Source organism: Muscardinus avellanarius (genome assembly GCF_963383645.1).
Source record: "Muscardinus avellanarius genome assembly, chromosome: 3".
NCBI lineage: Eukaryota > Metazoa > Chordata > Mammalia > Rodentia > Gliridae > Muscardinus > Muscardinus avellanarius.
Genome location: NC_137788.1, coordinates 18,400,206 through 18,461,153, shown reverse-complemented (window position 1 = coordinate 18,461,153; position 60,948 = coordinate 18,400,206). Strand labels below are relative to the sequence as shown.

The window sequence follows — 60,948 nt, the reverse complement described above, 5'->3', positions numbered from 1 at the left end:
GGGCTGGGAGTGTAGCTCAGAGGTAGAATGTCCTTGGGTTCCATCCCTAGTATTTTTTTTTTTTTTTTTTTTTTGCGGGTCTGGGGATGGAACCCAGGGGCATTTGACCTCCAAGCTACACCCCCTACCCTAGTTTTTATTCTTTATTTTGAAACTGGGTCTCACTGAGTTGCAGAGGGCCTCACTGAGTAGCTGAGGCTGTCCGCGAACCGCGATCCTCCAGTTCTCAGCCTCCTGAATGCTGGGATTACAAGCGTGCGCCACCACGCCCGGCTCATCCCTAGTATTAAAAAAAAAAAAAAAAAAATCATGTCCCTGTCTGTGGATGGCTTCCCTGGCCCTGCTGGGACGGGGTCTGGCTTTCTCACTCTTGGTTGCGCAATACATGTTTGTTGAATGAATGAAAAATCTACCCTGTCCTGCCTGACCACAGCACAAGAAGCAGTTGGAAGACGGGAGTCCTCGCCAGGCTGTCCCAGTGACCCTGACGAGGAAGGGATTCTCTAGGACTCTCTGCAGCTCTGGAGAGTTCCCTGGACTCCCCAGCCACAGTTCAACTGGCACAGGCCACACCGCTTCTCCTGCCACCCCTCCTGGTCCTTGAGCTCCCTCCCAGGAAGGTCATTTTCTGTTGATTAAACTTGTTTGGAAAGGGAGCCAGGTCTGCAGGGAGCCCATGTGTGAGCAGCCGGGGAAGTGGGCACTGCTGTTCCCAAGTCCCTGGGCCCCAAACTGCCCTCCCCAACGCCACCGCTGAGGAGGCGCCGCCTGATCCTGCGTGAACGCGGGGCACCCTGCACCTGAAGGGTGTTTCTCGGCTGGGTGCCTTTAAGAACTCCCCAGGCCCTCTCCTCGAGGAATACAGCCCCGGGACCAGAGGCCCAGCACCTGGGAGCTCGTGAGGAAGGCAAAACCCCACTGTATCAAACCAAGTAGACAGCGAGCAAACTGTAGGCTCTGGGGCGTGCAGACCCAAACAGCTGGCTGCGAGCGCTTGCACACTCCGTGTGCACTCCCTGAGCGTGAGTTAGGGCAGAGCTGGACTTAGGGATTTGCACCGAGATGCGGTGTGTCAAGCCGCCTGCACTGGGGCACAGACGCGGAGCCAGGCGCTCCCGCTTTGAGCTGCAAATGTGCACGCTCAAAACTCTCCCGCAGCACTTTAGGGCCGCCTCCAGCGTCCCGGGACCCGCGCCCCCGCGCCCTCCTCCCCAGATCTCCCTTCAGCCCGCGCCCCTCCTGGGGGCCGGAGGCCGGGGGCTCCCCTCGCAGCCTCCTGGCTCCGCAGAGGCCGGACGGGCCGGCGCGGGCAATCTGGGCTGGGGCGAGCCCTTGAAGTCTAAATTTAGCGCACGCCACCCCTCCCCCGACCGTCGGAGCGGGCGGGGGGGGAGGGGAGCCCCGCCCCCGCCCGGCTTGTGTCCCGAGCGTTCGGGGCCCGCGCGGCTTGCGCGCCCTCCGCCTGGCGCCCCTCGCCCCTCGCCCCTCGCCCCTCCGGCGTCGCCAGCCAGCATGGGCCAGGAAGAGGAGCTGCTGAGGATCGCCAAAAAGCTGGAGAAGATGGTGGCCAGGAAGAACACGGTGGGGCTGCGGAGTTGGGGCCCGGGAGTGCGCGGGCGCGGACCCCGGGGCGGGCGGGGCAGCCGGGCAGCTCGCTGGGCGCGTCGGGGTGGGCTGAGGCCCCGCGGCGGCCGCGCACCTTGTGCACGTCTAGAGGGGCGCGTGGGGTCCGCACCCGGCAGCCCTGCGGGCGGGGGCTGCAGCCTGGGACCGGACTTCAGGGGTCCCGGGGTGAGCAAAGCCCGGGGTCGGCCAGGGGAGGCCCGAGGAGGGGCCGAGAGGGCTGCGGCGCCCAGCGGCCCCGGCCCGGAGCGGGTCCACGGCGCAGCCGGTGCCAGCGCGGTCGGCTGCGCAACTTTCCCCCGGGCCGGGCGGGCGGGGCGGGGCGGCGCGGGCGAGCAGGTGCGGGCGGGCGGGGCGGGGTGGGAGCCGAGCCTCTGGGCCCGCAGCCCAGCCGAGGGTCGCGGGGCTCGCAGCCCCAACAGCCAGAGCGCAGGCCCCGGGAAAGTTAATGTTTGATCCTCTGGTGATCTTTGCCTCGGCCCGGGAGCCGTGGGGTTGACTGGCCGGAGCGAACTTGGCCATAGGCCCTCCCGGCTGCGGTGGGCTCCCGCTGAAAGGACAGAGAAGAGGACGGGTGGACATGCCTCTCTACCCGGCCCGCCCCGGGGTCTCTTCCTCCTCCTCTTCGTAGCCCTGAACTGCGCTGCATTCCCAGGACATTCTGTGACCTTAGATTGGGGAAAGGAGGGACCTGGCGAGAGTGACCAAGGCCAACGGGAAGGGCCACTAGAACCATGGAGTGTCAGGGGGCCCTAGAGTGGGCATAGGGCAGTCATGAGATGGCCAACAAGGGCCAGAGCCTCCGTTTCTCGGGGAAGTAAGACTCCCTGCCTGCAGGAAGGGTGAGGGTTGGGATGAGGCCCCTGGGTAAAGCCCTCTGCGGGGCTCAGGAGGCTGCAGCCTGGAAGAGGCTGGAGAAGGGACCCTCCTTCTCTACAGCCAGGTAAAACACGAAGGCTGCCATGTACCCGCGAGCACTGGGAGCCTCTCCTTACACTGGGGCCTCCATCTGAGCTTCAAATCATGGGGGGGCACCTTCCCCCATGGGGAAAGCTGGGGCTGCAGAACCCAGCCAGGTATACTGAGTGGATTCCATTTCAGGTAGACATGTTATCCTAGTCCAGCCCCTGCTGACCCCAACTTGGATTAGAAAAGAAATTCGGGGGTGGGGGGGTAAGAGAGCCAGGAAAAGAGAGCGAGTTGGGGTAGAGCTCTGGCTGAAGCGGAAGGGACCTGCCTAGGCCCCTCGTGTTCATGCCCCGTGCCTCCTGCGGCCCTGGGCACACCAGTCTACCCCCTCTACTTCCCTTCTTTGGACCTCTGTTTCCTCTTCTGTGGAATGGGAAGAGGAAGTGGTGTCTCTTGGGGATGGTTCCCGTGAAAGTGCCCAAGCCATCTCCAGGAAAACTGCGGATCTGGCAGCAGGGTCCCTGCAGCGCAGAGCTAGTCCACAGCCACGTCTGCGCCCTGGATCTTGGCAGCATCTGGGTGGGCACAGAGCTCTGGGCATCTGGCCGAGAAAGGTGGGGCCTGCTCCGGGAATGAAAGTGGGTCCGCCCAGTGTGGTTAGACAGAGCAGGACACACTTCCTGTAATAAGACGATCCTCCACGTTGCAGCTCAGGCCGAGTTTGCTACCAGTCCTGAAGTCTCGGTGACTGAGGGCTTTCTCAGATGCCATGAGCGTGCGCCTACAGAAACAGCTCCCGATAGACAACCAATACCAGCAGCTCCGCGTACCCTGAATGGCCCATCAGTAGACACGGTAGACACAGCCGCACACAGCAACAGCTAAGTGGACAACGAGGAGCCTAACTGCATATGAAACACAGCTGCCAAAACGACACTGACAAGACACAGGCTGACCATGAACACAGACACAGAGATGGCCGCACACCTGCACACACAACACAGGCCCAGCCACAGACTTAGCAAACAGCCACGTTTGCATATTCAAACATTAGAATTCTGGCCTCATCTCATAAAGACAAATAGACACAGTTGGGCCTCAGACTGCATATTCACAGCTCCACACCTGAAACAGTTGTTGCTAGAAACACACCTGAGACACACCCAGTAACCTTTGCACATGGTTTTATGAACCCAGCTCTACCCTAGGCTCCTAGCAGGCCATTCTTTTACAATACAACCCAGTTTTGCAAAGACATGCACTCGTGGTGAGCAAGAGCCGGCTTAGCACGGACTGAATTTTATAGATTTTTTTTTTTTTTTTTTTTTTTTTTTTTTGCGGTTCTGGGGATGGAACCCAGGGACATTCAATCTCCGAGCTACACCCCTGCCCTATTGTGTGTGTGTGTGTGTGTGTGTGTGTGTGTGTGTGTGTGTGTGTGTGTGGTACTGGGGTTCCTGGAAGCCCTTCTACCTCCGGGCTACACTCCCAGACCTATTTTATACTTTTTATTTGGAAACAGGTCTCTTAAGCCAGCGCGGCTGGCTTCGAACCTACGCGATCCTCCTGTCTCCGCCTCCCAAGGGCGGGGATTACAAGTGTGCGCCACCATGCCTGGTCCCTGCCTTATTTTTTATTCTTTATTTTGAAACAGGGTCTCACTGAGTTGCAAAGGGCCTCACTAAGTAGCTGAGGCTGTCTGCGAATCGAGATCCTCTGGTCTCAGCCTCCTGAATGCTGGAATTAAAAGTGTGCGCCACCACGCCCAGCTAGCACTGATTGAATTTTTAGGGACTTTGCAAGCTAGTGGGTAAACATAAGTTTGTGTGTGTGTGTGTGTGTGTGTGTGTGTGTGTGTGTGTGTGTGTGTTACTGGAGATTGAACCCAGAGGCATTCTACCTCCAGGCGACAACCCTCAGCCCTATTTTGTTTTTATTTTGAAATAAGGTCTCACTAAGTTGATGAGAGTCTCACTACTTGCTGAAGCTGCCCTTGACCCTGCGATCCTCCTGTCTCAGCCTCCCAAGCACTGAGATTAAAAGTGTGCACCACCACTCCTGGCTTAAGCTCATTTTTTTTTTTTTTTTTTTTTTTTTTGCTACTGAGGATGAAACCGAGGGGCATTCTACCTCCAAGCTACACCCCCAGCCTTATTTTTTTTTTCTTTATTTTGAAACAGGGTCTCACTGAATTGCAAAGGGCCTCACTAATCAGCTGAGGCTGTCTGCAAACCATGATCCTCCTGTCTCAGCCTCCTGAATGCTGGGATTACAACCATGGGCCACCACGCCCGGCTAGCACAGCTATTATAAAAATAAATAATATTCCTGGGTGTGGTGCCTCATGCCTAGAATCTCAGTATTTGGGAGCCTCAGAGAGGAGGGTCACAGGTTCGACACAAGCCTCAGCAAGCTTGCAAGACCCTGTTTCAAACTAAACAACTAAATGGGGCTGGGGCTCTAGCTAAGAGATAGAACGACCCTGGGTTTAATCCTCAGTACCAAAAAATAAAAAAGTTAAAAAATTTTAAAAATAAAGATTGTGGAAGCTTCTCTTCCTACTACTTAGCTCAGTGGCGGCATGTTGGGAGCTTGAACTTGGCCCTGGGAGCAGTATTTACACCACGGAAATTGGCAGACGCTAAAATTCAGGGTTTTATTTATTTTTTCCCCTTGAGAACTGACCACCAAGTGCTGACCAACACGTGAGTACACTTATCCCTGTTCCAGGCCATCTTCATGCAGTCCCAGACACATCTGTGTCCTTACCAGTGCAGTTTGTTGAGTGGCTCAAGTTTGAAATCCAGTCCAGTTTATTACAACATCAGCAAATTATGTAACCTTTCTGTTCTTGGATTCTACTTCTGTGGAAGCAGAATAGTAATTCTGTAAAAATGGGGATAGTAGAGCCAGGCTTTGTGGCACGCGCTGTAATTCTAGTACTTTTAAAGCTGAGATAGAAGAATCACAGGTTGAAGGCCAGCCCCAGCAATATAGTGAGGCTTTCCGCAACTTAGACCTTGTTTCAAAATAGGGAGTTGGCCAGACGTGGTGGCGCACGCTTGTAATCCCCACGCTTGGGAGGTGGAGACAGGAGGATCGCACAGGTTCGAAGCCAGCCGCGCGCACTGGCTTAGGAGACCCTGTTTCCAAATAAAAATATAAAAATAGGTCTGGGAGTGTAGCCCGGAGGTTGAAGGGCTTCCAGGAACCCCAGTACCACCAAAAAAAAAAAAAAAAAAAAAAAAAAAAAAAAAAAAGGGAGCTGGGTGTGGTGGTGCACGCTTGTAATCCCAGTACTTGGGAGGCTGAGACAGGAGAATTGCAGGTTTGCAGCCAGCCTCAGCTACTACTCAGTGAGGCCTTCTGCAACTTAATGAGACCCTGTTTCAAAATAAAGAATAAAAATAGGGCTGGGGGTGTAGCTTGGAGGTAGAATGCCCCTGGGTTCAATCTTCATTACTGCAAAATAATAATAATAATAATAATAATAATAATAATAATAATAATAATAATAATAATACTGAGGGTATGGCTAAGAGTTAGAAAGCCCTTGGGTTCAATACCTAGTACCACAAAATGGGAATTGTAAATAGGACGTGCTTCTGAGGGTCACCGTGAGAGTTCAACACAGGTAAAGCCGTTCGAAGAGCACCTGGCACTAAGTCACACGTGGAGCCATATACCTGCAAGTTCTTGGGCACACATATCTGCAGGGCACACCTCTGAAAACACACTGAACCCACACTGTGAGGGAGGCCGAGCACTGACAGAGGGCAGCCCTCGGGATGTGGTCCAGAGTCTGCCAGGCAGAGTTGGCAGTGGAGCCGCGTGAGGGACGTTCAGGGCACGTCAGCTGTGCCCGGGGAACGGAGCTCAGGTCGGAAGGCCAGAGTGGCTTCAACACACTATATCGCTCTCAGACAAAAAGCCAAGAAGTGGTAGGACTGGCTTCGAGGAGGGCCTGCAGTGCCGAGGATGAGCTCCAGCCAGTTGAGGGGTTCACACCACTTAGAAGGTGGGCCAGAGCCCGGCGTGGCGGCGCACGCTTGTAATCCCAGCATTCGGGAGGCTGAGACTGGAGGATCGCGGTTTGTGGACAGTCTCAGCTACGTAGTGAAGCTCTCCGCACCTTAGACCCTATTTCAAAATAAAGAACAAGCCAGGTGTGGCGGCGCACGCTTGTAATGCCCGTGCTCGGGAGGCAGAGACAGGAGGATCGCAGAGGTTTGAAGCCAGCCGCGCTGGTTTAAGAGACCCTGTTTCCAAGTAAAAAAGTATAAAATAGGTCTGGGAGTGTAGCCCGGAGGTAGAAGGGTTTCCAGGAACCCCAGTACCACAAAAAAAAAAAAAAGAAAAGAAAAGAGAGAGACCCTGTTTCCAAATTTAAACTATATATATATATATATATATATATATATATATATATATATATGTATATATATATATATATATATATATATATGTATATATATATATATATCTGGGAGTCTAGCCTGGAGGTAGAGGGTTTCCAGGAACCCCAGTACCACCAAAAAGAAATAAATAAAGAAAGAATAAAAATGGGGTGGTGAGTGTCTCTCAGAGGTAGACTGCCCCTGGGATCCACCCGTACCTTAAAAAAAAAAAAAAGTGGGCAGAGGCCTGACTCATCAATGCTTTATTTTTATATGCTTTTACATGGAAGTATTTGGCATTAACAAATTTTGGCAAAACATATTTTCAGTACACCTGGGTACAAACAACTTTTGGCAAAAAGTATATTTACCCAAATTTCTCAGCACACACCTGCCCCGATGAGTTCATATCCCAATACCGTGGTTGGAAAAACACCCCAAATTATACAAATTAATGTCGTACAATTCATTCTGGTTACCTAGCCACAAAAATCAACTCTAAATATTAACCTAACTAACAATGGAGCTCTGCAAAGCACATTCAAACCTAAGGCTAAACTAAAAGTAGAAAAAAATACAAGGCGCTTTTCCATTAGAAAGGACACAAAGATTATAAAAAAAATCTTTAAAGGGCACAAAGCATTTTACTTTTATATTTCATATTTCAAGATGCAGTGTATATATTTTATTTTCTCCTAAAACCTGTTTAATTATCTCCTCAATGAGTTTTGTTTTGTTTTGTTTTTTTGTAGGCCTGGGGATGGAACCTAGGGGCATTCAACCTTCAAGCTACACCCCCTGCCCTATTTTTTATTCTTTATTCTAAAACCGGGTCTCACTGATTTGCAGAGGGCCTCATTAAGTAGCTGAGGCTGTCTGAAAACCGCGATCCTCTGGTCTCAGCCTCCCAAATGCTGGGATTACAAGCGTGCGCCACCGACAAGCGTGCGCCACCACGCCCGGCTCAATGAGTTCTTTTGATCCTTGGTCAGAAAACACCAAAGCGGGGGAGGGGGGGGCCTGCCTGGCCACTCTCCATCACACATAATAAACTTATCCTATCCTCTAACTTAACTACTAAATGTTAAACTATCTCTACTTATAAAATTAACTGCCAATATTATCTGCTATTTTAACCACTAAGTATTTTATTAACTTATTTTAACCTAACCACCAAATCCACACTAATTCTATTTTTCTTTTTTATTCTTTATTTTGAAACCGGTCTCACTGGGTTGCCGAGGGCCTCACTAAGTAGCTGAGGCTGTCCACAAACCGCGATCCTCCGGTCTCAGCCTCCCGAATGCTGGGATTACAAGCGTGCGCCACCACGCCCGGCTCCTAATTCTATTTTTCTAACATACAATGTCTATACCTATTTTTCTATGATACTTATTAAATTATTAACTAAGAAAATTCTTTTGAGCCTTGGTGAGCAGGCACCAAGGAGGTCCCTGCCGACCCAACCTCTCCATAAGTCTATTTTTGTGGCCAAACCCATTTTTCCTAAACCTTTTCTATCCATGCTCCATCCTGTATCATTCTTATACAGGGTGGAGGGGGCTACGTATTGATTAGCTCTGGCCCCGATCCAGTTTTGAAGGCATCACGTCAGGCTTTTCCTCGAAACACTCAGCATCTATCAACAACTGTAATTGTTTCAATCTCAACTAGTCAGATTCTTACTATTTTCTCTTTTTTTTTTTTTTTTTTTTTTTGGTGGTACTGGTGGTGGAACCCAGAGGCTTTCTACCTCCGGGCTATACTCCCAGACCTATTTTATATTTTATCTGGAAACAGGGTCTCACTAAGTTGCTGAGAGCCTCACTAAGTAGCTGAGGCTGGCTTCAAACCTGCGCGATCCTCCTGTCTCAGCCCCCCAAGTGCGGGGATTACAAGGAGCGCCAACACGCCCGGCAAGATTCTTACTATTTTTGATTTTATTAATCTCTGAGTAATTCCCAGGTTTCTTAATACCCTTTTTCCTGTAACATACTCATATGCAAAGAACAGCATGTCTCATTTAGACCACCCAGATGGTTTGGCTTGATTAATAATCCAATTAGAACGCAAAAACAGGGTCAGTGTGAGCCGTGTCCTCCTGACTTGCCGAGCCCTCCTCTCGCTGGGACCTTGTCAGACAGCTCGAGGGCCCCCGCTCCACTGTGAGAATGGGCCGGGGTGTGTTCCAGGCCTGGCGGCCAGGTTTCCAACCCTTAATCTTCTTCCTGTCCCCCTGCAACTCCTGCTTCCTGCTGTATTCATTCACACATTCATTCACTTACAGAGCACTACCGGGTTCCGTTCATATCCCTAAGACTCAGGGATTGAAACAGTTCTCTTTTCCTCCAAAAGGGATGAAAGTATTTGTCCACGAAAGATTTGAACATGAGTGTTCCTGGAAACTTTATTTGCAGGTACCCCAAGCTGGAAACTACCCAAAGTCTCGTCCACATGTGGACAAATCAGCAAATTGTGACATATACCTATGATGGGAAAATACTCAACAATAAAAAAAGAGCTGTTGGCCTCTGAGGCAGTATGGATGAACCGCAGATCAATTAAACTAGCGCAAGAAGAAAAAATACTCATACTGCCGTTTTCGCATGAAAACACAAGATCACCAGCTGAGCGCGGTTGTACAACCCTGTAATCCCAGTACTCGGAGGCTGAGACTGGAGGATCACAGTTTTGAGGCCAGCTGCAACTTTAGACTCTTTCAAAAAAGAAAAAGGTTTAGGGGTGCACCTTGGAGGTAGAATGCCCCTGGGTTCAATCTCCAGTACCAAAAAATAAAAATGGAGGGCCTGAGGAAATGTCTAGGGGTGAAGACTGTATTCTCAATTATGATGATGGTTTCGTGGGTTTATAGTATGTTAGAATTCACCAAATTGAGCTGGGCCTGGTGGCCGATGCCTGTTATCCTAGTACTTAGGAGGCTAATACAGGAGGAACACAGGCTCAAGGCCAGCCTTGGCAACTTGGTGAGGTCCCCAGCAACAACTCAATGAATCCCAATTCAAAAGGTAGACTAGAATAGGGCTCGGGGTGTAGCTCAGAGGTAGAATGCCCTTGGCTTCTATCCCCAGTATCAAAAAAACCCCACCAAATTGTATACTATGATATGTGTGGTTTATGGTCAGTTACGCCTCAATAAAGCTGGGTTTTTTCTTTATTTTTTTATTGGTACACTCTAGATTCACAATAAAGCTGTTTTAAAAGCCTACAAGAAGCCGGGCGTGGTGGCGCATGCTTGTAATCCCAGCACTTGGGAGGCTGAGACGGAGGATCACACAGGTTCAAAGCCAGCCTCAGCTACTTAGGCTCCCAGCAACTTAGACCCTGTTTCCAAAAAAAGTATAAAATAGGTCTGAGAGTATAGCCCAGAGGTAGAAAAGCCCCTGCGTTCCACCCCCAGTACCACACACACACAAAAAAAAAGCCTATAAGAGCCAGGTGTGGTGATGCATGCCAGTTAATATCAGTGTTTGGGAGGCTGAGGCTGGAGAATTAGAGGTTCAAGGACAGCCTCAGCAATTTGTGAGGTCCTTTACAATTTAGACCCTGTTTCAAAATAAAAAAAATAGGGCTGAGACAAGAGGATCACAGGTTCAGTAATAGCCTCAGCAACTCAATGAGGTCCCCAGCGAGACCGTTTCAAAATGTAAAACAGAATAGGGCTGGGAATGTAGCTCAGAAGTAGACTTCCCCTAGGTTTGATCCCAGTACTCCAGTACAAAAAATAAATAAATAAACAAGAGGCAGGCACAGGGGGACATGCCTATAATCCCAGTACTTGGGAGGCTGAGACAGGAGGATTACAGATTCCAGCCCAGCCTCAGCCATTTAACAAGGCATGAGACCCTGTTTCTTGTGTGTGTGTTATGGGGGGTAGAACCCAGGGGCTTTTTCTACCCCCAGACCTATTTCATACTTTATTTGGAAACAGGGTCTCACTAAGTTGCTGAGAGCCTCCTAAGTAGCTGAGGCTGGCTTTGAACCTGTGCGATCCTCTTGTCTCAGCCTCCCAAGCGCTGGGATTACAAGTGTGTGCCATGGCGCCCAGCTTGAGACCCTGTTTCAAAATAAAAAAGTAAATAAAATTAGGCTGGGGGTATAGCTCAGAGGTAGAACACACCTGGGTTCAATTCCCAGTATCACAAACATTAAAAAAAAAAAAAAAAAAAGCCCACAAGAGTTTGGTACTGTAAGTGTGTAAGTGTGCATCTGTGGTTCCAGCTGCAAGGGAGGCTGAGGCAGGAGGATCACTTGAGCCCACAAGTTCAAGGTAAGCCTGGCAACATAGGAGACCTTGAATCTTTACACACACATACACACACGCACACACGCACACACACCCCTCACTCTGCAAAACTGGCAGCTGAGAAGGGAGGGAGGGTATAAACATACAACTACAGTTGTCAGGGAGAAGGGCCGATTCCTCAGCTCAAGACCTGCGGAGTCCTTGGATTACAAGACAGAAAAGAATTTCAGCACATGCCAGTCAAGAGACAGAGGTTTATTTAGGAAAGTAAGAAATACATGTTCAGGGAAGATGGCAGGCATCTCTAGAGGGAGAGAGATGCTGCTTTGGGGGTGCAGGGCTCTCCTTTTAAAGGAAGCTTTGGAAGCAGAAGGCTTGAGAGGAGGGTGGGGATCTCGGCCTTATGATTTTGTTTCTCTGGTCATGGAGCACAGAGCAGGTTGGGAGGGTCTGGTTTTTGGAGTCTTCAGACTGACACTCTCTGGTTGACGGAGAGTACTCAGACTGTACCCACATCATCATGCCTTGAACAATGTCTTTCTCTCGACTTCTTTGATCAGTCTAAAAATAGAGTATGTAGGCACGATTCGCTGGACCCGTCGTATTTTAAGGTCTGTTTGATAGGCCTGTAGGTAAAGCACCAGCACGGAGTTTTTAGATTTAAAGACCCTCACTCCCTTTCCTTCCGTCGCCTCCTTCCCACCTGTCACTTTATTTCTCCTATCTGCCGCCTGGCAAGCCGGGAAGTAACTCAGTTGGGAGGCAGAGTGGGTGCCCGAGCACATGCTGGGAGAAGCCTCCAGAGACGCCAAGGTCAGGGCGACAGTCAGGGCGACCCTGGCTCAGTGGGGCAGGTGAGGGCAGAGTCGGGCTGGGGTAGGACCTTTTCCTTCTCTCTCCTTCCTTCCGCCCCACGTCTGGCATTCGACCAGGTGTCCGCATCCTCAGCCCTCCCCCGCCAAGCCTGGGCAGAGCAGGCGCCTCAGTCCTCCCCTGTGTCCTCCCACAGGAAGGGGCCCTGGACCTCCTAAAGAAGCTCAACAGCTGCCAGATGTCCATCCAGCTGCTACAGGTGTGTGAAGAGCCCTGGAGAAGGGCCTCGGGGCTGCACAGGTGGGGCTGGGAGGGATTTCTGAGAGGTGCCTTGGGGAGGAGGGTTCAAGAGAGAGACAGGCATGTTGCAGGGCAGGACACTGCCCAGGCCAGGGAGCCCCAAGGCCTGGGAAAGGCTGCTTTGCTGTCCTTGAATACCCCACCAGATCCCAAGGCCCCGGGCCTGTGGGATCCAAGAGGCCAGTGATCCAGGGAGAGAAAACGCCCCCCGTCTTTTTCTTTTTCTTTTTCTTTTTTGGTACTGGGGGTTGAATCCAGAGACATTCTACCTCTGAGCTACGCACGCAGCCCTTTTTATTTTTTGTTTTTGAAACGGTCTCACTAAGTTGCTGAGAGCCTTACAACTTGCTGAGGCTGTTTATGAACCTGTGACCCTCCTGTCTTTACCTCCCAAGGACTGGGATTACAGGTGTGCACTACCATGCTGAGCCCCCTCCTTTAAGTCCTCCCCGGAGGGCCCCATTCCCTATTCTCCAAACTTTACAGAAACTCCTGCTTCTGAAAGAACACAGACCCAAGGTGTAAGAGCCGGGGTTGTGTCTAAACTGTCACTTCTCTCTTGGAACTGAGGATTGAACCAGGGACATCACACCTCTGAGCTTTACCTCTCCTCCCATTCTATTAGATTTTGAGACAGTCTCACTAATAGGCTGAGGGTCTTGCTAAATTGCTGAGGCTGGCCTTGAATCTGGGATCTTCCTATCTCAGGCTCCCAAGTACTGCAATTACAGGTGTGTGCCACCACACCTGGCTTAAGTTGGAACTTGAACTCAAAGATACCAGGAGGCTGGGAATAGAGAGGGGTCCTTTGGTAGCCAATGCCCTCCCCCAGATTCTCACCAAAGCTAAAGTTACCTATGGGGTTAGGGTTAAGAATTGGGTGCTGGACCTAATGCAGAGCAGCAGGTCAGTCATGAGCGCACACTTTAATCTCAACACTTGGGAGGCTGAGACAGGAGGATGGCAGGTTAGAGGACAGCCTCAGCAATTTATCGAGACCCTCTATAACTTAGCAAGATTAGGTTTCAGAATAAAAAAGGTGGGGGGGTATAACTCAAAAGCCGGGTGTGGGATCCTGTAATTCCAGTACTTGGGAGGTTGAGACAGAAGGGTCACAAGTTCAAAACCAGCCCCAGCAACTTAGTGTGGTTCTCAGCAACCTAGCAAGACTGTTAAAAAAAAAAAAAAAAAAAGGCAGGGTGTGGGGGAGCCAAGCGTGGTGGTGCACGCTTGTAATCCCAGTACTTGTGAGGATGAGACAGGAGGATCACAGATTCAAAGCCAGGCTCAGCAGTTTAGGGAGGCTCTCAGCAACTTAGTGAGACTCTTTCCAAATAGAAAATAGGTCTGAAGGTGTAGCTCAGAGAAAGAAGACCCCTGGGTTCCATTCCCAGTCCCAAAAGAGGAGGAGGAGGATGACGAGGATGACGACATACACAGTGGCTGTAGGCTCAGTGGTTACCTCAGCCGGGGGCCAGGGCCAGGGCTTCGCGGGGTCTGGGTTGGAGGAGAGGCAGGGGTCGGGCTACGGCAGGTCCTGCCAGTTAGGGCGGCCATTCCTGCGTGTCCATCCTGCACCAGCCCTAACCCGCTCGCCCTGCAGACCACCAGGATTGGAGTGGCCGTGAACGGGGTTCGCAAGCACTGCTCAGACCAGGAGGTGGTGTCCTTGGCCAAAGTCCTCATCAAGGCCTGGAAGCGGCTGCTGGGTGAGGGGCAAGGCCGGCGAGAACCTGGTTTTCTCCCAGCTCGGAGGGGGGAGGCCAGAGCCTGGCTCTCGGGGCGCTCAGGTGTGTCTGTGGAGTGACTTAATGAGCGGCAGAGGCCTCTGGACTAGAGGAGCTAGCTGGCGAGGCGCGTGCAAGGTTTGCAGACGTGAGCTTTTTTGTACATGTGCCCATGCATGTGGTTCTATGTGTGTGTTCATGGGTTTACATGTGCAGTACGTGTCTGTATGTATACACCTGCATGGCTGTGTGCATAGGTGCGTGTGCCAGTCCAGTTTACGTGCCCATCTGTGTGTGTGTGTGTTTACACACAGGTGCACATGTTAAATGCGTGTGCGTGCGTGCGTGCGTGTGATGGCGTCCGCGCCTGCCCAGTCCCCGCCCTTCGGTCCTTCCTCCCCAGTCACAAGCGGTTCTGCTGAGGAGGAGCCGAGTCGAGGCACCTTGCCACCCTTTTGTTTTAGACTCCCCGGGACCCCCCAAAGGAGAAAAAGGAGAGGAAAGAGAAAAAGCAAAGAAGAAGGAAAAAGGGCTGGACTGTTCAGAGTGGAAGCCAGAATCAGGCCTTTCTCCACCGAGAAAGAAACGAGAGGAAGAGACCAAGAGCAGGTATTTTTTTTTTTTTCTGGGATGAAGAGAGGCGACGTGTGCCGCCCCTTCCGCCAGCAGCCCTGTCCGCTGTGTTCCACAGCCCCGGGAGGCGGCCGGCACCGTCTCCCGCAGGGCCTGTTGCCCCTCCAGGGTCCTGCACTCGAGCTGAGACATCCCAGTAAACCCTGGGTGGCTCTGGCTTCACCTAGGAAGATGCAGTGGGGCCGTCTCAGCTCCTCCTGGAGGGGTCTCACGGGATGGTGCAGACGTCCGGAGCCGTCCTCAGGCCCGCCCAGGTGCCAGCCCAGGGCAGGGAAGCCAGGCCACAGAGCAAGGGACCCCTGGCTTAGATGCTCCAGTTCCCAAATATGTCAACAGTTCTGTACACAAAGCCTGTGGGACCCAACAAGAACAAGGGCAGAGCTAGCACGCACTCGCTCTCTCTCTCTCTCTCTCCTCTCTCGCAGTACTGGGGATGGAACCCAGGGGCATTGTACCCCTTAACTACATCCCTAGCCCTATTTGGTTTTTTTAGTCTTTTTTATTCTTGAAACAGGGTCTCACTGAGTTAAGTTGCAAAGGGCCTCACTAAGTAGCTGAGGCTGTCTGCAAACCTCAATTCTCCCATCTCAGCCTCCCAAATGCTGGGAGTGCCACCACGCCCGGCCCTTTTTTCTTTCTTTCTTCCTTTCTTTCTTCCTTCCTTTCTTTCTTTCTTTCTTTCTTTCTTTCTTTCTTTCTTTCTTTTTTTTTAACCTAGGGTCTCACTAAATTGCTGAGTACCTCACTAAATAGCTGAGGCTGGCCTTGAACCTGCGATCCTCCTGTCTCAGCTTCCCAAGTACTGGGATTACAAGCATGGAAGGGCGTAGCTCTCTGATGGGAGCCACCACCTGACAGGCGTGGTGGCGCACATTTGTAATCCCAGCGCTTGGGAGGCTGAGACAGGAGGATCGCGCAGGTTCGAAGCCAGCCTCAGCTACTTAGTGAGGCTCTCAGCAACTTAGTGAGACCCTGTTTCCAAATAAAATAATAAAATGTGGTTGGGTCTATAGCCGGGAGGTAGAAAGCCTTTGGGTTTCACCCCCCAGTACCACACACACACAAAAAGAGCCACCACCCTCAGGACAGCCTGAGAGCTGTGGCTTTCCACCAGTGGTCTGTAATTCATTCATGGCCGTTTCTGTCTAGACAGGCCATTTGCAGCAGAAGCCCCATCGCCGGGAACCCTGCCCACACGCCACCTCTGCCAGGGTCGCAAGGGCAGTAGGGCTCAGAACTTACTTTCCACTGAGAAAGAGAAGTATTTGGTTAAGTTTACTCGGCATTCCCGTTTAGCCAGGAGGTTGAAGGTCAGGGGAGCAGAGATTTCCCCAAGATCACACGGCTTTTACATGACAGGGTGGCCGGGCGTGGTGGCGCACGCTTGTCATCCCAGCATTCGGGAGGCCGAGACAGGAGGATGGCGGTTCGCAGCCAGCCTCAGCTACTTAGTGAGGCCCTCTGCAACTCAGTGAGACCTTGTTTCAAAATAAAGAATAAAAAAATAGGATTGGGGATGTAGCTCAGAGGTAGAATGCCCCTGGGTTCCATCCCCAGCACCACTCCAAAAAAATGTTTGAGGCCAGCCTAGACAATGCAGTGAGACCTGCAAAAAAAAAAAAAAAGTTTAAAAGAAGTAAGACCTTCCTACTTGCTATGTGACCAGAGAATCACTAAACTTCTTGGGGGGTTTATAGTTATTCATTTAGTAGATAAGGGGAAAGTACTAGATAATTCCTAACTAAAGCCATATACTACGTAGGATATTTGAACATTTTTCAGTGTACATACTTTTTTGTTAACCATTTTATTTTTTTTTTATTAATTTCTTTGTAGGTCTGAGGATGAAACCCATGGGCATTCAACCCCTGAGCTACACCCACTGCCTTATTTTTTATTCCTTATTTTGAAACCGGGTCTCACTGAGTTGCAGAGGGCCTCACTAAGTAGCTGAGGCTGTCCTCGAACCGCGATCCTCCGGTCTCAGCCTCTCGAATGCTGGGATTACAACCGTGGGCCTCCACGCCTGGCTTAACCATTTTATTTTGAAATAGTGTCTGTTGCTAAGTTGCTGAAAGTCTTACAAAATTGCTGAGGCTGGCTTTGAACCTCCGATCCTCCTGTCTCAGCCTACCAAGAACTAGGATTACAGATGTGCACGGCTATATCTGGTTTCAATATACATACCGTGTGTGTGTGTGTGTGTTGCAGGGGATTGAACCCAGGGGCATTCTACCTCTGATCTACATCCCTAGCCCTATTTTATTTTTATTTTGAAACAGGGTCTCGCTAAATTGATATGAGCTTCACTAAGTTGTCGAGGCTGGCTTTGAATCCGGAATCCTCTTGTCTCAGCCTCCCGAGCACCGGGATTACAGGTGTGCTCCACTACACCTGGCTTGTGCATACTTTTTGACCCAGTGCATCCACTGAGGAATTCATTTTAGGAAATTAGTCAAACTGGGCGCGGTGGGAGATAAACCTCGACCAGCCCTTTCCCATTTGGGCTATGAAAGAAATAGCTGTGGGAGGAGGATGGTATATCCTGCCCTACGCGGGAGATTCTCACACTCCAGCTGTGTTTCTGCCCTGTCCTCTGGCTTCACATTCGCAGGTGATGTGTCTGTGAACTCAACCACATGCAGATCAGGAATATTCAGGAAACTGGGCATGGTGTGCACACCTGTAACCCCAGGACTTGGAAGACTCAGACAGGAAGATTGCAGGCCTCGGCAGGTAATTCAGCTCTCAGCAAGCTAGTAAGACCCTGTTTCAAAATAAAAATTTTAAAAATAGAGCCGAGGTATAGCTCAGAAATAGAATGCCCCTAGATTCAATCCCCAGTACCACGAAAAAAAAAAAAAGGAAATATTTAGGAAAAAATTGTCTATATGTAGGCAATATATGTCTCTATTGTCATATATCATATGTCTATATGAGACATGTACAGACGTTATTCTTGCCGTTATTTTATAAGTAATACAGTACAACAACTATTTACATAGCTTTTACAGTATGTTAAGTGTTATATGTAATTAAGAGATGACTTAAAGTGTACAAGAGTGTGTGTGTAGGCATTTTATTTTATTTTATTTGTTTTATTTGTTTTTTTTTGTTGTTGTTGTTTTTTGTTTGTTTTTTTGGTGGTACTGGGGGTGGAACCCAGAGGCTCTCTACCTCTGGGCTATACTCCCAGACCCATTTTCTATTGTATTTGGAAACAGGGTCTCACTAAGTTGCTGAAAGCCTCACTAAGTAGCTGAGGCTGGCTTTGAACCTGTGCGATCCTCCTGTCTCAGCCTCCCAAGCGCGGGGATTACAAGCGTGCGCCACCACGCCCGGCAGTGTGTAGGCATTTTATGTAAAGGACTTAAACAGCCATGGATTTTGGTATCCCTGTTGTTTCCTGGAATAATTCCCCATGGATACTGGCGAATGATTACATTTATTAAAGTTATTTACTATTTATTTATTTATTTTTATGGTGCTAGGGGGTTGAACCCACAGGCATTCTAACACTAAGCTACACCCCCAGCCCAAACAGGACCTCAGTGAGTTGATGAGGCTGATTTTTGAACCTGCAATCCTCCTGTCTCAGCCTGTCAAGTACTGGGATTCCGGGCATACACCACCACGTCCAGCCAGTACTGTAAGCTATTCAATGTTCCTTTTCTTTTTTTTCTTTTTTCTCTTTCTCTCTCTCTCTCTCTCTCTCTCTCTCTCTCTCTCTCTCTCTCTCTCTCTTTCTTTTTTTTTGGTGGTACTGGGGTTCCTGGAAGCCCTTCTACCTCTGGGCTACACTCCCAGACCTATTTTATTTTTGGAAACAGGGTCTCTTACGCCAGCGCGGCTGGCTTCGAACCTGCGCGATCCTCCTGTCTCCGCCTCCCAAGCGCAGGGATTACAAGCGTGCGCCACCACGCCCGGCCAATGTTCCTTTTGTTTAATTTTGCTGCCTTTTGCCGCCATCCCACCTGGAAGACCCTACTTGGCACTGGACTTTTCATATGGGTGTGTTTTGTCTTCCCAAAGGAGTTAGGAGGGTGGCTGGCAGGAATGCCTGACCGTCCCCACGGTGCCTGGCACAGAGTGAACATCGCCTGAGGCTTGCCAGGCATCGCCAGTATTCCGGGTGGGACCGGTGTGGGGCTGCTGGGGACCTCCTGCTAGCCGTGTACTGTGGTCAGGCCACCAGCGACCTATTTGGTTCTGAGCATCATGGCAAACGGGGGACCAGAATGGAGAGGGGTCTTGTGAGATGAAGTTGAAAGATAAAAGGTTGAACTATTAGCAGAGAAGAGACTCTCAGCAACCTAGTGGGACCTTGTTTCAAAAAAAAAAAAAAGGAGCCGGGCGCGGTGGCGCACGCGTGTCATCCCCGCATTCAGAAGGTTGAGACAGGAGGATCGCGGTTTGCGCACAGCCTCAGCTACTTAGTGAGGCCCTTTGCAAGTCAGTGAGACCCTGTTTCAAAATAAAGAATAAAAAATAGGGCTGGGGGTGTAGCTCCAAGGTAGAATGCCCCTGAGTTCCAGCCCAAGTACTGTAAAAAAATAAAAAAATAAAAAGCGCTGGGCATGTGGCTCAGAGGTAGAATGCCCCTGGGTTAAATCACCAGCACCATTGATTGATTGATTGATTGATTGATTGATACTGAGAATCGAACCCAGGGACATTTTACTTCTGAGTTATACCCCCAGCCTTGTATTATTTTTTATTTTGAGACAAGGTCTTACTAAATAACTGAGGCTGGCCATGAACCTGAGGTCCTCCTGTCAAAATGCTGAGATTACAACTGTGTACCACCAGCATCCATCTAAAAAAGAAAAGCAATGCAGCGGATCAGAAAGCAGCGGGTCCCTGGAGCTTCACCCTTGCCTCCACCTATCCAGCCCCAAGGGACACTAGGGAGGGAGCCTCACCTCACAGAGGGACTCCCGGGGCCAGGTGTGGGAGGGACGCGCGTGCGAGGCTGCACCCCATCACACATGGATACTGACGAATGATTATTCCACTTGTTCAAGCTGGGTGAAGGTCTGGAACAGGCCTGGTCTGCAGGAGAAGTAGGGCTGGCCCCGGGCTGCCTCATCCTGCCCCCTGGAGGAAGAGGCGGCCCTGGAAGCCCCTGAGAGACACTGCCCGATCTGAGAGACAGGGCCATCTGGACAAGCTAGACCCCAGGTGTCCGGATGACGGTGTACTGAGGGCTTCCTGTGCCTGGAGACGTCTACTGTCTCCTTCCCAGGCAGACCCAAGACATAGGTCTCTACCCCTTCTCCTGCTTAGCAGGTAAGGGAACTGATGTTCCGAAATGACCTGCCTGGGGACAGAACTCAGGTGGTTGCCTCTTTTTATAGACTTATGAATGTTATATGTGTTCGTGTGCATGTGGGAAAATGTCCTGGAAGAGAGATATCAAGCTGGGCGTTGGTGGTGCAAGCCTGTAATCTCAGTACTTGGGAGGCTGAGACGGGAGGATCTCAGGTTCAAGGCCAGCCTCAGCAACATAGCAAGACTCAGCAACCTAGTGAGACCCTGTTTCAAAACACAATATAAAAAGGGCTGGGGGTGTAGCTCAGAGGTAGAATGTCTCTGGGTTCAATCCCCAGTACTCGTCCCCCCAAAAAAGAAAAGTTAAAAAAAGACATCAAACTTAATGCAGGGCCCCGGATGTAGCTCACCCTGGCAAGGCCCTGGCTTTCATCCCCAGCCCCTCAAAAGTAAACCAAGAAACTTAATAGCTGCTACCTGTGGGAGGTTTCTTTTTCCTCCCTCATAGTTTTTCCCCTTCTGCACGGCTTGATCTCGCAGCAGTCAGCAGAGGGTGTTTGGAGAGCACCCGCTCGGTGCGGGCTCTGTGCAGCGTGCCATGATGAGTCTGGGGACATGGTGGCTCGGGCTCCCTGAAGCAGCCCCCGCCACAGGGATTCGGGTGCTCAGGGTTTGCTCAGGAAGGGCAGCTAGAGGAGAGCGGAGTGTGACCACGGGCAGGGAGGCGGCAGAGTGCCAGCACCCAGCACTTGCCGCCGTGCCCAGTGGGACTGAAATCCCCTGGGATCCCTGGATGGCGGGGTGCTCACATCCAGTCGTCCCCTTGGGGGCCAAGAAGCCATGGTGTTTATCTCCGGTCCCCTGAGTCTGGTTGAAGTTGCTCCTGGGCTCCGTGCCCCCCGCCTGGCTGGTCCAGAGAAGGCGGCAGGCTGAGACCCAGGGAGGCAGAAGGGAGAGCGAGTGCCCGCAGATCAACGGGCTCTGCATAGTGTCCACCACGGTGACTGAAACCCGCCAACTCTGATCTTGTGAAATTTTCCCAAAGGGCAGTTAATAAATACAAGAAGACAGGTGTGACAGTGCATACCTATAGTCCCAGGCATTGGGAGGTTGAGATACAAGGATCACATGTTTAAGGCCAGCCTCAGCAATTTAGCAGGACCCTCAGCGACTTAGAGAAAAGAAAAAAAAAATTTTTTTTTTTTTTTAGTACTAGGGCTGGAACCCAGAAGCATTCTACTTCCGAGCTACAGTCCCAGCCCTAATTTTTAGTCTTTATTTTAAAACAAGGTCTCCCCGAGTTGCAAAGGGCCTCACTAAGTAGCTGGCTGTGAACCTAAATCCTCTGTCTCAGTCTCCTAAATGCTGGGATTACAAGCATGTGCCACCATACCCAGCTAAGAGAAGAAAATATTTGAAAATAAAAAATAAAAAAAGGGTTAGGAATGTAGCTTGGAGTTAGAACACCTTTGGGTTCAATCCCAGTGCCAGGAATTAATTAATTAATTAATTAATATAAGTTATATCCAAGCATTCCCAGTTACTTGAGAAACAGGCAGGAGGATCTCAAGATCACGGCTAGCCTCAGCCATTTAGTGAGACCCTGTCTCAAAATACAAAAGAAAAACAAATGGGGATGTATCTCACTGACAGAGCAGCCCTGGGATCTATCCTTAGTACCACAAAAATGAAATAAAATCATATGGTAGCCGGACGTGGTGGCGCACGCTTGTAATCCCCGCGCTGGGAGGCTGAGACAGGAGGATCGCACAGGTTCGAAGCCACCCTCAGCTACTTAGTTAGGCTCTCAGCAACTTATACCCTGTTTCCAAATAAAACATAAAATAGTTCTGGGAGTTTAACCCAGAGGTAGAAGGCCCCTGGGTTCCATCCCCCGTACCACCAAAAAAATAAAATAAATAAATAAAATAAAATTACATGGTATGTTAGAAGATGATACATGTTATGAAATAAAAAAGAAAAATTGGGTAAATGATATAAAAGTAGAATTGCAGTTTACAAACATTAATTTTATATTTACTTATATTTTTTGCAGTACTAGAGATGGAACCCAGGGGCATTCTACCTCCGAGCTACATCCCCAGCCCTATTTTTTATTCTTTATTTTGAAACAGGGTCTCACTAAGTTGTGGAGGGCCGCACTAGGTAGCTGAGACTGTCCGTGAACGCCTCCCAAGTACTGAGATTACAAGTGTGCTCCATCATGCCCGGCTCAAACAGTTTTATAAAAACCAATAAAAAGGAGTAATGGTATTAGATGTCATAAAAAGAATGTAGCTAAAAGCATTTTAAAAATGAAAAGAAAAATTTTTTTTCACGCCTAATCTCACACCCCTGACGTAACAGTTTTTATGGCATTTGGCTAATTTTTTTTCATAGTATTTTTTGTTTATTTACCAGAGGAACTATTCTTTATAGCACATATTCGTGTTTCATAGTTCAGGAACACAAGTCAGTGACAACTTCTATGAAGTCCAATCCAAGGAAATTCTTTATATTCCAACATCACTTTGCACTCTGAAAGATACCAGCCTTCTTCATCTCCTCAAAATCGTTCATGGAATCACAATTTCTGTAGAAATCTGCATATGCCTTCTTTCTGGGTTCAGCCACACCAAACTTATAGAGAGTTGCAACCCCCAGAGTCTCTCCCCCGATGAGTGCTCCCCCGATATGAATCCGCAGACGCCTGGCCAAAAGACCCCGCCTCTGGGGTTTTGCCAAAGCACCGGGAGCCATGGTAGTTATTGCTTTCTGCACAGCGTCCTTCCAGGCTCTCGTTTGGCTAATTTGTCTTTGTCTTTTTCCCTGCTGGGCACTGGTTTTCTTACATGGCTTCAGGCATGGGGCACACCTCATTCTATCCCCTGCTGGCCACCTGCCTCTGCGGGCCACTTTATCTCCCAAACCTGCCTGCCTTTCCCTGCTCCTGCTAAAGTGCCCTGCAGGGGTGACTGAGCCCTGCCCCTCAGTGTCTCTGGCTCCAGATGAGCACAGCAGTCCTGGGAAGCCATTTCTATGGGCTCAGATGACCAAGGCCTGCCTGGCAGCAAGGAGAGGGGCCTGGGAGAACTAGTTAGAGACAACGCACAGTCGCTGACCCAACGTGTGGAGGGGATCTGCGATGTGGCTTCCCTCCCTGGGGTTGCTTCTAGGGCCAGGTCGACCCTCCTGCTCCCCGGCTGCTGGGGTCATTTGACTCCCTCCTGTCCCCCTCCCCCCAGCAGGCATCACTCTAAGATGCTTTCTCCAGCCTCTCTCGGGAATCAGTACTGGTGCTGGCCTACTAGAGGGCCTCATCTTCCATTTCCCCTTTTTTCAGGAGAGACTCTGCCGACTCCAGGTCTTCCGCCACCTCCTCTCCGAAAAGGCCGTCGATGGAAAGGTAAGGGCAGCCACTGGCTTCTCCACGGCAGGGTCCCATGGGGCAGGTGTCCCTCTGTGCTTAGGGGAGGAAGCCAGAGACAGGGCCAAGGAGGGGGCCCCCGTGCGTTGCGTTGCCCCCAGGTTCTAAGAGCTGCAGCGTGGCTTCTCCACTGGGGCAGCTGAACTACTGCGGTTGTTCCATCTCTGTCTGGGAAACAATATTGTGGTACTAGGGGAAGTATTTGGATTATAGGTGTTCATCACCATGTCCAGCTGTGTGGGGACTTCTGTTTCTTTTGTTCTTTTTTTTTTTTTTTTTTTTGGTGGTACCAAAGATGGAACCCAGCGGCATCCTACCTCTGAGCTATACCCCCAGCCCTATTTTTTAGTCTTTATTTGGAAACGGGGTCTCACTGAGTTGCAAAGGGCCTCACTAAGTAGCTGAGGCTGTACTTGAACTGTGATCCTCCAGTTTCCGCCTCCCAAATGCTGGGATTACAAGCGTGTGCCATCATACCTGCCTGTTCAAGATAGGAATATTAAAATGTTGCTTAGGCTGGTTTTGAACTCATGGGTTCAAGTTAGTACTCCTACCTCAACCTCCTGAGTAGCTGGGATTACAGGCATGGAATACTACACCAAGCCTGGACCTTTACTTTTTCATTTTAAAACAGGGCCTTGCGCCGGGCATGGTGGCGCATGCTTGTAACCCCCTGCACTTGGGAGGCAGAGACAGGAGGATCGCACGGGTTCGAAGCCAGCCTCAGCTACTTAGTGAGGTTCTCAGGAACTTAGTGAGACCCTGTTTCCAAATAAAATATAAAAAAGGTCTGGGAGTATAGCCCGGAGGTAGAAAGCCTCTGGGTTCCACCCCAGTATCACCAAATAAAAACAACAACAACAAGCCGGGCGTGGTGGCGCACGCTTGTAATCCCCGCGCTTGGGAGGCAGAAACAGGAGGATCGCGCAGGTTCGAAGCTAGCCCCGTGCGCTGGCTTAGGAGACCCTGTTTCCAAATAAAAATGTAAAAATAGGTCTGGGAGTGTAGCCCGGAGGTAGAAGGGCTTCCAGGAACCCCAGTACCACCAAAAAAAAAAAAAAAAAAACAACAGCAAAAAAAAAAAAAACAGCGCCTTGCTAAGTTTTTGAGTGTCTCACCAAATTGCTGAGGCTGGCCTTGAACCTGTCTCTAATCCTCCTGTTTCAGCTTCCCAGGGACTGGAATTAGTTGGACTCCCCAGTGACTTGGCAGTGCAGTGATTGAAATTTCCTGTAGGTGGCGCATGGGAGCAACAAGCCAGGCTTCCAGGTGCCTCTGCCAAGACCTGGGGGAGGATTTTGTCAGGCCTGGTGCTGGCGATGGCACTGGGAGAAGCAGAAAGAAGCTTTTGATCAGTTCAGCTCCCTCCTGACAATGCCCATTCTGCAATTTGGCGCAATTCCAAGTCGTGTGTACCGAAAGCAAAATAAGTGAGGCTGGCTGAAATGCCACCAGCCAGCCAGCCCCTAGCCAAGCCGGGGGAGCAGGGCTGGAGCGCCCCGCCAGGGTGCGGAGGGGTGCTCCACACAGCTCTCCTTGCTCTGCTGGAGGAAGAGCTGGATGACGGCGAGGCAGGACAATCACAAGTCCCAGGACAGCCTCAGCAGCAGAGCGAGGCTTTCAGCAACCTCGTGAGACTGTTTCTAAAAATAAATAAATAATGAATGAATGAATGGGGATGTAGCTGAGGAGTAGAATGCTCCCGGGTTCAACCCCCAGTACGGATAGATAGATAGATAGATAGATAGATAGATAGATAGATAACTCTGGAGAACTCTTAGAGACACAGTAAGATGTGTTGAAAAGAATCAGGGAGGCAGAAGACCTAATCCGTGGTCTGACTCTGCCGTTTAGTGGTTGGATAGATGGCCTTGGACGAGTCAGTCCAGCTCTCTGAGTCTCAGCCTACATATCTGCATCTGTAAAATGGGAATAATTATAACCCCCAAGGTCAAATGAGGAAACAAAAGGCCTTGTACTTCTGCCTCTGAGCTACACCCCCCTCCCCCGTTTTTTTATTTATTTAGGTACTGAGGACTGAAATGGGGATTAAGTGCTAGGCTGTCTCTGAACTACACCCCCAAACTTCTCCCTTTTTGTGTGGTACTGGGGATTGAACCGAAGGGCATTTTAATTAGCTATACATACATATATATATATATATATATATATATATATATATATACACATACACACACACACATACACATACACACACACATATACCCCTATTTTATGATTTTACTTTGAAACAGGGTCTCACTAAGTTTCTGAGAGCCTCACTAAGTAGCTGAGGCTGGCCATGAACCTGCGATCCACCTGTTTCAGCCTCCCAAGTACTGGAATTACAGGCATGCACCATCACTCCCAGGTCCTTTTTTTTATTTTTTTATTTTGCTTTTTTTATTTTTTGTGGGTCTGGGGATGGAACCCAGAGACATTTGACCTCTGAGCTACACCCCCTGCCCAATTTTTTATCCTTTATTTTGAAACAGGGTCTCACTGAGTTGCGGAGAGCCTCACCAAGTAGCTGAGGCTGTCCGCGAACCGCAGTCCTCAGGTCTCAGCCTCTCAAATGCTGGGATTACAAGTGTGTGCCACCACGCCCGGATTTTTTTGTTTGTTTGTTTTTAATTTTTTTTTTTTTTTTTTTTTTTTTTTGGTGGTACTGGGGTTCCTGGAAGCCCTTCTACCTCCGGGCTACACTCCCAGACCTATTTTTACATTTTCATTTTGGAAACAGGGTCTCCTAAGCCAGCGCGCGTGGCTGGCTTTGAACCTGCGCGATCCTCCTGTCTCTGCCTCCCAAGCGCGGGGATTACAAGCGTGCGCCACCACGCCCGGCCTTTAATTTATTTTGAAACAGAGTCTTGCTAAATCGCTGGGGCTGGTCTTAAACTTCCTGTTTCATCCTCCCAAGTACTGAGATTACAGCCATGTACCTCCAGGCCCAGCTCTCTTAGGTTCTTCGATAATTTCAACAGCCCAATAAGATGGGTGATACTGATATTTCCATTTTGTGTGTGAGAAACTGAGACACAGCTGGGCGTGGTGGTGCACGCCTGTCATCCCAGTACTTGGGAGGCTGAGACAGGAGGATCCAAGGTCTGAGGGCAGCCTTGACAACTTAGGGAGGCCCTCAGCAACTTAGGCAGACTCTAAATAAATAAGAGCTAGGCGTGTGACTCAGATGTAGAATGTTCCTGGGTTCAATCTCCAGTATCAAAAACAAACAAACAAATAAACAAAGAGCCCTGAGACACTTAGAGGTTAAAGGACTTACCCGTAGTTACATAGCTACAAAGTGGGTGTACCAGGTTGAGCTCAGGATTTGGCTCTGTACTCTTAAGTTCTTAATAATAATAATATCCCCTCACTGTAGGTATTCTAAAACTGACCGTTGGTATTATTGTTTGCTTTGCGGTACAGGGGATGGAACCCAGGGGCAGTCTACCTCTGAGCTACACCCCCAGCCCTATTTTATTTTTATTTGGAAACAGGATCTCACTAGATTTCTGGGAGTCTCACTACTTGCTGAGGCTGTCCTTGAACCTGTGATTGTCCTGTCTCAGCCTCCCAAGTACTGGGATCACAGGCCTGAGCCACCACGCCCGGCTCTGTTGCTCATTCTTATGCCTCGCCGCCCCCCCTTCAAAGCCCCATTCTCCTGGCTCCCCTTCTGGTGAGCCCTAGGCGCTGAGGATGTGCGCTGAGGCCACATCTCCTTCCGCGAAGCCGCGTCCCAGTTGCAGGAGACGAGGGGCCACTCCCTCTCTTAGGCCTGGGAAAATCTTCCATTCACCTGCCAAGAGGACCTGCTTCCCCCACCCTCAACTCCCTCTCTTAGGCCTGGGAAAAGCTTCCATTCACCTGCCAAGAGGACCTGCTTCCCCCACCCTCAACTCAGCTCCATCCAATCCCCAGGATGTGTCTTCCATCCTTTATGGTCAATTCATCCTGTATCCATTCATTAGTTCAATCATTCACACCTGCCCAGAGCAGTCACAGGTACTGGAAGAGAGAGGCGAGGAGCTTCCCACTCTCCTGGAGACAGACGATGTTTATCAACACATAAACGGGCTAATTATAGTCCTGGAGGAGTGCCCTAGAGGAAAGCGGGTCAGGGACAGTCGGCCTGGACCGAGGTGATCTGGGAAGGCCTCCCTGAGCATGTGACACGCGTGAGCTGAGACCTGACCGGCAGGAAGCCCCACTCAGAGGGGCGAGACCAGCCAGGCGAGCAGCAGCCACGGGTGTGTTTAAGGAGTGAAAAAGCAGTGCTGTGGGGCCTCAGTGAGCCATGCGGAGTGAGGTGGGAGGCTAGATCAGAAGGGGGACAGGGCTGGGCCTGGTGGTGCACCCTGTAATCCCAGTACTCGGAAGGCTGAGACAGGAGGATCACAGGTTCAAGGCCAGCCGCAGCAACTTAGCAAGACCCTTAGCAACCTAGTGAGACCCTGTTTCAAAACAAAACAAAAAAAGTTTTAAAAGGCTGGATGTAGCTCAGAGGTATAACACCCCTGGATTCAATCCTTAGTACTACAGAAAAAAAAAAAAGAAAAAATAAAAGAACAGGATGTGGAGGAGCTGGGCCAGGGTGAAGAGCTGACCCAGTGCAGAAAATAGAGTCCTTTAGAAGCTCAGACTAGCTCCTCGGTCTTGAAAGGCAGGTAAGTTGTAAGGGGGACCCAAGGACCAGGGGAACCAGCTTTGGGGTGCTGTGGCTATGCAGGTGAAAGCCCGGCGGCACAGCAGGGATCACGGTGGGGCCAGGGGGAGCCACATGTCACAGGCGGCGCCCCGTTTGTTAGTTTCCAAACCTCCACAGTCCCTCCCTGGGACATTCAGCTGGAGCTCAGCTTCCTCCTCCTTCTGCCCTGCTCCAAGCCACCTGCCCTTGGGCAGAGTGGGTAGAAGCAGGGATTAAGTTAATCCAGAGTGGCAAGCTTCAACTGCACTAAAACGAATCAATAGAAGTGAGGGGATCCATTTAGCCAAAACCTCTAGAAATTGAAAATGTAAAACATAGCTGGGTGTGGTGGTAGTCCCAGTACTTTGGAGGCTGAGACAGGAGGATCACAGGTTTAAGACTAACTTTAGCAACTGAAGGAGACCCTGTTTCATTCTTTATTTTGAAACCGGGTCTCACTGAGTTGCCGAGGGCCTCACTAAGTAGCTGAGGCTGTCCACGAACAGTGATCCTCTAGGTCTCAGCCTCCCAAATGCTGGGATTACAAGCGTGCACCACCACGCCCGGCTAAGAGACCCTGTTTCAAAGTGGAAAAAAGGGGGGGGGGGTTGGGGATGTAGCTTGGAGGTAGAACGCCTCTGGGTTCAATCCCCAGTATCTCAAAAAGAGAGAAGAAAATGTAAATCCCACAAGAGCACAGCCTGCGCGCCCTGCCTCGCTCACGTGGCAAAATGGAGCCACTGTGAGGACCAGCAGCTCTCCAAAGGACGCGCAGGTCTCAGCGGCCCAGGGGTGCACGTGGTGACGGGATCCAAAGCCGGCCAGAGAGCAAAAGTTGGGGACCAGAGGCCACTGGGCAGGTCCGCACTGGAGTGCTCGCAGGATGTTGGGTGGATTCTCTTATCCCAGGGTGGGTGGTGTGTGTGTTTGTGTGTTACTGGGGATTGAATCCGGGGTGCTCTACCACTGAGCTACCCCAACCCCTTTTTATTTTTTATTTTGAGACCGGACCTTGCTAAATTGCCCAGGTGTGCACCATTGCCCCCGGTCATAACCCTAGGCTTTTTGTTTGTTCTTGTGGTTCTGGAGATTGAACCCAGGGGCAGTCTACCTCCAAGCTAAACCCCAATTCTTTTTTCTTTTGTTTTGAAGCATGGTCTTATTAGATTGCTAAGAGTCTTGCTACATTGCTGAGGCTGGCCTTGAACCGGGATCCTCCTGTCTCAGCCTCCCAAAGAACTGGGATTACAAGTGTGTGCCACCGTGCCTAGCTTTAACTGCAGGGTTTTTTTGGGTTTATATTTATTTACTTATTTATTTCTGTATTTATTTATTTATTTGTGGTACTGGGGATGGAACTCAGGGGCATTCTACCTCTGGGCTATCCCCCCAGCCCTATTTTTTTATTCTTTATTTTGAAACAGGGTCTCACTGAGTTGCAGAGGGCCTCACTAAGTAGCTGAGGCTATCCGTGAACCAGGATCCTCCTGTTTCAGCCTACGAAATGCTGGGAATACAAGCATGCGCCACCACGCCTGGTTTAACTGCAGGTTTTTAATACAGAGACGCCCCAGCTACTCAGTCAGCCTCACATCCAGACACAGCTTCTTGGGCCTGAAGACTTTTGCAGAACCCAGCATACTCTTCCATTGGCTGGAAGTGCAGGTGTGCTGCAGCTACAGCGCCAGGCCTCCGGGTTGCTGGGTACGGCTGCCCAGACCGGTCACTACAACTCCAGAGAGCATGAACAGCGCCCTCTGGAGTTAGGAATCCAGCAGCGGCGTGTTGAGCCCTTCCACAAGGATTCAGAGTGTTAAAAGTGAAATGGAGAAGGGGACCCTAATTTCTTAGAAGAGTCAGCCCAGGGCACACCTGTAATCCCAACAGTGTGGGAGGCTGAGGCCAGAGATTATGAAGATTTATGTTTTGTTTTGTTTTTGTGGTACTGTATGGGATAGAACCCAGGGGCATTCTACTTCTGAGCTACAACCCCAGCCCCTTTTTTTTCTTTTTTAAATTTTGAAACAGGGTCTCACTAAGTTGCAGAGGGCCTCTCAAAGTTGCTGAGGCGGACTGCAAACCAGAAAGTCTCCTGTCTCAGCCTCCTAAGTACTGGGATTACAGGTGTGTGCCACCATGTCTGGCTGAATTGTGAGTTTGAGACCGCCTGGGCTATATAGCAAGACCTTGTTTTAAAAAAAAAAAGAAGGAGGAGAAAGAGGAGGAGGAGGAGGAGGAGGAGGAGGAGGAGGAGGAGGAGGAGGAGAAGAAGAAGAAGAAGAAGAAGAAGAAGAAGAAGAAGAAGAAGAAGAAGAAGCAGCAGCAGCAGCAGCAGCAGCAGCAGCAGCAGCAGCTGGGCATTGGTGGCGCACGCTTGTAATCCCAGCACTTGGGAGGCTGAGACAGGAGGATCACACAGGTTCGAAGCCAGCCTCAGCTACTTAGGCTCTCAGCAATTAGTGAGACCCTGTTTCCAAACAAAGTATAAAATAGGTCTGAGAGTATAGCCTGGAGGTAGAAAGCCCCTGGGTTCCACCCCCAGTACCACCAAAAAAAAAAAAAAAAGATAAAGAAGCCAGCATGGGGTCACCGATGAGTCATTTTATATTTTTTTTCCTGAGTGGGAGGATGAGAGTTGGCGGCAGATCTTGGTGAGTTACTGAAAGAGAAGACTGGAGGAGAGGCTGGATGGGGAGAGGCTCCTGACAGCCTGGCTCCTTCCCCAGGAGTGCAGAGACAGCCGCTGAGAGGAGAGGAAGGGCGTCACCGGCATGGACCAGCAAGTCCTTGGGCCCCTCTCACGTCCCCAAGGCTCCGTTCCCTCCTCTGTAAAGTGGGGCCGGTAGTTTGTAAATAACTTCCAAGGTTGCCCTGTGGAAATCAATAGAAACACAGGGTAAAGGGTGGCTTTTGTTATCACCGCCCTTACGGGGCTCCGTTCCCTCCTCTGTAAAGTGGGGCCGGTAGTTTGTAAATAACTTCCAAGGTTGCCCTGTGGAAATCAATAGAAACACAGGGTAAAGGGTGGCTTTTGTTATCACCGCCCTTACAACCCCGCGTGGACACTCCCCAGCTCCCTCTCCTCCACAAGCTCCTCGCCCTCCAGTGCGGCAGCCAGCGAGCTGAGCCCAGGCCACCGCCCTGCGCCAGGGACTTTCTGGCCCCTGCTCTCAGCGGCCACCCTCCTGTCCCTCGTGGGGAGGCTGTGGGATTGAGTGAGCCGATGCTGGTAAAGCGCCTGCAGGCTCCCGGCACCTGTTAGAAGCAGCCCGCTTTCCGGGTGGGAGGCAGGCACTGCTCCAGACTGCGGCTCCTGGAGGGAGGAGTTGTGCTGCATGGCCGCCTTCCTGTGCTCTGAGCACAGAGCCTGAAGGATGCTTAATACATTTACTGAATGAGTGAAGAAATGAATGGGTTATGTACTTACGAGAGCTTGTGGGAAGCTAGCCCAGTGCGTCACTGACTCTAGCCTAAGCATTGGTGCTGTTACATGTTCCTTCACTAATAGAGTATGGATATGCCAGGCACAGTGGCATGTCCTGTAACGCCAGCTACTTGGGAGGCTGAGACAAGAGGATTGCAGAGGCCAGCCTCAACAATTTAGCAAGATCCTGTCTCAAAACAAATAATAAAAAGGTCTAAGTATCAGTGTGTAGTTCAATAGTAGAGTACCCCTGGGTTCAACCCCCAAATAATTTTTTTTGCAGTACTGGGGATTGAACCCAGGGGCATTCCAGCTCTGAACTCCACCCCAACCCTATATTTTATTTTATTTATTTTATTTTTTATTTTTTTGTAGTACTGGTGATGGATACCAGGGGCATTCTACCTCCGAGTTACACCCCTAGCTCTATTTTTTATTTTTTATTTTGAAACAGGGTGTCACTGAATTGCAAAGGGCCTCAGTAAATAGCTGAGGATGGCTGCGAACCATGATCTGCCGTGCCTCTGCCTCCCAAATGCTGGGATGACAAGGGTGCGACACCACACCCAGCCTTTATTGTTTATTTTTATTTTGTCAAAATTTTTTTTGCGGGTACTGGGGATGGAACCCAGGGACATTGTACCTCTGAGCTACACCCCCAGCCATATTTTTTAGTCTTTTTTGTTTTTTTTGAAAGAGGGTCTCAGTTGCGAAGTGCCTCGCTAAGTAGCTGAGCTGTCGGCAAACCAAGATCTTCCGGTCTCTGCCTACCGAATGCTGTGAGCCCGGAGGACTAGGCTCTAGGCCGTCCACTCTGTTTCAAACTAGGCTTGGTGGTAAAGGGGGACTGCTTGAACAGGGCATGGTGGCGCATACCTGTAATCCTAGAACTTGAGAGACTGAGACAGGAGAATCTCAGGTTCGAGGCCAGCCTCTGCAATTTAGCCAGACCCTCCCAACTTAGCAAGACCCTGTCTCTAATAAAAATATAACAAAGGCAGGCGTGGTGGCTCACACTTGTAATCCCAGCATTTGGGAGGCTGAGACTGGAGAATCGTGGTTCACTGACAGCCTCAGCTACTTAGTGAGGCCCTCCACAACTTAGTGAGACCCTGTCTCAAAGAATAAAATATAGGGCAGGGGGTATAGCTCAGAGATCGAATGCACCTGGGTTCCATTCTCAGACCCACAAAATAAAAATAATAAAAATAATAATAAAAATAAAACAGCGCTGGAGGTGTAGCTGGGGTCAGAATGCCCCTGGGTTCAATCCCCAGTACCATACACTCACAAAAATGTCTTACTGGTTTTCACCCTCAGATCAAATAGCAGCAAATCAAAAGCAGAGACCCCCAAAACTCCCAGCAGCCCCTCCACGCCCACATTCGCCCCATCCGCCTGCCTCCTGGCCCCCTGCTATCTCACAGGGGACTCTGTCCGGGACAAGTGTGTGGAGATGCTGTCTGCAGCCCTAAAAGCGGAAGGTGAGAGGGGCTGGGCCGGGGAGAGGAGAGAAGGGGGCTCCCTGTGCCCTCTGTGAGTGTTTTATGTCCCCGGCAGAAGCAGGTGTGACCGTCCAGGTCGGGTCTGGCTGATGTCTGTGCCTCTCGATGTCTTTTAGATGATTACAAGGACTATGGAATCAACTGTGACAAGATGGCATCCGAGATTGAAGATCATATCCTTGAGCCGCGCGGGGCTGTGCGGGTGCTTGGACTCTGGGCAGTCCTGCTCTGCCCCGAGACCGGGCTGGGGTCAGCTGAGACTTGTGGTTATGTGTCCTCCCTGCCAACCCCTCCTTAAGCTACTGATGAGCAGAGCCCCTGTGTGGGGAGAACGACCCCGCCCGGCTGACCCCACCCGCTGACCCCGCCCGGTTGACCCCACCTGGCTGACCCCACCCACTGACCCCGCCAGGCTGACCACTCAGTGACAGCTGAAACACAGGGAGGTTGTCACCTGCCAAAGTCCCTGCAGCTGATCGTAGTTCTAGGGCTGGGACAGAACCCAGAAAATGTGACTTCAGAACCTCCAGGCTCAGTTGCGTCTAGCCGGGCAGGTCATGACAAGCCTCACTGGGCCAAGGCATTTCTTCACGTATCTGAGGGGACAGGAAGGTAGTACACGTCATGCCAGCCTCTCCCTGTCTTCCTTTCTATGATGGTAACAACTCTCGTTTTTATTTATTTAGTCATTTATTTATTATTATTATTTTGTGACTCTAGGGGTTGAACCCAGGAGCATTCTACCTCTGAACTACACCCCAGCCATTTTAATTTTATTTATCTATTTATTTTGTTTGGAAACATGGTCTGACTAGGTTGCGGAGAGTCTTGCTAAGTTGCCGAGGCTGGCCCTGAACCTGTGATCCTCCTGTCTCAACATCCCAAGCACTGGGATCACAAGTGTGAACCCCTGCACCCAGCAACATCTCTCATTCTTGACTCTCTGACATGTAGCAGGCCCCGTGCTGGACAGTTGACAGTTTCTACCTCTGATAACACTCCCCCAAAGTCTGTGGGGTGGGGGCTGCTGTTCCCATTGGGCAGATGAGGAAACTGAGCTCAACTACTAGGTGTCTGGGCTCGCCTGAAGCCTTGGTCTTTGGGTTCTGTGGACTAAGCTTGTTCCAGAAGCCCCATTCCCCACATCTTGTACGAGAGGGGCCTGTGTGGACAAGAGGTGACCACCACTATGATAGGGCTCATTGCTCACAAAAATTTAGAGCTTAGAGAAAAAAGGGTCCCTCTCTACTAGGCCCCCTGAATGGATGCATGGGAGACAAAGGTTTGCTGTCAAAGACAAAGGGGGGTGGAGGGAGGGGGACAAACCCCGGCAGAGAGGGAGTCTGAGTGTCACATTGGGTGTGAATGACCCTCCCTGGGCCTCCTGGGTCTGCTGGGAGGCCCAGGGCTAACCTGCTTCCATCCCTGCCTGAGCCCAGCCCTATATCCCCCAACACATATCCTGGTGTTGCCTTCTGCCAACATTCGGTGGTTAGCCAGCACTGCATCAACTACACCTTGATACCGCCCAGGACCTCCACAAACAGGTCTCCATCACCTCCTGTTAGTTCAGGGATGCTGAGCCCAGGGTATCAGGACTTCGTTCATTTCCTCAGCAGCAGTTGTCCCTCCAGGCAGGTCCCTTTTACTCCAAGCCCAGTTTGAAGTAAAGTGGATAGGCCAAGACTTACCTGGTCCTCCTGGACCCCTCAGCTCCCTCTGCTGGATACGCCTCTTCTAGAGACAAGGAAGCGGTGAAGGGCCGGCATGGTGGCCGAAATCCTAGAAACAGGATTTCAGGTTCGAGGCCAGCCTCAGCAATTTATCAAGGCCCTTAGCAACTTAGTAAGACCCTGTTTCAAAATAAAATAGGGCTGCGGGTGTAGCTCAGAGGTAGAAGGCCCCTCGGTTCAATCTCTAGTACCAAAGTAATAATAAATAAATAAGGGCCGGGCGTGGTGGCGCATGCTTGTAATACCAGCATTCAGGAGGCTGAGACCAGAGGATCGCGGTTCGTGGACAGCTTCAGCTACTTAGGCCCTCTGAAACTCAGTGAGACCCAGTTTTAAAATAAAGAATAAACAATAGGGCTTGAGCTGTAGCTCGGAGGTCAAATGCCCCTGGGTTCCATCCCCAGACCCACAAAAATAAATAAATAAATAAATAAATAAATAAATAAGGGGTGGGAGTGTAACACAGAGATAGAATGCCCCTGGGTTCACTCCCCAGGAACACACATACATACACACAAATAGAAGAAATAATGCCACCTCCCTCCCAGCACCCCGGCAAGTCCGCTGTCTCCCTTCTACGGCCACAGTAGCTTTCTGTATGGTTTTATTTTGAGACAGGATCTCACTAAGTTGCAGAGGGCTTCACTAAATAGCTGAGGCTGTCCGTGAATCGCGATCCTCCAGTCTTAGCCTCCTGAATGCTAGGATTACAAGTGTGCACCACCACGCCCAGCTTTCCCCCCCCCCCCCAGTACTGGGGATTGAACCCAGGGACATTCTACCTCTGAGGTACATTCCCAGCCCAATATTTTATTCTTTTTTTATTCTTTTTTTTTGGTGGGTCTGGGGATGGAACCCAGGGCCATTCGACCTCCAAGCTACACCCTCTGCCTATTTTTTTATTCTTTATTTTGAAACAGGGTCTCACTAAATTGCGGAGGGTCTAAGTAGCTGAGGCTGACTGCAAACTGCCATCCTCCTGTCTCAGCCTCCCAAATACTGAGATTACAAGCGTGTTCCACCACGCCCGGCTTTTTATTCTTTATTATTTAGAAGCAGAATCTTGAGCCGGGCGTGGTGGCGCATGCTTGTAATCCCCACTCTTGGGAGGCAGAGACAGGAAGATAGCGCAGGTTCGAAGCCAGCTGCGCCAAAAAAAAAAAAAAAAAAAAAGAAAGAAAGAAAGAAACAGAATCTTGCTAAGGGTCTCACTAAGTAGCTGAGGCTGGCTGAGAACCTGCAATCCTCTTGTCTCAGCCTTCAAAGTATTGGGATTACAAGCATGCACCACCTTGCCTGGCTCCACCATTTAAAAAAAAATTTTTTTTGGTGGTGCTGGGGGTGGAACCCAGAGGCCTTCCACCTTCGGGCTATCCTCCCAGACCTATTTTTAAATTTTATTTGGAAACAGGGTCTCACTAAGTTGCTGAGAGCCTCACTAAGTAGCTGAGGCTGGTTTCGAACCTGCGCGATCCTCCTGTCTCAGCCTCCCAATCTCTGGGATTACAAGTGTGCGCCACCACCCCTGGCTCCACCATTATTTTTTGCAGCGCTTGTTAGGGCCATAAACAGGTGTCTCTCAACTTTTTCCTCCAGCAGCTAGATTTGCCTGGGTCCTTCCAAACTAGAGGTACCTTAACCCTTGACATCTCATCAGCTGGTAGGTGCTGAGCATTTGATAATCTCCAGATGCCACGTGGGTGCATATGTGCTTAGCTCACAGCCCTGTAGTTTATAAATAGAGGAAACTGGGGCACAGAGAAGTCATAAGGCTCCTCGGAGGTCCCACAAGAGGCCCAGGCCAGCCCAGGGGCTGTTCCCCGGCCCCGCATCGTGGTGCTGGCTACCACGCAATCCCGCCCTGGAATTTGCTCTCCATCTCTGGTACCCAGCTGACCCAAATGCACCTGCAGCGAGGGGCAGGGAGAGGAGCAGGCGGCCCGCCCATCCTCTGCATGCGTGAGTGACTTGCTGGCCCTTGACCCTGTCACATATCTACCGGGAGCTCAAGAGCACGGACATGAAGTACCGGAACCGTGTGCGCAGCCGCATCAGCAACCTCAAGGACCCGAGGAACCCGGGCCTGAGGCGGAACGTGCTCAGCGGGGCCATCTCTGCCGGGGTGATCGCCAAGATGACTGCAGAGGTGAGGCGGGCCTCCCACCCTGCCCCGCGCTCAGAGGCAGCTACTGGAAACTCGGTGGAGCAGAGCCAGGGGGCTTTTTCAACCAGAGCCGCCTCGGCCTCCCCAGAAGGCTTCTGGAATCCTTAGGATAGTGATCACAGCAAGCATGCGTTAAGTGCTGTGCTCGGTGCTCCGAGCTTGCGGGTCAGTCTGTCATCACAGCCGCGATTGAAATGTCGATCATCCCCAATGCACAGATGTGGACACTGAGGTCCTGAGGGGTGAACAGGGAGAAGGCGCTAAGCCGTCCACTCTGCTATCTGCCGCCCTCTCCTTGGTCCTGTATCCCCTGCCCAACTCCTGCCAGGATTGGAGTCCAAGGGGAGGAACCGCTCAGGAGAGAGGGGCTGGCCCAGCTAGAAGGTCAATAAGGCAGGGAAAGGAGCGAAGCCTACCGAGGGGAGTAGCAGTGCGGAGCCCGTCCACCCGCCTGCTTGAGTCCCTCTCCTGCCACTTAGCTGTGTGATCGTGGCCAAACGACTTGACCTTTCTGTGCTCAGTTTTTCCCTCTAGAAAATGAGGGTGAGAATCCTATCTGTGATCTTGGGAAGAGTCAAGCGGTAAATCTGTGAAGCGTTGAGGAGGTTAATACGTGTGCTACAGGAGGAGATGGCCCTGGGGCCGCTTAGGCCTGGGCAAGGCTCCACTAGGACCAGACGTGCCAGGCTCCCTCACCAGCCACGGCCAGTAACCCGCCTTCCAGTGCTGCAAGAGAGGAAACGCCCCCTTTTGTGGATAAGAAGACTAAGGCTACTATGGCTAGTTACAGGCGCGCACTTGACCCCAGACCCAGTGGGCTTGTTTCAGGGCCCAGATCTTGGAAAGACCTTTCGCCTCCCGTGGGGTGCTCTTCCCTGCCACAGCTCCCAGATGATTCCCTGCAAGCACCCCAAGGTGGGGAAATGGAGACCCTGGGAAAGGCAGTGGCAACATGCCAGTCTCCTGGAGGTGTTTGGGGGCCTCCCAAACGGCTGTGCATTTGCAACACGTGTGTAGCAGATGGTACGGGGTGTGTTGTGAGTACAAGGGCTGGAGTGTGCATATGTTGTGTGTCTGATGTGTGAAGTGTGCTTGGTGTGTGTGGTATGTTTGGTATGTAGAGTATGTGTGGAGCACGTGTGTGATATACATGTATGTGATATGTGGAGTATGTGTATTATATGTGTAATTATAAAGTGTGAGTGTTAGTGGACATATGGAGTACATTTTGTGTGTGTGTGTGTGTATGTATAGTATGTGTATATACATTTTTCTGAGAAGAGGGTTCACTACTTCTTCAAAGGCCTGGAGCAATCTGAGTGTCGTGACGCACTCCTATAATCCTAGTACTTGAAAGACTGAGACAGGAGGATTGCAGGTTTGAGAGCAGCCTCAGCAACTTAGCAGAGCCCTTAGCAACTAATGAGACACTATTGCAAAATAATTTTTACTCTATATTATTTATTTATTTTGTAATACTAGAGATTGAAGCCAGGGGCATTCTACTGCCAGGCTACACCCCCAGCCCTTTTTATTTATTTATTTTTTACTTAAAATTTTTTTTGGTAGTACTAGGGGTGGAACCCAGGGACCTTTTACCTCTGGACTATACTCCCAGACCTATTTTTTTGTAATATATTTTAGTTGGAAACAGGGTCTCACTCAGTTGCTGAGAGCCTCACTAAGTAGCTGAGGCTGACTTCAAGCCTTGCTATCCTGTCTCAGCCTCCCAAGCGCAGGGATTACAAGTGTGTGCCACCACCCCAGTTTAGTTTTTGTTTTGAAACAGGTCTCCCTAGGTAACTGAGAGTCTCATTATGGTGCTAAGGCTGTGTGATCCTCTGTCTCAGTCTCCCAAGTACTGGGATTACAGGCCTGCACCAGCATGCTTGGCTAATTTTTTTCTTTTTTTAAGGGCTGAGGATGTAGCTGAGAGGCACAATGCCCCTGGGCTCAACCCCCAGTACCAAAAAACAAAAAACAAAAAAAACAGAAAAAAGAAGAAACTGGGTGTGGTGCAGAGCCCCTGGACTTCCCAAACACTCTTTTTCCTCCAGGAAATGGCCAGCGACGAGCTGAGGGAATTGAGGAACGCCATGACCCAGGAGGCCATCCGTGAGCACCAGATGGCCAAGACAGGCGGCACCACCACCGACCTCTTCCAGTGCAGCAAGTGCAAGAAGAAGAACTGTACCTACAACCAGGTGGGCCGGCGAGGGCACCGTGGAGGAGGCCAGCCAGGCAGGAGGACCGGGAGATCCTCAGGGCGGACACCAGCGTGGCGGCCCGGAGCTTCTAGAAAATGTTCTAGGTGTAGAAACAGCCAGCTATGTGTCTATGAGGCTTGGCCAGTATGTTCTGGACTGCCCTGAAGAGACAAAAAGGCCTGGAGCCAGCTGTAGTGCACACCTGCAATCCCAGTACTTGAGAGGCTGAGACAGAAGGATCACAGGTTCAGGCCAGCCTCACAACTTAGTGAGACCTTTATCAACTTAGTAAGATCCTATTTCAAGATAAAAAGGGCTGGAGGCGTAGCTCAGAGGCAGAGTGCCCCTGGGTTCATTTCTCACTGGAAGGGCACAGAAACTCAGTCAAGTCATTGATGGTGGGAAGGAGATTTAGCACTGTGAAGCGCAGCTCCCTGATTACATGCACAGGGGACCGAGGCTCAGCAGAGTGGGCCAGTGGCAGGGAGAGGAGAGTCCAGACCCTTCTGCCTGCAGCCCAGCCAGCTTGGCTGGTGAAGCCAGGGATGTAGCCCCAAGTCCCAAAAGAGAAGACCAGGCCTGGCACGGGGAGTTTGAGGCCTTGTAGGGCCTTCTGGGGCCAGAGAGCAGCCTCCTATTTTGGGGTGGTACGTGCCATGCCCTTGGAGCACCAGTATTTGTGGGTTCTGATTGGTGTCTAGTCATTCTAGAACTCTCTTCCCTCCTCCATCTGCTCCATCAAGGTTTATCAAGAGCACCTTGCAGCCAGGCGTGGTGACACGCCTGTAACCCCAGGACTCGGGAGACAGGAGAATCACAGACTCAAAGCCAGACTCAGCAACTTAGCAAGACCCTGCTTAAAAATAAAAATGGGAGCTGGGCGGTGGTACACCCTTGTAACCTCAGCATTTGGGAGGCTGAGACAGGGGGATTGTGGTTCGCGGACAGCCTCAGGTACTTAGTGAGGCCCTTTGCAACTCAGTGAGACCTGGTTTCAAAATAAAGACTAAAAAATAGGGCTGAGGGTGTAGCTCAGAGGTAGAATGCCCCTGGGTTCCATCCTCAGTACTGCAAAAAATAAAAAATAAATAAATAAAAGAAAAATATAAGGTAGGTCAGGAGGTATGACTTGGAAGTCGAATGCCCCTGGATTCAATCCCCAGTATCACAAGGAAGGCAGGCAGGCAGGCAGGCAGGCTGGCTTGGCTGGTTCCCTCAGAGAGTTCACCTCAGGGGTTTGGAGGTGTTTGTGCAAGCTCCGCGCTCTCCCCAGCACATTTCCACGTGGAGTGGTGTGCTTCCTGTGCGTTACCTTCCTCCAGAAATAACTGCCCATCGGCTCCTCTCACCCAGAGAGGCCCTGCTCCTCCTCTTCCCAGGCGTCATGGGTGTCCATAACAAGGCTGTGCCCCGCGGTGTCCTCCTGGCAGGCCGCTGGGTGCACTTGCTAGCTGAGGGACTCTTCCGCCTGCAGATGCCTGGCTGACGTCATTCACAGCAGAATGTCAGCAAAGGGATGACTTGCCACGTGTCATGGCCAACCTGGGTTGGCCCTAGAAAATCAGAAAGGCGACTGTTAGATCTAAAATGCCAGGGCTTCGCTGTGGAGCCTTATTCCTGCACCTGAACAATGGGTGGAGGGATGAGAGACCAGAACATGTAACATAAATCAGTCTTTGTTTTTGTTTTTATAGTACCAAAGACTGAACTCACTGGCATTCTACCTCTGAGCTACAATCCTAGCTAGCCCTATTTTTTCATGATTTTAATTTGAAACGCATCCTCACTAAGTTGCTGAGGTTGGCCATGAATCTGCGATCCTCCTGTCTCAGCCTCCCGAGTACTGGATTTCAAGTGTGTACCCTCAGGCTGGGCTACTCCAATCATGTTTAAGTCCCTTTTCCTCTCTGGGCCTCAATCCTTCTGCTGGTAAAATAAGGAAGATGAACAAGGTGATTTCTAAGGTACTTCCAGCCTTAGTACTCACTAAAGTTCTGGTCAGTGGGACATGTCGCTAACAGCATGTGCAGGGTGATGCAGAGACCCTCCCTATGAGAGACCAGACTTGAGACCAGAGAAGTCATCTCAGAAGGAGCAACAAGAGTGCAGGTGCAAAGGCCAGGGTGAGCCAGTAAGAGGCCAGGAGTGAGCTGATGGATGTCCAGGGGAGAGGGAAGTACATATGAGGGAGTCCTGAGTGATAAGGAAATTACCAAAAGTGAGGTAGGAATATCAGTGTCTACATCTGGAATTTAGATCTACTCTTAAAGTCGGTGGGAGCCATGGCAGGTCCTAGAGCAGAGGAGTACTTTCCTGAGTGCTTCTTCTGTCTCTTAGGTGCAGACCCGCAGTGCTGATGAGCCCATGACTACCTTTGTCTTATGCAACGAATGTGGGAATCGCTGGAAGGTCTGTATATCTGTGTCTTTCTCCCTCCCCTGTCATCCACAGACCCTGCCCCCATTAAGAAGTAGTAAATCAGCCAGATGTGCTGACACTTGGGAGGCTGAGACAAGAGGATAGCATGTTCAAGACCAGCCTGAGCAACTTAGTGAGGACCTCAGAAACTCTATGAGACCCCGTTTCAAAATAAAAATTTTTTGTTGGTGGTGGTACTGGGGTTCCTGGAAGCCCTTCTACCTCCGGGCTACACTCCCAGACCTATTTTTACATTTTTATTTGGAAACAGGGTTTCCTAAGCCAGCGCGCGTGGCTGGCTTCGAACCTGCGCGATCCTCCTGTCTCTGCCTCCCAAGCGCGGGGATTACAAGCGTGCGCCACCACGCCCGGCTAAAATAAAAAATTTTAAAAAGGCTGGGATATAGCTCAGAAGTAGAATGCCCTGGGTTCAAGGCCCAGAACCACACACACACACACACACACACACACACACACACACAGCCTGGAAGGGGCTTCCTCCTTGGGGGCTGGAGTTGCTGAGGAGGCAGGGAGCCCCCATTTTATTACAGGATGGGCTAGTCTGTCTTTTGAGCACAGATGGAATCTCTTCCTGACATCTGCAGAAGGGAGGAAAACAACCTCGCCGCCTGCACGGACCACACCTTCCTGCAAAGTGCTTTCACATATGGTGTTTCCTTTGAACCTGCCCCTGGCAGGGATCAGAAACAGGCTGAGCCCTGACCCGGGAGAAGTGCCCCAGCACTCCCAGGCATCCTCCCCTCATGAGCAGCTCTGGAAAAGATTTCCATTGCCTGAGGCTGCGGTCCAGGCTGCCCCAGCTCCTATACAGGTAGAGGTTTTATTTTCAACCATGGGAGGCAAGCAGAGACTCCTCCCAGAGTGCTCCTTCCTCCCTGCCAAGCAATCTGGAGAGGTCTCCGTGTGGTTAACGTCACTGTGCCGTCCATCTGATTTGCGTGTGCGCTGGGTGACATCTGGGCCACCAGGCAGGCCGCAGGGCTCCAAAAGTCCTAAGGGAGCCTGGCGTGGTGGCGCACACCTGCAGTCCCCATACATAAGAGGCTGAGACAGGAGGGTTGCAGGTTCGCAGCCAGCCTCAGCAACTTAGTGAGGCCCTCTGCAACTTGTTTCAAAATAAAAGAATAAAATAGGAAGCTGGGCGTGGTGGCGCGCTTGTAATCCCAGCATTTGGGAGGCTGAGACCGGAGGATTGAGGTTCGCGGACAGCCTCAGCTACTTAGTGAGGCCCTCTGCAACTCAGTGAGATCCTGTTTCAAAATAAAGAATAAAAAATTGGGCAGGGGGTGTAGCTTGGAGGTAGAATGACTCTGGGTTCCATCCTCAGACCTGCAAAAAAAAAAAAAAAAAAAAAAGAATAAAATAGGGTTCAGAGGTAGAATGCCCCTGAGTTCAATCCCCATTACTACAAAAAATTGCTTAAGACATATTACTAGCTGGACACGGTGGTGCATGTCTGTAATTCCAGTATTCAGGAGGCTGAGACAGAAGCGTCGTAGGTTGGAGACCAGCCTCGGCCATAGTGGGACTCTCGGCAACCTCGTGAGACCCAGCTTCAAAATAAAAGGGCTGGGGGTCCAGCTCAGAGGTAGATCGCCCCTGGGTTCAATCCCCAGTGTCACCAACCAACAAACAAACGTTAATACTTCTTAGCACAGAGTAAATGCTCCGTACATGGCAGCTCTGGTGATTGTCAGGGACACTGCAGGCTCCAGACCCAGCTCCGCCTCCTGACACCTGTTAGTTGAAGCGTGAACCCACTCAAGGTGGCAGCTACACAGCCTCTGACAGTTTTCTCACTTAGTGCCCATTGCCCTGTGGGAGACCCAAGTCTAACCACGTGGCAGGTAACAGCCGCAGTGACGTTCTCACCGCAGCTGGAGGGCCACCACACGCCTGCCTGGCATCGCGTTGCCACTCATTTACCCCGAAGCCGTTCTCATGTTGGCCAGCAGCGCGGTCCCATTTTACAGATGAGTGACTCGTTCAGGGGGTCAGGCCCCGGCCTCTTCCTCTTGTTCCCACAAGGTCTCCTGGGGCCACAGGGGAAACCTCTCCAATTCTGTTGCCTTTTTTATTTTATAGTTCTGCTGACAGGACCGTCTACCGAGATTGCACAAACGAGAAAGATCGAAGAGGAAGCCCTCAACATCTGAACTGGAGAAAAAAAATAATAAAACTTAAAGTGCAGAAAAACACTGGACTCTGAATGAGGCAGCAGGGACCAGAGGGGGAGAATTCTTTCACACATTAGTAATCCGTCAGTAACAACGATTGGCTGGCGGAGATCCTAGCTGGGGCAGGATGCTGAGAATCTGTGGACAGACCTCTTGCAGGGTGTCAGGGCATCAGTGCTTTGACGGAGGGCTGGCAGACTGTAGCTGAGTCCCCTCCCTTGCATCTGAGTACCTCTTAGCCTCTTCTGGATTGAAAAAATACCAGATGGCTGGGGCTGTAGCTCAGTGGTAGGATATGTACCTGGCATGCATGATGCCATGGATTCAATTCCCAGCACCAGAAAGAAAGAAAAGAAAAGTACCACTAGGCGTGGTGGCACATGCCTGTAATCCCAGTACTTGGGAGGCTGAGACAGGAGGATCACAGGTTTGAGGCTAGCCTCAGCAACTAAGTGAGACCCTATTTCAAAATAAAAAATAAAAAGGGCTTGGGATGTGGGTAGAATGCTCCTGGGTTCAATCCCCAGAAAAATAAATAAATAAATAAAAATACCAAGAAGGACACAGTGAGCCAGGTGTGGTGGCACATGCCTATAATCAGAGTACTTGGAGGCTGAAACAGGAGGATTGTAGGTTTGAGGCCACCCTCAGCAACTTAGTGAGATGCTGTTTCAAAATAAAATAGGGCTAGAGATGTAGCACAGAATCAGAATGCCCCTAGATACACCCTCCTAGTACCACACACCCCAAAAAAGAGAGGCACAATAGCATGTACCTATAGTCCCAGCTACACAGGAGGCCGAGGCAGGAGGATTACTCGAGTCTAGGAGTTCAAGGCTAGCCTGGACAACATAGGGAAATCTCAGCTCAAAAACACAAACAAACAAAAAGATCAACACAGATCTTCCTCCATCCCGGAGCTGCACATGCAGAGTAGTGCTGAGTGGTTTGGGCTCGGCAGGACTGACTTCTACACTAGGAAGAAATCTCTCTTCCCGACCCCTTCCTCATCTCCTCCCAGACTCATTGCTATTCATAGCTATTCGTTGCTATAAACTTCTGGAGGCCTGTGCGGCTCCAGGTCCGGCCCCTCGGGTGGGCCACGGACTCTCTAGAGCTCAGGCTCTCTGAGTGATGTTACAGCCGCGCCCCTGACTCCATGGCCCCGCCTGGAGGTCCAGCGCTTCGGAGCCTGCCCAGGCCCTGCCGGCGTGTCCCCGCCCAGCTGCATCTGTGAAAGCCTGCGGACACGGGGGTCTTCTCATGTTTCTCCCATGGTGATGTCAGGCAAAGCTGGAAACTGGAGAAGCCTGGGAGGGAGTCTGCTGGGCCTGTCCTGGGTCTCCGTCTCGGATCCCTGGCCTTCCAGCAGCCCCAGGCGGAGCTTCCTGCACTCTGCTGCCCAAGACAGTCACTGCACTGGAGCCCCATGGCGTGCTGGGAGCGCAGGCAGGTCGCACAGCCTCTCTGAGCCGCTTCCTAAGGTAGGCAGTAGCCAGGAGTGGTGGCACATGCCTGTCATGTCAGTACTCGGGAGGATCACAGGGTTGAAACCAGCCTTAGTAACTCAGTGAGATGCTGTTTCAAAAAAAATTAAATAGGCAGGAGGTGTAGCTCAGCAGTAGAATGCCCCTGGGTTCAATCCCCAGCACCACACACACACACACACACACACGCACACGCAGGCACACACACAAATTGGAGGCAGTAAGCCAGTTGTGGTGTCATATTTTTATAATCCCAGTATTTGGGAGGCTGAGACAGAAGGATCACAGGTTCGAGGCCAGCTTCAGCAATTTAGTGAGACCCTGTTTCAAAATTAAAAAAAACTGGGCATGATGGCCTGTGCTTATAATCTCAGTACTTGGAAGATTGAGACAGGAGGATTGTTAGGTTTGAGGCTAGCCTCAGCAATTTAGTAAGACCCTATTTCTTTCTTTTCTTTTCTTTTCTTTCTTCTTCTTTTTTTTTTTTTTTTTTTGGTGTGTGTACACTCCAGACCTTTTTTCTTCCTTTTTCTTTCTTTTTTTTATTGGAGACAGAGTCTGGCTAAGTTGCTGAAAGCCTCACTAAGTCTCTCTCATGAAGTAGCTGAGGCTGGCTTTGAACCTGCGATTCTCCCGTCTCAGCCTCCCAAGTACTGGGATTACTACGCCCAGCTTTAAGTATTTCAAAATAAGAAATATAATAGGGCTGAGGGTGCCCCTGGGTTCAATCCCTAGTACCACTAAATAAAAAAAAGAAGGACTGGGTATGGTGGTGCATATTTGTAATCCCAGTACTTGGGAGGCTGAGTCAGGAGGATCGAACAGGTTCAAATCCAGCCTGGGCAACTTAGGCTCTCAGCAGCCTAGTGAGATCCTGTCTCCAAAGAAGTTATCAACTGGGCTGTAGATGTGGCGTGAAGGTAGAATGCATCTAGTTTCAATTCCCAGTGTCAAAAATAAAAATAAATGAATAAATAAATAAATAGGACTGGGAGTGTAGCTCGGAAGCAGAATACCCCTAAGTTCAATCCCCCCCCAAAAAAAAATAGAGGCAGCACGACCACCACTACCTCCTAGGGCACCCGACGCACAGGCCTCTGGGTTTCCATTCAGCCTTGGGGTGAACTGTCGGGATAACGCTGGCCAAGCCCCTGATCTCCCCTAGGCACTGTCTGCTCTGGAATTGGACGTCTTCTTCCTTCCACCTGCCATGGGCGTCTCTTGAAGAGGAAGCCCATAAACAGACTGTACAGAACCACCTTCAGCTTTTAAGCAGAACTGGAGGGGTCCCCTGGGAGGACTGGAGAGTGTCTCGTGAAGGTACAACACCCACAGCTTGTAAAGGCAGAACAGAACCCAAACCTAGATCTGCTGCTTCCGGCCATTGTGCTTGATGCGAGAGAACCGGAGAACCGAGAACCGGAGAACTGGAGAACCGGAGAACCGGAGAACCGGAGAACCGGAGCCACGCACGGTGCTCAGCCCCACCTTCCAGGAAGTCACGCCCAGCAGCGAGAGACCCCAGGCACAGACTTGCACCCCAGATGGGATGTGACACACGCCACAGCTGAGCTATGAGGGCATCGAAGGCCCGAGGGACGCTTCATAGGAACCCAGGTGCTCCGTCAGCAGGAATACGGGGGCAGCGGGGGCTGTGCTGAAGCGCAGATTCCGATGGATCTTTTCACTTCTCACAATTTCCCACGTGATGCCAATACTGCCAGTGCACGGGCCATACTCTGAGAAGGCAGAACATAGACATTTGGATTTTCTCATGCATGATCTTACCCTCCATCCAAATGTTTAGAAAGCAAAAAGCAGAGCCGGGCGTGGTGCCATACGCCTGTAATCACAGCACATGGGAGGCCGGAATAGGAGGATTGTGTAAGTTTGAGGCCAGCCTCAGCAGTTTAGCAAGACCCATTTCCAAATAAAAATAAATAAAACAGGGCTAGAGAGGTATATCTCAGAGGTACAATGACCCTGGGTTCAACCCTAGTACAAAAAAAAAAAAAGAAAAATACAGGAAAGAAAACAAAAACTGAACAATCACTACAAATTTAATAGATGTCAAGTAAAGGTTACCTTGGGGTGATTTTATTAAAGGTGGCACCTGAGGCAGTTTTCCATAGTCTATTGTATCTTGTGTTCCCAATGTCATAGGGACTTGGGGGGCAACTCTCCCCACCCTTCATAACCTGTTCACAAAGGTGATGAGTCTGCTCAGACACTGAAGGGTCAAGTGAGCTCGGCGCGCGTCTGCCTGGTCCGCCTCTCTCCTCTGGCCTCTCTCCATTCTCCTGCTGTGCTGGGCTCCACGCTTTCCAAGCTGTTGGCTAGAACGTGCAGTTTAACCCATCTCCTCCTCCTCTCAGAGATGAAGTTGGTTTGTGCCAAGAGCAAGTCTTCATTAACTTCTGCCACGTGGAACAGCTTCTGTTGCTCGCTTCCAGGAGGAAAAGGGCAAGAGGTGAGGTGACGCAGAGGTGACCTGTTCGGATGGAGGAGAAGAGGTCTCCCGGGGACATGTTGGCCCAAAGACCTTGAGAACAGAAAGTCCATGCCAGATCCCATGACCCAACTTGGAAGATATTTTCAAAAGGTTATTGGAGCTGGTTGCGGTGGCACAAACCTGCAATCCTTCAGTTACTTAAGAGGCTGAGACAGGAGGATGGAGAGCTTCTTAATGAGGCCCTCCGCAACTTAATGAGACCCTGCCTCCTAAGGAAGTAGAATAAGCCGGGTGTGGTGGCGCACACTTGTAACCCCAGCATTCGGGAGGCTGAGACCGGAGGATTGTGGTTTGCGGACAGCCTCAGCTACTTAGTAAGGCCCTTTGCAACTCAGTGAGACCCTGTTTCAAAATAAAGAATAAAAAAATAGGGCAGGGGGTGCAGCTCAGAGGCAGAATGTGTTCAGTCCTTAGACCCAAAAAAGAAAGTTGTAAGAACCTAAAATACCAGGTAGAAGTCTTTCTTAGTAATCTCACCCAAACTAGCACATCGCTGCCTTTGGCACTCATTTTCCTTCCTTTAGCTCAAGGCTTTCGTTACTGTCTACTAGGAAACGTCCTCCCAAGGACCCACTGACCCTCTCATCCAAGGGATATGAGCCTGCGCTCACACCTCCTCTGCGGTCCCTCTGCCAGCTCTCTCCGTGGACTGGTGCGTGCCTTCAGCTCTTCACTTCAGTCACCAGCCCGCCAGCCTTCCTGTTCCAACCCTTCCCTCCCTCTACTGCCATCGCCTGAGTCCATATGGCCCTTCAGGGGTCTTTTTCCTAGGACTGCTGCGAGGCTTGTACGGGCTCCCACTCCTCCCCGGCCCACCTCCCTCTGCCCTGTGTGGCTCCAAGCATCGGTCCCCCAGTTGTCTTCAGCACATCACCATCAGCCAGCAAATAAAACTCACTCCTTGGTTTGACTTGCTGAGCTCTCCTCTGTCCACCCTTGGCCCCGTGATTTAGTCTTTTTTTTTTTTTTTTTGGTGGTACTGGGTTTCCTGGAAGCCCTTCTACCTCTGGGCTACACTCCCAGACCTATTTTATTTTATTTGGTAACAGGGTCTCTTAAGCCAGTGAGGCTGGCTTTGAACCTGGCGATCCTCCTGTCTCCACCTCCCAAGCGTGGGGATTACAAGCGTGCGCCACCACGCCCGGCTGATTTAGTCTTTTGAGGGGCTGGCAGCCTTTATTCCTTTGATGGCTCCAGGCCCTTGCCTCGGCCTGTCTTTGGCAGCTCATCGTCCACCCCTGCTCTGCCTGGCGCTCCAGCCCGTGGGAGATGTTTGCTCTTTTCTTAAATGTCTGAGGGACCTTCCTGCCTATCACTGTCTGGTCTGCTTCCTTGTCCCCACCCCAGGCCCAAGACCTGCCTGTTCCCCTGGGCTCACCTCAGACACACATCTTCTCTAGTCTCTGATCCCCCGGCAGCAGGAGGCAGCGCCTCGGGCTCAGTGGAAGTCACGCATCACAGTCCACCGTGGATCTAGCGCAGTCTCGTTGCATTCTCCCGCGACGACGGGGATTCCTTTAATGCTTCTTTGACAGCACCAACAGTATCTGTTAGTCACCGAGTGTTTCCTCACTGGGTACCTTGGGCACCCTATGCAGCTTCTCTGTGTTTCTGGTTTTCATCTGGAAAGTGGTGGTAATAATCGCTCCGAGCCAAGAGGGTTGTGGTGAGGAGTCACTGGTAATGTGGAAGCTCTGACCCTGCTTCAGCGGCAGCTGAGTGGCAGACATGAGTGTTGTTATGAGTAGGAGTGAGGGGTGCACTTCACATCCATCGTCTCAGCTAGCCCTCTGGCTCCATTAACTCGGTCACTACTATCACACTTTTTGTCTGTGTGCGGGACTGGGGATTGAACTCAGGGACATTCTACCACCGAGCTAACCCTAGCCCTTTGTATTTTTGAAACAGGGTATTACCAAGTTGCCGACATTGGCCTTGAACTTGTCCTGAGCCAGGCGTGGTGGCACATGCTTGTAATCCCCGCGCTTGAGAGGCTGAGACAGGAGGATAGCACAGGTTCGAAGCCAGCCTCAGCTATGTAGTGAGGCTCTCAGCAACTTAGTGAGGCCCTGTTTCCAAATAAATTATAAAATATAGGGCTGGGGGTGTAGCCTAGAGGTAGAAAGCACCTGGGTTCCACCCCCAGTACCACAAAAATTAAAAAACAAAAAATAAAAAAATAAAAATTGTCCTGAGGCAGGTGTAGTGGTACACGCTTGTAATCCCACACGCTCTTGTAATCACGCACGCTCAGTACTTGGGAGGCTGAGCAGGAGGATCATGCAGATTTGAAACAAACCTCAGCTACTTAGTGAGGCTCTCAGACCCTGTTTCCAAATATAAAATAGGTCTGGGAGTGTAGCCTGGAGGTAGAAAGCCTCTGGGTTCCATCCCCAGTACCATACACATACACACACACTGAAAAACTTATTCTGGGTGCACGCCTGTCATCCCAGTACTTGTGAGATTGAGACAGGGGGATCACAGGTTGGATGCTGGCCTCAGTGATTTAAAGAGACTCTCAGTAACCTAGAGAGACCCTGTTTCAAAGTAAAAAGAGCTGGCTGTGTGTAGCTTAGAGGTAAAGTGTCCCTGGGTTCAATACCAGTACCAAAAATAAAATAAATAAATAAATAAATAAATAAATAAATAAATAAATAAAAGAAAGAAAGAAAGAAAAGAAAAGAAAAAAGAAAAAGAATTAGGAGCTGGGTATGGTGCCATATGCTTGTAATCCCAGTACTTGGGAGGCTGAGACAGGAGGATCATAGTTCATGGCCAGCCTCAGCTACTTAGTGAGGCCCTCCACAATTTAGTGAGACCCTGTTTCACAATAAAGAATAAGAAATAGGGCTAGGGGTGCAGCTCAGAGGTAGAAGACTCCTGGGTTCAATCCCCAGTAACGCTCACGCATGCGCGTGCGCGTACACACACACACACAAACACACACACACACACAGTAGTAGACACTTGTAGAGGCCCAAAACTGTTGTCTCAGCTACTGAGGAGGTTGAGATAGAAAGAATACTTCAGCAAGAGTTTGAAACCAGCCTTGGCAACAGAGTAAGACTTTTCTCTACATAAATAAATAAATTGTAGTAAAATAGAGCCAGGCAGGGTAGCATACATTTGGAATCCCAGTACTTGGTTAGAAGGTTGAGACAGGAGGATTATAGGTTCATAGTAAGCCTCAGCAACTTAGGCCCTCTGCAACTTAATGAGACCCTTTCTTTCTTTCTTTCTTTCTTTCTTTCTTTCTTTCTTTCTTTCTTTCTTTCTTTTTCTTTCTTCTTTTTTTTCCCCAATACTGGGGATGGAACGCAGGGGCATTCTACCTCTGAGTTACACCCCTGCCCTATTTTTTTTTATTCTTCTTTTTTTTTTTTTGGTGGTGGTACTGGGGTTCCTGGAAGCCCTTCTACCTCCGGGCTACACTCCCAGACCTATTTTTACATTTTTATTTGGAAACAGGGTCTCCTAAGACAGCGCGCGTGGCTGGCTTCGAACCTGCGCGATCCTCCTGTCTCCGCCTCCTAAGTGCGGGGATTACAAGCGTGTGCCACCACGCCCGGCTTTATTCTTTATTTTGAAACGGGATCTCACTAAGTTGCGGAGGGCCTCGCTAATAGCTGAGGCTGTCCAAGAACTGTGATCCTCCTGTCTTGGCCTCCCAAATGCTGGGATTACAAGCATATACCATAATGCCTGGCTTATTTTTTTTTTTATTATTATTCTTTATTTTTAAACAGCATCTCACTGAGTTGCAATCCTCCTGTTTCAGCCTCCTGAAAGCTGGGATTAGAAGCGTGTGCCACCATGCCTAGTTGTGAGACCCTATTTCAAAATAAAAAATAAAATAGGGATGGGGGAAGCCGGGGATGGTGGCACATCGTGTAATCCCCGCGCTTGGGAGGCTGAGACAGGAGGATCGCGCAGGTTCAAAGCCAGCCTCGGCTACTTAGTGAGGCTCGCAGAAATTTAGTGAAACCCTGTTTCCAAATAAAATATAAAATAGGTCTGGTGTGTAGTCTGGAGGTAGAAGGCCCCTCGGTTTCATTTTTAGTACCACAAAAAAAAAGTAGGGATGGGGGTGTCGAGGTACTCTCCAATAACACACACACACACACACACACACACACACACACACACACACACACTTATAGTAAAATAAACATGACATAAATATCTTAACCTCTGTGTGTGTGTTGCTGAGTATTAAACCCAGGGACATTCTACCACTGAGATACACTCTCAGCTCTTTTTATTTTTTATATTGAAACAGGGTCTTGCTAAATTGCGGAGGCTGACCTTAAACCTGCAATTGTCCTGTCTCAGCCTCCCAAGTACTAGGAATACAGGGGTGTGCCGTGTGTGTGTGTGTGTGTGTGTGTGTAAATTGAACCCAGGAGCATTCTATCTCTGAGCTAGACCTCCGGTCCTCCTATTTATTTTGGAACAGGGTCTTGCTAGGTTGCTGAGAGCCTCTACATTGCCGAGACTCTCCTCAAACTACAATCCTCCTTTCTCAGCCTCCCAAGTTCTGGGATTATAGGCTTGTGTCACCACACCCAGCTTCATCTCAACCATGAAGTATATTATTCAGTAGCATTAAGTAAAGCCGGGCGTGGTGGCGCACGCTTGTAATCACAGCATTCGTGAGGCTGAGACAGGAGGATCGCAGTTCACGGACAGCTTCAGCTACTTAGTGAGGCCCTTTGCAAATTAGTGAGACCTTGTTTCAAAATAAAGAATAAAAAAATAGGGCAGAGGGTGTAGCTTGGAGATCGAATGCCCCTAGGTTCCATCCCCAGACCTGCAAAAAAAAAAAAAAAAAAAAGATAAAAATAAAAAGTAAAATATAAAAAAAATTAAAAAGTAGAATTAAGTACATTCATATTGTTATGCAACCAATCTCTCAAAGGTTGTGGTGTGGGGTGTGTGTGATACTCAGGGGCATTCTAGCTTCAAGCTATACCCCCCCAGCCCTATTTTTTATTCTTTATTTTGAAACAAAGTCTTACTGAGTTGCAGAGGGCCTCACTAAGTAGCTGAGGCTGTCTACCAGCCGCAATCCTCCTGTCTCAGCCTCCCAAATGCTGGGATTACAAACATGTGTCACCATGCCTGGCTCCCACATTCTTTTTTTTTTTTTTCCGTATTAAGGATTGAACCCAGGGGCATTCTACCTCCAAGCTACACCCCAACCTTTTTTTTTATTATTTTTTTTTGCGGTACTGGGGATGGAACCCAAGGGCATTTGACCTCCAAGTCACACCCCCAACCCTAGTTTTTATTCTTTATTGTGAAACAGGGTCTCACTAAGTTGCAAAGGGCCTCACTAAGTAGTTGAGACCAGCCGCGAAATGCGATCCTCCTGTCTCAGCCTCCCAAAAACTGGGATTACAAGCGTGCGCCACCATGCCCGGCTCCACAAAGTTTCTTTCATCTTGCAAAACTGACCATCTATTTATTAATCAGCTCGTTTCTCCCTCCCCTTCCCGGGCAACCTCTCTTGTACTTTCTGTATTAGTATACTCTTTACAGGCTGTGGGACCCCAGGTTCAGAGAGGAATTTGTCTTTAGGAAGCAGAGTCTGGATTAGAACCCAAGCCCCTGTCATACTTTGAGCCTGTTTGAAGTACTTCTCTTGGCCAAGCATCTGTGTCACCTTTTCCTCCCTGTTACAAGGACAGCCACGTGTGCCACGCCTCCCACGCCAACCGCGTTTCACTCTCACAGGCGCCTGCCGCCATGGTGAGGGATGGCGTCCAGGCTAGGGCTCAATGGTATGCCCCCCCCACCCCCCGTGGTACTGGTGCTTGAACACAGGGGCATTCTACCTCTGAGCTACATCCCAGCCCTATTTTATTTTTATTTTGGAACAGGGTCTCTCAGAGTTAATGAAAGTTTCGTTACTTGCTGAAGTTGTGCTCCAATCTGTGATCCTCCCATCCCAGACTCCCAAGTATTAGGATTACAAGCGTGCATCACCACACTCAGCTATTTGATGTCTTTAATAAGCCAGACAGTACTATAGACATTTGTTGTGGTTTTTTTTTTTTTTTTTTGAGGGTCTGGGGATGGAACCCAGGGGCATTTGACCTCCGAGCTACACGCCCTGCCTTATTTTTTATTCTTTATTTTGAAACCAGGTCTCACTGAGTTGCAGAGGGCCTCACTAAGTAGCTGAGGCTGTCTGCCAACCGCGATCCTCTGGTCTCAGCCTCCCAAATGCTGGGATTACAAGCGTGCGCCACCACACCTGGCTCTTGTACATTTTCATGCAATTGTCTACATTTGTTGATATTCTCTTTTTGGAGGGACACATAAGGCTCCTGAACTCTGCACACCTCCTGCCTGGTCAGTCTGCTTTTCCCACCCTAGGCTGGTCCCCAGGCCGCCCCGCACCCGCCTCTCATCACCAGCTTTACTGACTCACAGCCAAACACAGTGACAGACAGGCAGGCAAGGGGGCATAAGACATGGCCCTGCTCTGCTTCCCCATCCTGCCCTCACCTCACGCTTCCCTCCAGCCCTGACCAGTCCTCAGCGTCCTGAAACATGCTCTGTCCATGCTTCTGTGCCTTTGCACATGCTACTCTTTTTTTTTTTTTTCAAGCTATACTCCCAACCCTATTTAACAACAAAAACAAAAACAGGAGCCAGGCGTGATGGCACACCCTTGTAATCCCAGTACTTGGGAGGCTGAGACAGGGTGATTGCACAGGTTCGAAGCCAGCCTCGGCTACTTAGTGAGGCTCTCAGCAACTTAATGAGAATGTGTTTCCAAATAAAGTATTTTTAAAAAGGTCTGGGAGTATAGCCCGGAGGGAGAAAAGCTCCTGGGTTCTACCCCCAGTACCACACACAAAAAAAACCCACACACACAAAAAAAAAAAAACAACAAAACAACAACAACAACAACAACAACAAAAAAATAGGGTCTTGCTAAATTGCTGAGACTGGCCTCAATCCTGCGATCCTCTGTTTTAGCCTTCCAAGTACTGGGATTACAAGCATGTGCTGCCCTACCCAGATGTACATGCTGTTCTTAAAGACTGGAATGCAGTCAGGCATGGTGGCACATGCCTGTTATCCCGGTACTTGGGAGGCTGAGGCAGGAGGTTCGCAGGTTCAAGACCAGCCTCATCAACTTAGACTCTTCAGCAACCTGGAGAGACCTATTTGAAAAACAAAAGGCTGGGGTTACAGCTAAGAGGTAGAATGCCAGTGGGTCAAATCCCTACCTTCACGCATGCACACACAAAGACAGAAATGCTTCCCTTCCTTCCTCCTCCACACCCCTCCCCAAACTCCTGTGGTCTTTGCAAAGCCAGCTCTGAAGTCACCTCCTCTGGGAAAATTCCCCCAAAACAGGAGTCTAGCTCATCCCTTATACGACACTTGGACTGCACGACTATTTATTTGCAGTCAGTGTGTCCCTCATGGCTCCAGCTCTGTGAGGTCAAGAGACACCGAGCTCACTTTGAATGGATAACAAAGCACCTGTAATCCAGTACTCAGGAGGTTAAGACAGGAGGATCGCGATTCGCAGCCAGCCTGAGCAACTTGGTGAAGCCCTCTGCAACTTAGTGAGAACCTGTTTCAAAATAATAATAGAATAGGGGTAGGTTTATAGCTCAGAGGTAGAATGACTCAGGTTCAAACAAAGTTCAATCCCTAGTAAAACACACAAATGTGTGCACACACACACTCCAAAAAAGATGATGGAAACAAGATTACAAACAAAGATTAAGACATATTTTTCTTTTCTTTTTTCTCTTTTTTTTTTTTTTTTTTCTGTGGGTCTGGGGATGGAACCCAGGAGCATTTGACCTCCGAGCTATACCTGCTGCCCTATTTTGTATTTTTATTTTGAAACAGGGTCTCACTGAGTTGCAGAGGGCCTCACTAAGTAGCTGAGGCTGTCCGCGAACAGTCCCGGCTTTTCTTTTTTCTTTTTGTGGTACTGGGGATGGAACCCAGGGGCATTCTACCTCCTAGCTATACCCCCAGCTATTTTTAATTCTTTCTTTCTTTCTTTCTTTCTTTCTTTCTTTCTTTCTTTCTTTCCTTCCTTCCTTCCTTCCTTCCTTCCTTCCTTCCTTTCTTTTGCAGGTCTGGGGATGGAACCCAGGGACATTCTACCTCTAAGCTATACCCCCTGCCCTATTTTTTATTCTTTATTTTGAAACAGGGTCTCACTAAGTTGTGGAGGGCTTAAGTAGCTGAGGCTGTCCACAAACCGCGATCCTCTGGTCTAAGCCTCTGGAATGCTGGGATTACGTGCACCACCACCACACCTGGCTCTTTTTTTTTTTATTATTATTTTTGGTGGTACTGGGGGTGGAACCCAGGGGCTTTTATACTTCCAGGATCTACTCCCAGACCTATTTTATACTTTATTTGGAAACAGGGTCTCACTAAGTTGCTGAGAGCCTCACTACGTAGCTGAGGCTGGCTTCGAACCTGTGCGATCCTCCTGTCTCAGCCTCCCAAGCGCTTGGATTACAAGCGTGCACCACCACACCTGGCTTAATTCTTTAATTTTGAAACAGGGTCTCACTGAGTTGCAAAGGACCTAAGTAGCTGAGGCTGGCCTCGAACCATTATCCTCCTGTTTCAGCCTCCCTAATGCTGGGATTACAATGTGTGCCTCCATGCCCAGCCTCAGTCTCTATTATTATTCTTACTTTTATTTTTTTGTGTGGTACTGGGGATTGGACACAGGGTCATTCTACCACTGAGCTATATCCCCATCCTTATTTATTTATTTACTTATTTACTTATTTATTTAATTTGTATGTGCGTGTGCTGCTGGGGATTGAACCTAAAGGCATTCTATCTCCAAGCTACATCCCCATCCTGATTTTTTTACACTTTATTTATTTATTTATTTATTTTTGGTGGTACTGGGGTTCCTGAAATCCCTTCTACCTCTGGGCTACACTCCCAGACCTATTTTTATTTGGAAACAGGGTCTCTTAAGCCAGCGATGCTGGCTTTGAACCTGCGTGATTCTCCTGTCTCGGCCTCCCAAGCCCAGGGATTACAAGCGTGCGCCACCATGCCTGGCTTTTATTTTTTCTATTTATTTATTTTTCATGGTGCTGGGTATTGAACCTGATATTGAACCCAAATCTATTTTATTTGGAAACAGGGTTTCTCTAAGTGCTGATAGCCTCATTAAGTTGCCGAGGCTGGCTGTGAACTTGTGATCTTCCTGTTTTAGCCTCCCAAGTAGTGAGATTACAAATGTGAACCATTACGCCCAGCTGAGTCATATTTTTAAAGGTTTAACAATGCTTCTGATGCTGAAAATTACTACATAATTGTGCTGCTCACAAGTTAACTATAAGATTTATTAAAATATAATAATTTACAGAGCTCCACAGGCACAGTGGTCTGGTAGTATGGCACAAGTTTAATGATATAAACACAGGGTCTTTGATCAAAGTGGATAGTGTATTCTTTATAATGTAAAAACTCATTTTGAGATAACATCAAAAGCCTGAATTGAAGACCTTGGCCAAATGTCTTTCCTGGTCACCTTCCCCAATGATAGTATGCACTGCTGCTTCTGCATACAGAAGGCACTCATAACTTGCAGGATGATGGGAACAAACACATCTTTCCAAGTGATTATTGAGAACCCACAGTAAGTATTCCTGAGAAACACTGAAGTCCTGCACAATGGGGCAGGAAGCCACCTCCTCCTCCAAGAGACCTCAACCAGCTGAAAGTTGCAACAGGAAGCCCCTTAGCCACTGTGCACTCCCGCGCACAGACACACACACACACACACACACACACACACACACACACACACACACAACTTCCCAGGTTCCCGCTAGGGGCTCCAAATAGGGTCATGCTTTCCGCTGGCTGTAGACTCCTCTCCACCCTCTGGAGGGTCCCAGGTGAAGACAGAAAAAAGCTTAGTCACTGAAGGAGGCCAGCTGCCAAGCTGGGATCTGAGTCCTCCTGCCCCCAGGCACCCTGACTGCGAGAGGACAAAGCTGGGCTTAAAGCACTGGAAGAAGATGGGGAAAGTCCTAAGAATGTTTACAAAGCCATCTGCCAGGGAAGGGATGAAAAGAGAGCCCTGCTGGGCTGAGGGACTCAACCTTAGCACCAGTTACAAACCTGTAATTGGCCAGGCGCGGTGGCACACGCCTGGAATCCCAGGACTTGGGAGGCTTAGACAGGAGGATCACATGTTTGAGGATAGCACACTTAGTGAGCCCTTCAGGACCTTAGGGAGAACCTATTTCAAAAATAAAATAGAGCTGAGGGTGCAGCTCAGAGGTAGACTGCGCCTGGGTTCAATACTTAATACCACAAAAACAGAACAAAGAGCCCTGTAATTGCTTCACCAAAGTCTGCACCAACCCCCCTCCTCCTTGCTCCTAGGGATCTGGCCTAGAGGCTCCCCTGGGCATTAGGTCTCCTTTTGCTGGTTTGTGGCAGCTGGCAACCCCAAGTACCTCTGCTCTAGTAGGCTCCACACAGTATTTGCTTGAATCCACCAAACTGGCTTCTGAATTTCCACGAGACATGAACTCACTCTCTCTCTCTCTCTCTCTCTCTCTCTCTCTCTCTCTCTCCAATACTGAGGATGGAACCTTGGGGCAATGTACCTCGGAGCTACCCCCCACCCCAGCCCTATTTTTTAATCTTTTTAATTTCTGAAACAGGGTCTCACTGAGTTGCCAAGTGCCTCGATAAGTAGCTGAGGCCGTCCGCGAAGTGCGATCCTTCGGAGTCCGCTTCCCAAATGCTAGGATCACAAGCACCCTGCCTCTCCCAACACTTGAGCCACTCCGATTTCCCAGATTTTTAGGGTCACTGAATACCATAGGTGTTTCAGGAAACCTCCCCTGCCGCCAGTGGCAGAATCAGGATTAATAACAGCCGTCGCCTGAGGGCTCGTTCTGCATGGAGTACCTTAAGTCCTCTCGTGTAGTCCTCACAACACCCTCAGGTATGGTCATTTTACAGAAAAGGAAGCGGGCCTGGAGGGAGTAAACGACTTTCAGAACATACAAAATCAACCTGGTCTTTCTGACCTCGATGACCTCTTTCCACTAGGGATACTGTTTCTTGGGAACCCTCCAGGATCCCAACTTACTTGGTGACCAGATCAATTCTAGATTGGGTAGGATGGTATGATTCTGTGGCATCTAAAGAATTCCTAGCCCCGTGGTTGGGGGTGGGAAGAGGAGTGGGAGATGCTGCATTATGGCTGGCTAGGGTCCTACTAGTTCTTTCTAGACACTTGAGTAATTTAACCATAAATAACTGGGCACTGAGAACAGGACACTCAGTAATAAAAGCACTGCCTGGAGTCATGTTTGAAAAAAACAAAAATTCAAGTCCCTCAGTGGGTGGATGTATCTGCAAAACAAAAGAAAAGCCCCTTTTCCCAGCCCCGGCAGAGCAGTCTCCTGTACAGTTAGAGACAACAGGCTTCCGGGCACCGAGCCAAGGTTCTGGGGATATTTATAACTTGAAGAGGGTGGGAGTCCCTAATAAGCTGGTATATTCTTTTTCCATCACTTCCCTCTCCAAGGCTACAGTGAGCTCGGAGCTCTTCCCTGAACAGAATGCCTGCTTTGCCTTGTACGGGACGTTCACTGCCTAATTCTCTCATCCTGGCTAGGGAAGGCTGCGTGCGATCCTTCCGTACCAAGAACTGCAGCTGAATGCCAGGCTAGCTGCAGGCTTTCTTGGCCAGCTGCTGTAGCCTCGGGATCTGCTTAGGAGAGCCTGTGGTTTTACTGCGCTGCCTGCGTCTGAGGTCTTTAGGCTTTGCCGGCCCAGATCTACCTTCGGGTCTGAGATCTCCAGATCTGACAGTGATTTCTAGAATCTTTCTGAACATCAGAACGGTCCGAGAGAATCTCTACGGCTCTGGGATCTGTTAAAGGCTTCTAGGATCTTGGGGCCGGCGATCTAGTGGATCTTTTGCAGGCCAGGAGGTAAGTCTGTTCGTCCAATTCGGGATCTCGGGCTGCGGGCATCCTGAGGTTCCGCCCGGCGCCGGCCCGTAAGAGGCCCAGGGTGCGGTGGGTGCGGGAGGCCTCCTGGACCCTTTCAGCCTAACAAGCCCTTCGGGATGATAGGACGGCCCGTCCCCACCCTGAGTCTTGACTGTGTCCTCCTGACACTCCCTACACCCCCACCCCGCTTCTGATTTCCCTCGTGGTTTTCCCTCTCCGATGGACCCAACTCAGCCCGCCCCTCAGCCGGCGCCCTCGTTAGAAGGACGCTGTCGGCCGCGCCCACAGGGTTAATCGCGAAGGAACCAGGATCCGCACTCCCCAGGCCCGGCGGCGGCGGACCTCACGCGCGCGCAGACCAGCGGCGCAGTGCTCGCTGGGAGCTGTAGTCCCCGCCCGCGGAGAGCGTGCGAGTGCCGCAAGCGCTGCTGGGATGTGTAGTGCGTGGGCGGGGCCCAAAGTTCCAGCGCGGCCTTCCCGGAGGAGTGGGCGGCTACCGCTTTCCTCTCGGTCCTGGCCTGTCAATTGAGGGCTCATCCCAGGGGAGCGCAGCACAGACCAGCACTAAATTAAGTCCTACATTGTGGGTTAAAGGGATTGGGTCAAGAGAAGTTCTAGGGACTTGAGGGAAAGCAGAGCAACTTCCCAGGCTTGTGGGGATGTGGTCTTCAAGAGAAGAAAGCGAGAGATACTCGCTGGCTAGGGGCACGCGCTTCTTTCTTTACCCTTTTGTTCTTTTCCCTCCTCGGCTCTTGGCCTCTGACTGGCCTTTGTACGCCGGCGTGGAACTCCAACTCCCGGCAGGCCACGGGGCAGGCGCAGGCGCAGTAGAAGGGCCCAGCCACGTTTCAGGAGGTGGGACGAGTTTTCGGACTCTGATTGGTAGAGTGTTTTGTGATTTCTATCCACTCATTGGCTGAGGCAGCTGCCGGAAAGGACCCAGCCGCGAGATGGAAGAGCAGAGGCGTTCTGTGGGCTGGGCTGATAGCCTCCTCCCTGAAACAGCGGTGGCCTGACTCCGGCCCGGGAGGGACCACCCAGGGGCCGTCCTAGCGGATTCTGGCCTTGCCTCCACCCCGCGGTGGCGGAGACACCCAGGGCAGGTCACGCCCGGGGGTCAGGGAGGAGATTGACCCGCCCGGGTTCAGGGCCCTCCCTGCCCGCCTTGCGGCCAGAACTAACTCCAGCCCGGGGGAGTGGGCAGGGCCTGTTCCCTTGCCTCACGCCCTGCTTTTCGCCTCCTT

General features: G+C 50.3%; 2 protein-coding genes across 2 annotated transcripts; one reads left to right on the top strand and one right to left on the bottom strand.

Moving 5' to 3' along the window:
• Window positions 1–1,512: 1,512 nt before the first annotated feature.
• On the top strand, window positions 1,513–46,584 carry TCEA3 (transcription elongation factor A3; the record flags this gene model as incomplete). The annotated part of the gene is made up of 12 exons (XM_080691344.1): window positions 1,513–1,581; window positions 12,203–12,265; window positions 13,910–14,015; window positions 14,498–14,642; window positions 23,281–23,343; window positions 32,799–32,962; window positions 33,100–33,179; window positions 36,722–36,862; window positions 38,938–39,084; window positions 41,425–41,496; window positions 44,991–45,187; window positions 46,356–46,584. The coding sequence occupies 12 exons, from the start codon at window positions 1,513–1,515 to the stop codon at window positions 46,582–46,584; spliced, it is 1,476 nt and encodes a 491-aa protein (XP_080547470.1).
• LOC308260449 (cytochrome c oxidase subunit 6C-like) lies at window positions 22,464–22,697 on the bottom strand (the record flags this gene model as incomplete). The annotated part of the gene is made up of 1 exon (XM_080691778.1): window positions 22,464–22,697. The coding sequence occupies one exon, from the start codon at window positions 22,695–22,697 to the stop codon at window positions 22,464–22,466; it is 234 nt and encodes a 77-aa protein (XP_080547904.1).
• Window positions 46,585–60,948: the final 14,364 nt, after the last annotated feature.